This window comes from Borostomias antarcticus (assembly GCF_949987555.1).
Source record: "Borostomias antarcticus genome assembly, chromosome: 27".
In the NCBI taxonomy this organism is placed as follows: domain Eukaryota; kingdom Metazoa; phylum Chordata; class Actinopteri; order Stomiiformes; family Stomiidae; genus Borostomias; species Borostomias antarcticus.
The window spans coordinates 464281-536369 of record NC_140260.1 but is presented as its reverse complement, the minus strand read 5'-3'; the positions used below and the strand labels follow the sequence as shown (position 1 = coordinate 536369).

At 44.8% G+C, this 72089-nt stretch overlaps 2 protein-coding genes across 2 annotated transcripts; one reads left to right on the top strand and one right to left on the bottom strand.

The window, feature by feature from the left end:
- Window positions 1–1009: 1009 nt before the first annotated feature.
- LOC311326410 (C-X-C chemokine receptor type 3-like) lies at window positions 1010–3706 on the top strand (the record flags this gene model as incomplete). The annotated part of the gene is made up of 4 exons (XM_084459303.1): window positions 1010–1372; window positions 1769–2515; window positions 2678–2696; window positions 3594–3706. The coding sequence occupies 4 exons, from the start codon at window positions 1010–1012 to the stop codon at window positions 3704–3706; spliced, it is 1242 nt and encodes a 413-aa protein (XP_084315429.1).
- A 10949-nt stretch (window positions 3707–14655) lies between these two features.
- Window positions 14656–53975, bottom strand: LOC311326409 (polyadenylate-binding protein 1-like; the record flags this gene model as incomplete). The annotated part of the gene is made up of 4 exons (XM_084459302.1): window positions 14656–14998; window positions 15096–15191; window positions 43846–44297; window positions 53430–53975. The coding sequence occupies 4 exons, from the start codon at window positions 53973–53975 to the stop codon at window positions 14656–14658; spliced, it is 1437 nt and encodes a 478-aa protein (XP_084315428.1).
- Between the last annotated feature and the right edge of the window lie 18114 nt (window positions 53976–72089).

Genomic DNA, 72089 nt, shown 5'->3' with positions numbered 1-72089 from the left:
AGGCAACTGCATTTGTTGACGTACGTAACATCGAGAGATAAGAAGCTCAACTGAGTGCACGCAACAGGCTGTTTGGCCAAGTAAAAACTCCAATGGTGCTGAGAGACAACCGACAGCTGCCGTGCCTTCTCCAAAATAATGACGGTAGGTTCTATAGGTTCTACGCGTCTCAGGGTGTATAACCCACTGGTAGTTAAAATGAACTAACCGTGTAGGATACGCCTATGTGAAAGTACTCACTTCCTAAATTATAACCCCTTAAATCGCCTAAATTGGTTTTACTATCGCTTCCCATACCCAATCTGCTGTCCTGTGAGCAGTGGTGTAGTGGAGGGTAGGCTACCACTACCTCTTTAGTCGGAGCATACCACTTCTTTAGTCACTATACCCCTGCCTGCGAGGAATATATTTATAGTGTCAGCAGCACCCCGAGCAGTCTGTCCAGAGAAGAAGAATATGGTTAATTTGGTAAGTATAAGAATATTTTTTATTACAAGTGTGCAAGTGTTGTTGAAATTCGTTCACTTCTCTTTCACAAGTGTTGCTCTTTGTTCAGCTCTTCTATTTTTCTTTCATTGAATCCTAGAGGTGGATGGGGAGGGGGTGCGTGCGTGTCTGTGTTTGACTTGACTCTTTCCTTACAACCCCTGGTTTCGCAATATGTAGGCATGCTTGCATTAATAAGCTGAAGAAAGATGGGCTCAAGAGTTTGGGGATTTCTTCCACAGCACAGGGAAGGAAGTGTACTGTTCCGATCTTAGCGTTTCCTGTGTTGCCTTATTTGATGACTTCAACACCATGCGATCTGTATGATTATAATCAGATGCTTGCACGTGCCAGAGGACTTGACACGAGTGAACACAGCTCTCTCACACGGCTCTCTGTGGTGGAGTGGACTGCTACTTCTAACACACTTTCTTTGGAGTGTGTATCGTTAGTTTAGAGTCTGGTGACTGGTCTCTTTTGGCGCTGAACCTTAAGCTGATCGCTGATTCCTCCACAGACGGCCATGAAGTTGATCCTGGGAGGCTTATTTGAAGACAACGAGACAGACTACCACGATGACTACGAGTACGAGTGTCCACCTGAGGAAGGTATGCACTTCGACACGGTGCTCCTCCCGGTGCTCCTCCCGGTGCTTTACACCCTGGGGCTGGTTCTGGGCCTGCTGGGAAACGGGCTGGTCCTGGTGTTTCTGGTCCAGAAGAGGTGGAGAGGGGGCTGGAGTGTGTCGGACACCTTCATCCTGCACCTGGGCGTGGCAGACAGCCTGCTGCTCTTCACCCTGCCCTTCTGGGCTGCACAGGCTGCTCAGGAACAGGGGTGGAGCTTCGGGACGCCCCTCTGCAAGATCGCTGGAGCTGTCTATAATGTAAGTGTCACAGGGGGGATTTGAGCCACTGACCTTCTGATGGACTTGTGTGGGAAAGGTATATTTAAAGGGAGTAAAGAGATATAGGGGATTATAAGGCATTGGTTTAGAATGAGGATTTCTAATAAAGTTGAGGAGGGCAGGAACTCGGCAGGCTGTGAGAACATGCGTAGTACATTCTTCAGACACTTCCCTCTACGATTGAGCAAGAACACACTTTTTTGGCTTTCCCTCCTCAGCACATACTTTAGATGGCTTTCATTTACCATTTCTGGGAGAAGAGAGCAAGAGACGGGTGGGGAGCATAGTTGTGAAATGTCTTGACATGATTCTTGTAATAGATTAATAAATCTTTGAGCCATCCCCCCCCCCTCTCTACCCTCCCTCCCTCTCCAGATCAACTTCTACTGTGGGATCTACCTGCTGGGCTTCATCAGTCTGGACTGCTACCTGTCCATCGTCCACGCTACACGGATGTACTCCAGCAGAAAACCCTGGATGGTTCAGGCCAGCTGCCTGTCTGTTTGGATATTCTCTCTCCTTCTTTCCATCCCTGACTGGATCTTCCTGGAGGCAGTGAAGGACCACAGACCGGGACTGTGGTGCACCCACAACTATCCACAACCCTCCCAGTCTGGGACTGACTGGCGCCTGGCCTGCCGTCTGCTCTACCACATAGTGGGCTTCCTGGTGCCCTCAGTGATCCTGCTCCTCTGCTACTCCTGCACCCTGCTGCAGCGCGGCCCCCTGGGCCACCAGAAGCACAGGGCCATCAGGGTCATCCTGGCCCTGGTGCTGCTCTTCTTCCTCTGCTGGACGCCCTACAACATCACCCTCATCGTGGACACCCTCACGGGGAAACCACCAGCGAAGCCTGAAGAGGGATCTTGTGACAAAGGGAGGACGGCCACAGAGACCAGTCTGGTGCTCACCTTCGCCCTAGGCTGCCTTCACGCCTGCCTCAACCCTCTGCTCTATCTCTGGCTGTGTGGAAACTTTCGGCAGGAGGTGCTGGGGAGGCTGAGGGGAGCTCAAACCCATCCGAGCCTCTCTCTGTGGGATTTGGGCGTGGCTGAGGAGGAGCGCTTGCCTGACCGGGGGGGGAAGGAAAAGTTGGCCTTGAACCAAATAAGTGTGGTGCAGGTGCGGTCTACCCACAACTGACGGGTGGGAACAGAAACCCAGTGACCAGCAGTGAAACTCACCCAGGGGATGTTGATGACCGGGGACATGAGTTCTGCTTGTAGAACACATTGAGAAAGAACTCTCAGACTATGAGGACGGATTTCCCCTATTTGCCCATAGAATGGACTTTCCAAGCTATGTAAGCTTTGTAATGTCAGTTACACTGTTTGTTTGTTTTTTAAATGTTTTTTTACTCATCATTAGGGATGCACAATATTACTGGCGCCGATAATTATCTGCCAGATAATGCATTAATGGGAAATGTATATTATTTATTAGCTATATGAAATTTTAGGCGATAAATAGACCTGATAATAGGAAGCAGCTGCTTCTATGTACAGCCACGCTGGGTAGATAAGAGCCAAACAGCTAAACATGTCTTTGCCTGTGTGGCTGTTTTTCAAACTAAGCAGCCAAAGGCAAAACTAGGGGCTAGGGCTAAGGGGGGGTATTGAGATCGGGCCTCAGTAGCCATAGGCGTTCGGTTTGGTTCTATAATAGCCTTTACTTTTGTATTGAGTGATGCACTTTATCTTTCACACTTTTTGATCCGATTACTCTCATGTACAGTAGCAGTAGCCTTATTTAGTTTTCATAAAAGGAGACCAGATTCACTCTTGGCTATAGAAAGCATTTAGCCTCATGAGACCATCCTGATGTCACAAGCTCACGGAGTGGTTGAAGTTATGTGGTTTAGTTTTGTTTAGGAATTCAGAATTGATCATGCATTATTTATGCAGGCATAAAGATGTTTGTTTTATTTCATGTACTGCACTTAATTGAATGTAATGGACATGAAGAGATTTGAAGGGTTGGCAGCTGTCGGTTTTCAGAGAGCACATCATAAAGCTAGATAGACACAACTTTAAAGACAATATAACAAAATTATCAGGAATGTGATATTCTAAAGAGTTAAAGAGAAGCAGCAAACAAGGACATATCTATCCCAAGTGTCAGTGGTGTTGTATGTTATGTTTTATGACTTTTTCGGACTTTTTCTTTCTGATTTCTGTTTCGTTTTCCTTTTTCTGTCTAGCTGTTGCCAAAATATCCCAGCAAGGGAAGTCCCAGCAAGGCTCAGGGTTTTCCCTCCTCATCATTCCACATGTGGTCTCAGCTGCCAGCCACTACGACCCCGGGCAGACATGATGACACAACCTCCACAGGCTGTGACATCATCGGGTCAGGTGACTGAGTAGGGCAAATGTGGGAGAGGAGAAAAGCTTCCTCTGTTAGTCCTGTGGCCTTTTCACAGTGCTGTCTCCGAGGGCTGTATGAATACTCCATTCTGCTTGTTTTGTTGGGAGGAAACTCAAGCTTGCTTTGTGCAGTCGGTCGCAATGTGGGAGACAACAAAGAGAGTGAAAAGAAGTGTGAAGGAGGTGGAGAGAAGGGGAGGGGATATTTAAAACCAGGCCAGGTTTAGCTTGGCTTATGTGCATGGCTGGCTTGTTTCTGTTCAGGATTGGTAGGATGGATGCTAGTCATGCCACTGAAATAGCTGTGAATTGAAATGACATACAATAATGTCTGATACATTAAGATGGGTCTTGTTGCCTGGACACATCAGTTCCAATGCTTCCAATGCTAATCCAGCACAATGAGAGCGGGATAGCCAGTTAGCTCATTAGCTCACAACAACTAGCAGCAGCTTCCATAACATTAATTGGGATTAGAATAAGGGTTGGGACAGGATCTGACCTATAAGGCAAGGGGTAAAGGTTGGAGCGAACGGATGAACATGTGGAGGTTTGGGGTATAGTCCCATAAAGTCATCCCCATAGAGTCTTGAACCTCGGTCTCCCGGGTGGGAGTCCACTACTCTGACCACTACTCTACTTGTGCAGTGGAATTCGGTGGGTTGATTTTGCTGTTCTTCTTGATTTTGGTGTGCTGGGACTACTGCAGACAATTTGTCGTGCCAACAGAGAGATGCAGGCCAACATTGTCGGGAGTAAGGGAGGGAGGGAGTGATAACCCGACAAACGCTATACTAGCTGCGCGGCTGGCCAGCCACGCACAAACAGACATCATTGGTGGAGGATTGTGGGCTGTGTGACACATTATCTTTGATGTCCCCCACAAGGCAACTGCCGAAGGGGGGGAACTTTAGGTTGGCCGGTGTCACGTCATGAGTCAGAGAGTGAATGAGTCCGTCAGTCCCCCCATAGTACTAGAATCCACCACAAAAGGGGTGCATTTTTCCATTGACAAGTACATTTAGATTTTTACATCAAAAACTATGCTTGGTGTCTCAGTATCGTCTCAGACAAGTTTACTCAGGAAACCATGTACTTTCTACATCCGCAGAGAGTATCGAGGTGTTTAGTAGAGATAGATATGACTGTATTTCAACATTCATTATAGGATTTTAGACCATACAGGTGCATGGACTTGTTTGCCCACTAGATGGAGATGTTATTGTCCTGTTACTCACTCTACCATGGTTTGTAGAGAGCTTACTTAGGTCAATCATTGATACGCATGATGTGACATTAGTAGCGCCAGATGTATTTCAACATCCATTATGGGACTTTTGTCCATACAGGTGCATGGACTTGTTGGCTATTAAAACGGCGCTCATCCGTCATTGCTTTCTACACAAAAAGTGTAGTCTCGGTGTAGCACAGTCCATTCTAGCCAGTGGCCTTTTTAGCTTGACCAGCGTCATCAACCACATGAGCTGGTTAGAGCTCACATAGTAGTACTCATTATAAGTTGTTTTTCCCATTGCCAGTACATTAAGATTTGAAGACTGAAACTAGTATGCTATGTATTTCAGTAAAAGTATAGTCTATTCTACTGAGGGACACTTCTACTTTGCAAATCCATAGTTTAGATACAAGAAAAGATTCCTGGCTTGTTTACTGATTGTTTTGTGTTAGGGGTCTCATAGATTAGTATTGTATCATATTAATTAAAAAAGAAATTCCATCTTTCCACTCCATTGCCACAAAGGAATATGCATCATGGGTGGGGGACAACATGTTTACTGTGTACTTGTTTTCATTAAAGGATAAGGACACTGAATTTCATGTCTAGCCCTATCCCTGGCTTCCATGGCATGTATCTGACTAGTACAGGTTAAAATGTTTCTGTTTTGTGCAGCACAGAGTTCTGTGTCAATAACGTCGGCGCGCGCACCCTGGCTCGTTGCTAGCCAAATTCGGATTCGGATGAATTTCGCGGAAGTTTACAGCATGAAGGGATGGCTGTTGTATGTTCGGTGAAATTAGTACTGTTTACAAGTAAGCATAAACCATGTAATTCCTGAACTTGAAATCCACTATATCATACTTTTTAGAGTTTTTCGAGTGTGCCATAGCTAGCAACGAGCCAGGGTGCGCGCGCCGACGTTATTGACACTGAACTCTGTACTGCACAAAACAGAAATATTTTAACCTGTACTAGTCAGATACATGCCAGGGAAGCCAGGGATAGGGCTAAACATGACATTCAGTGTCCTTATCCTTTCACATCCAAGTCAGGGCGTCTCATGAGGTTCATGTGCAATCTCTGGATGTCTCAAATCAAGTTATTTGTAATCTGTGTAGCATTGTTTAACAGACATTTTGAAACATGATTGTATTATAGAAAAAAGTTCATCTTTTTGCTTAGAAATAACATGTATAACATTAAAACATTGTTTCATCTCAAGTCACAGGTGTGATCACTTTCTTCTTGAGTTTCTGCTATCTACCTCTGTCACAGTAAAATGTTGGCTGTAAATATGAAACATGTTGTGACAACATCCACGTTCCCCGTTCTGCGAGATAGAGAAGCCATCTCGTTTTTGTGTGTTGTCTGTAAGCCGACACCTAGAAGAGGGAATCCTTTTTGTCGCTCCCTTCCTCCCTTCCTCTGTCCCTGTTGGTGTTGTTGACCTGCAATTCTATGTTGCTGCCACAAGAGGCAGTGGTCCCAGAACATCAAAAGAAAAAGACTCCACAGATTTCCCAGGTCAGCGGTGGCCGAGTGGATAGTGTGCTGCCTATCACCGCGAAGGTTATGAGTTTAATCCTTGGTGTGGACATACCAAGGTACCTGACATACTTTGTCACTGGATGTTTTAGAAGTTATGTAACGAGCGTGGGTCATATTTGTTAATTATAGACCCTTTTACAGCCTAGTCAGCACAAGTATCCGCGCGCATTCTTGAAACAGTAGCAGAGGAAGACGAAATCGCCATTATTAAGCGTACGGACCAATACATCCATGGTACGGACTGGACTGAGGACATCATCAGAAATGTCCGCGTTTGCGGTGCCCATTTTATATCAGGTAAGTTATTTTGACTACCTGGTTTCATGTCTGGTTGAAATGTAGCCCTTCTCAGTCCCGTTGTCGCATTCCGCTCGCTCATGCCAGACAACAGTCCTTTGCTGGTCCATTCACTTTGCCGTCAAAATAAATGAGAGTCGGCCTAATTAGGAGAGGCGCTCATATTCACAAGTGTCAGATAAACATGAAACTTCTAGGACTACCTAGAACACCACCTGTGCTGTGGCACCAGGAATCTTCTCTGACCACTGTTTTTATTCACCACCATATCATGTTATTATGCAGATTAAATGTACTGTATGTCTACGTGACACAAAAAAGGCTTTATATAAATGTTATTTTTGGCCAATATTTTAATGCACTATTTTAATGCACTATCTCCCTTCTGTGCTGTTGCAGCTTTGATGCTGGGATGCCTGGTGTGGTTGAGGCCAGAGAACACCGTGATGCAACACCAGTCAGGTGTCAGCTGCTGTGCAACGCTGATGTCCAGCCCCCCCAAAGATGGTCTTCAGGTGCAAGCCCCACCTGGACAGGACATGGCCAGACAGCAGTATCTGATCATGGATGGCTGTGACTGTGTCCATGATACAGGCAGTGCAATTACATAACATGTCAAGTATACTGTACAGTAGTATACAGTAGTGCAGAGTCAGTTGTCTATTGTATAGACAAGGTGTTCAATTGCTCAAGTGTTGTCAGGTGTTGATTCAAGTGATGGTGCACAGAAGTGCAGAGTCAGTTCTCTATTGTATAGACAAGGTGTTCAATTGCTCAAGTGTTGTCAGGTGTTGGTTCGAGTGTATAGTGGTGCAGAGTCAGTTGTTTATAGTACTCTGGTTGTACTATACATAGGCCCTCACTCTAATTATAACAATGGCACACATGCCACACCCTGGACCAACAAGTGAACACGTGACACCTTGCACCTTGTCTATACAATAGACAACTGACTATGCACCACTGTACACTCGAACCAACATCTGACAACACTTGAGCAATTGAACACCTTGTCTATACAATAGACAACTGACTCTGTACTACTGTAAACATGTGCATTACATGCCTCTCTTCTTTACAAAGATGGTCACAACCACAACATGTCCTGAGAGCACATGCAAAATAACAACTTATGGCTACTTTTAATCTGCATGTCTGTATGTTTAATAAAGCATTTAGGAAAAGCTTCAATCAAGACTTGAATATTACCTATTCTGTTGAGTACTATGTTTACAATTGTTCATTCATGATATTATTACAATTGACCTTTCAAGTCTGCCTACACTTAGGTTACTTAGCTAAGAACCATTTTAATTACAATTTACTTCTAAGGGCAAATACTTTACTTTCATATCTTCATATCAATATAATATCAAGATCCTAGTAGATGTCCAAATAACCCACTGTGTCCTGGGTCTACTTATTCACCACCTAAAGGGAAGTGCAAAACAGCAAGTCATGACCTTTATCCAGAAACAAAAGTTGAACCCATTGCAGCAAAATAGCTAACATTACAGGAATCATCAGTGTAACTGCTTTAGCCACTGGCTGCTACCATTAATGTTATGGAAGCTGCTGCTAGTTGTTGTGAGCCCATGAGCTTACTGGCTATCCCGCTCTCATTGTGCTGGATTAGCATTGGAAGCATTGGAACTGATGTGTCCAGGTGACAAGACCCATCTTTATTTATCAGACATTACCGTCCTACCAGTCCCGCACAGAAACAAGCCAGCCAACACGCATAAGCCAGGCTTGACCTGGCCTGGTTTTCATGTGGTTGCTATTTCCTGTTGAGGCAGGTCAGTTTTTCTTCTCTTTCAGCTTTAAGATGACAGAGACAAGCTGTTACCACTGGGTTATGTAGTGCTCTTATTCCTGAGACTGCATGTCCATTGATGATACTGAATTTTCCAATTGAAAACAGGTTGCTATAAAATTCTTTAACAGAAGATGCTGGAGAGAGATATAAATGGTATCTGCTAGAGTGAGATTAGACAACTGGCACTGTTCTCACAACCTAAATCATAAGTGGTCCAGTGAGTCTGGTGACAAAGTTTATGTATAAATCATCAGTACATTTATGTATAAGGTATGAGTACATTTACACAAACATTTATATATGATTACTTGTGGTAGATATGAAAAATATAGTTTATTACATTACATAGTCATTTAGCAAAAATAATGCTTAATTGCATTTAACTATATAGTCAGTGTAGAGTATACTAATCGCCTGAACTCACAAGTGACTAAGAGCATAATCTAGTGCTAAAGCCAAAGTGCAAGAGTAGCAAAATATAAATACATGCATGAAAAATCACGAAACTTTGCACACAGGTCCAGTCCTACAGTATGCTAGAAGTCCTCAACTGGCACTGTGGGCCAATAGTCCTGATGGTGGCGCTACAGCAACCATCTACAATGAAAAACTTAAAAATCTATGAAAAATATCACTTTGCAACCACCACCAAAATGTAGGTGCAAGTGAGCAGAAACGTCCATATGCTTTGAGCTTTGAGAATTATGAAGTCTATCACTTTGTTTTTCTCAAAAACTGTAAAACCTATCAAACCCTACTCCTCCCACATGTTTTGGTCAATTGACACCGCAATTGCTACACTACATCTTCAGACTGTCCTCCGCAAACGATCTTCACAGATATTTGAAATATAAAAAATTTAGCCCACAGCACATCAAAATGTTTTTGTTCTGAAGATTATATGGGACGGGCTGTTTGGAGGCCCAATCACTAGGGGGCGCTGCTCCACTGATTAGAGTCCTACAAAAGACGGTGCGATACAGTTGTCTGCCGTTTGACTGTGCAAGTTCATGACGTTAGGTATTGTTTTCCAAAGTTAACTCCTACTTCGAATCTGTGTGTGCGTCCAGAGCATGGATGTATTATATAAACTGGATACAGCCACTCCATTCACTGGCCGCTATCAACAATGAAGCCCTATTGAACCGCGCCATCTTGGCAAAATTTGTAGTCATTTGACTATTTCCGGTGACTTTTGACTTGCGCAGTTGTGCTTTTCTGGCCTTCCGGTGACTTTTGACTTGCGCAGTTGAGCTTCTCTGGCCGACGCGCGTCCACGAAAAAGTTCACATTTATCTGAAATGTAGACGCACGTTCCCGGCTCTCTCGGCTCTCCCCGCTTTGATTTAGCAATGAAAACCGGCTTGCATATTAACCTGTTTTTGTCAAATATATCAATTGGAGAAATAATTTTTTCATCCAGGCATCTTAGTTTTAACAGGTTAAATATAATTGAACATGTTTTGTTTGCTAGTAGATGGTATTCATTCCGTTCGCGATAACGTTATTGCAGCCAGGCTGAATTCCTCCAGGGAGCCAGTGACCGGCGAGTTGAAGAGCTTCACTCCCCGCCAGCAGGAGCTTTGGCCGCGGCTACCGCATCTCGGATAACCCGCTGAGTTCCTGGCTGCTATTTCACACTCGCCCTTGATCAATCCCAATACCGATCCATGGTAATAATGAATCAATCGTTCAGATCAGATCGGCAGTGCTGCATGCATGTTACAACATCATTGTTAGCTTTATTAACATAACCATAGCCTACATTTATCTCTCTAACGTTAGGCTATCCATCTTACACCAGTCGGCCATTCGATAGCTGGAAGCGGTCAACGCCAACGTTGACTGAAAACACCCAAACTCAGTGTATCGTTTCATCTTCATGCTACACATCAACTCCTTTACATTGTATGTGAATAAATTCCTGTTATTCTAAAAATATCCCATTTCTGTCCATTCCTGGAAAAGGCTAATAATTGCTGTCAAATGATCACTCCAGTTTATCAACGTATCCCACTACCATTTCAACTATGCACAGGAGATTGTCTTATATATATATGTGTGTGTGTATGGAGCAATTGTTTTTAATGTCCGACTTTTGTCTGTGCTGTTCAGTAAATGTGCATCTGTCCTAATTTATTGTAGCCTATCTACTACACAACCTAGTTCAAATTTATGAATCTTCCGCGGCGTGATCATTTCCAAACCAAATTGCGGGGGGGGGGGGCATTAAAAGCATTACAAATTAGACATTAAAAGCATTAAAACGAAATGTGAAACAGCATGACAACATACATATTCCTTGATTATTTGTATGCTGTGTTGTCCCGTCTGAGTTTGTCCTGTTCGTGATTGGTCTCGTGTTCCCACTCGATAGGCTTGCACCTTGACGTTGGTGAGTGGGCTTTAAACCAAGACGGGCTGTATGTGTATGTGTGTATGTATGTGGTTTGTGTGTCATATTCTATTATTGAAATGTAATAACAGAAACAGTGTGCCTCCTCTTATCCTCACAGCTCAAGCCATTTTTAGGAGACCAGTTCACACCTCAACCAGACCTGCTGCTGTTTAGGACCTGCTTTAAGCCCTTTTTTGTGGTGTCCGTTTTCTGTGTTCTGTGTCAAGTAAGCCAACCCACCTTCAATGCAGTGTAGCCTCCACATTTGAATGGTTACAGCAGTCTTGTCGTCTACAAGCAACAGTCTCTGGCTTTGCATGGCAATTTATGTAGTATCATCCGAGTTCTACAAATGCTGTACTTTTTTGTACTGTAAGTAACCCCTCAATTATTCAATTTTACTGGGGAGCAGTGACCATAGCCTACTTGCCAACCCTCCTGACTTCCGCGGGAGATTCATAAATTTGAACTAGGTTGTGTAGTAGATAGGCTACAATAAATTAGGACAGATGCACATTTACTGAACAGCACAGACAAAAGTCGGACATTAAAAACAATTGCTCCATACACACATATATATATATATATAATGTTTCACATTTCGTTTTAATGCTTTTAATGTCTAATTTGTAATGCTTTTAATGCCCCCCCCCCCCCCCCGCAATTTGGTTTGGAAATGCTCCCTATTTCTGAGGTCCCAAGGTTGGTGAGTATGGCAAGCTATAAGCTATTAATACAAGCATACCGCTCAAAAAGGGCTTAATACATACAACAAACTGATCAGGCTAATCATTTTTTAATGAAAATGACCACAAGACAACCTCCTGTGCATAGTTGAAATGGTAGTGGGATACGGTGATAAACTGGAGTGATCATTTGACAGCAATTATTAGCCTTTTCCAGGAATGGACAGAAATGGGATATTTTTAGAATAACAGGAATTTATTCACATACAATGTAAAGGAGTTGATGTGTAGCATGAAGATGAAACGATACACTGAGTTTGGGTGTTTTCAGTCAACGTTGGCGTTGACCGCTTCCAGCTATCGAATGGCCGACTGGTGTAAGATGGATAGCCTAACGTTAGAGAGATAAATGTAGGCTATGGTTATGTTAATAAAGCTAACAATGATGTTGTAACATGCATGCAGCACTGCCGATCTGATCTGAACGATTGATTCATTATTACCATGGATCGGTATTGGGATTGATCAAGGGCGAGTGTGAAATAGCAGCCAGGAACTCAGCGGGTTTTCCGAGATGCGGTAGCCGCGGCCAGAGCTCCTGCTGGCGGGGAGTGAAGCTCTTCAACTCGCCGGTCACTGGCTCCCTGGAGGAATTTAGCCTGGCTGCAATAACGTTATCGCGAACGGAATGAATACCATCTACTAGCAAACAAAACATGTTCAATTATATTTAACCTGTTAAAACTAAGATGCCAGGATCAAAAAATAATTTCTCCAATTGATATATTTGACAAAAACAGGTTAATATGCAAGCCGGTTTTCATTGCTAAATCAAAGCGGGGAGAGCCGAGAGAGCCGGGAACGCGCGTCTACATTTCAGATAAATGTGAACTTTTTCGTGGACGCGCGTCGGCCAGAGAAGCTCAACTGCGCAAGTCAAAAGTCACCGGAAATAGCCAAGTGACTACAAATCTAGCCAAGATGGCGCGGTTCAATAGGCCTTCACTTTAGATTTCGAATCCTGGGGGCTTGGTCCAGAGATATAACCACACCTTTGCATTAAATGCACCAACTTAATCAGCTGTCTCAAGTTGCTCTTTTAACCCAAGTCTTGGGGGAATACAGGACATTGACTGCAGTCTGATCGCGATTATAACCGAGTGTAGCTAGCCTGTAATTATTGAGACTCCGTAACAGTTTTACTGTAGACCAGGGGTGTCAAACTCAAATACACAGTGGGCCAAAATTTTAAACTTGAACAAAGTCGCGGGCCAACATTGAACAAATGAAAATTTTAATATGGACCCAAACAAGTTTTGCTTTAACATTGAATATGGAACAAGCAACGCTTATTACCATACAATATATAACTTAATAGTGCAGACATGCAAAATCGAATTTCAAATAAAAAACACATCAATGGCATTCATTTAAAAAATAAAATTTAAATAAAAATCGTATGCCTCTTTTCTATTTGCAGCCTTCTGATTTAAATATCAAAATAAACTTTTTTCACAGGCTATTAAATGTAAAAATAAAATAACAATAATAAATTAAAGTTGCTACGCAGCGATGAGGCGGGGCCAGGCAATTTCCGACAAGTTTAGGAGCAATAAGCGAGAGAATAGGAAGACAAAAAGAAAGTTGACATTCCAATGTTCATTTTGTACATTCATATGGTATAGTAAAACATTTGTAAAACCTTTTGATGCATTGTAAGATCGATTTTGATAATTCAATAATCTGGTCAATGAGTTTGTGAATTACAGTCTGAAGATCCAGTGAAGCAAGTTTGGTGTTAATTGATTGAAAAATGTGGGATGAGATATGTTTATTAATCTTTACAGGTTTTGTTTGCTTTTCTTCATATTTGAACATTGACTTCAGCAGCTGTGTACTCAGTCAGTAGCCAATCAATCGATTTAGTCATTGTAATCCTCGGCGGGGGTTGGGTAGGGTTGCCAACAGCAATGTCTCAGATTCGTGGAGCTTGCGTTGGATTGTGGGTAACGCAGTTTTCTTTGCATGAAGTGTTGGTTTCAGAGGACAGAATTAAACATATTTTAAAAAATTCAATTTTTGAGATAAAATTCTGAAAAAATCATACTACATCTTGGATATGTGGCCAATGTTGTCACTTTTTATGAGGATGATCAGACATTGATTTGGCGAGAATTAATAGGAACTGTATACAGAACTGTTAACAGTAAAACTTTTTGATGTGCTGTGGGCTCAATTTTTCATATTTCAAAAATCTGTGAGGATCGTTTGGTAAGGACAGTCTGAAGATACAGTAGATCAATTTTGGTGTCAATTGAACAAAAAATGTGGGAGGATATAGGTTTGATAGGTTTTACAGTTTATGAAGAAATCAGAGTGATGGACTTCAAAATTCCTGCAAGGTCAAAGCATATGACAGTTGTCTCAATTGGGACTACATTCACGTGGTGGTTTTACAGTGATAGCACCTATGGCTGATTTGTTATGATTTTTTAAAGTTTTAAACTTTAGACTGTTGCTGTAGAGCCACCTTGAGGTTTATTGACCTACAATGCAGGGTGAGGACTTTGGGTATAGTACTGGAGCTATGTGCAAATTTTGATTTGATTTTTTGTCCACGGGAAGTTAGACTTCAGTGGAAGATGGAGAATAATAATATAGGCAAATACAATAGGGTTCCGGCAGCTATGCTGCCTGGCCCCTAATGAATCAACCATTCAAGCCCATGCCTTAGAGTAGCATGAAAAAGTGCATAAAGAAAACGTTAATTATTGCTCAGTTTGCTACACACTGATCTAATCTGATGTGCCCAAGCCAAATACCTGGCATCTCTTCGTGGAAGCTAGTTCATCAATGTCTGGACTCAGGCTCTGAGCTGAGGAAATCCTCAGTATCGAGTGAAGGTGTTCATCAGTCAGACGTGAGATGTTTTGGTCATCTTCATCGAGGAGAAAAGTTGCTCACATAGATATGTGCTGCCGAACATGGAGAGCATCTGAGCAGCTTGGGTGCGGAGCTGGGGCATTGTGTCAGGGATGAACTGTGGAAACTGTGCGGCGCCCACAGCATCATACTTTGACTTCAGCGTGTCATGACACTGGAGTTCAATCAGCTCCATTTGGAGGTTGGTTGGTGCGTTTTCCACATCAACTGCGAAGGGATTACTGAGCAGTTCAAACCTACATTTCTGGACATCAAAGTCGGCAAATCGCCGGCTAAACTCACTCAGCGCCGAATACGCTGAGTTTTTCAGCAAACTGTGCGCATGGGAACACGGCGGTAGAGATCTGCGTGTTTATGGTTTGGCAGCAGGGGAAATGGCCAAGGTTTCCTTGCAGCATCTGGTTCTCCCACTGGCACAGTTTAGTTTTAAAAGCCCTCACTGCAGCGTGCATGTCTGTGATGATGCGTCCCCGCCCCTGAAGCTGCAGGTTCAGCGCATCGAGATGGCTAGAGATGTCACACAGAAAAGCCAGCTTACACAGAAACCTCCCGGAGCTCTGCTGTGTCCTTCCCTTTGCTTTCAAGAAACTGACATATTTCCTCACGCAGCTCGAAAAATCTGTTCAGTACTTTTCCTCGGCTTAACCATCTCACCTCTGTGTGATACGGCACGTCTGCGTATTCCGAACCACACTCCTCCAGAAAAAACTGGCGGTGATTCAGACCTTTGGCACTTATAAAGTTAATAACTTGTGTTACTGTGCTCATAACATGTTCGCCATTTTTAAGAAGGGGTAACACGGTTACAGTTGTAGTATGAGATTGCTATGACTACTGTCACAGAAGAGAGGGCGTTTCTGGGTCCTGTCTTGATTGACACGCCAAAACAACAGCAGAGCATTATGGGATTTGTAGTATTAGCGGTGAATGCGCTGTATAATACTGGCGGGCCAGCTCTAGTAGTCATTTGGTATTGCCTCGCGGGCCAAATATAATTACACTGCGGACCAAATTTGGCCCGCGGGCCAGAGTTTGACACCCCTGCTCTAGATCTTTCCCAACGATGTCCTAAAGTAACCACATGTCATGATCATTTGCATCATAGACATACGTTCATATCTATGATTAGCATGATCATAGCAGCTTCATTGCTAAAAGCATAGCAAATGTTAGCCGACGTCATTGCATGACATCCTATCCAATCAGAGGCAGAGTAGGGCGGGTCTTCCTATGGTGACGTGCTTTCGGGCGACCAGCGTCCCCGAGGCTCGTGCACAGCACATGTTTCAAATGGCTCGATACAGGTATTGGTGGCTTCAAAAACAAACAAAACCCCATTGAATTAAAAGTTTATATTGATTAGATTGGTCTCTGATGCTGAATGATACCGAGAAAAATTTTGTTTTCCTTTTCTAGCCCTATCTATCATCATCCACTAACATGGGAAATAAGGGTCTTGGGCCGCATGCCGTCACGTGACTTGCAATACCGGGCTTTGGCCACTACGTCAAATGGCTTCATGCGCCAGTGAGCAACTTTCATTGAAATGAATAGGCAGCCATTTTCAATGCCGTCTCCAGTTATATTATACCTCCATGGCTGGCGTGCATACTGCAAAATACGACCGGATGTAGTAGGTCATCCTGGTACTTTTGCCATACTGCATGTGGCATACTATGTATTGGGACATACTACATCCTGTTTTGGCATACTATATAGTAGGGTAGTAGGCGATTCGGAACGCAGCCCAGTATTCTTTCAGACAGTCATACCGGTGGTGGTCAGATACATCTGTAGCCACAGCTGCCCTGGGGCAGACTGACAGAAGCGTGGCTGCTTCTGTCAGACAGTTTCATAATGAAGCATTCCTCTCCCCCAGTCTGATGCTAACTGTGTTTGTGCCTGATAGAGCAAGCTATAACATTATCCTGTCAGCACTAGTTGGCTAGTCAGGCTAGCTAACATCAGGCACAGGCTAGCTAACATCACACCGGAGGAGAGGGGCTATGATAGCCAGGTAGCTAACTGTTCGTGTCTTATCCATCTAGCTACAGTATAACATTAGACAGCAGCAGTAGTTGCTTAGCTAGCTAACCCAGACTAGCTAACCCAGACTAGCTAACCCAGACTAGTTTACCCAGACTAGCTAACCCAGACTAGCTAACCCAGACTAGCTAACGCTAGATACCCCCGCCAGCCGCCACAAGCATAGCCCCACTTGTTGCTAGCTAACCTGTGCCTAACATTAGCCACTAACGTTAGCGTTGCAATGATCACACTTCAGTTCTCCCCCGCCACAAACCTACAAAACACTGGTTTCTTTTAGCTTGTATTGTATTTGAAGTATTTCAGAAACACACCAGCTTGGTTTTAGCTAATACAGTAACGTTAGCCGGGGGTGGGGGGGTGCTTATTACCTTCTCGTGAATTTCGGGATGACTGTTCTCCTAATGTCGCTTTAAGTTTGTTGTATTTTTGCCAGTAATTTTCACCCCACACGGTTTACAAATGGTTTTGTTTTCCTTTGCATCAAATATGAAGTTTATCCAGATGTCTGCTCTCCTCTTTCTCCCGGTGTGTGAACGTTGACAAAGACATTTCTGAACTGTGGTAATTTACTGAACAGTTCAGGCGCAGCAGTCGTGCTGTTAGTTGACTTCCCGCTAAATACACACAGGCTACCTGTAGGTTATTATATTATATATAGGGCTAAATACACACAGGCTACCTGTAGGTTATTATATTATATATAGGGCTAAATACACACAGGCTACCTGTAGGTTATTATATTATATATAGGGCTAAATACACACAGGCTACCTGTAGGTTATTATATTATATATAGGGCTAAATACACACAGGCTACATGTAGGTTATTATATTATATATAGGGCTAAATACACACAGGCTACAAGTAGGTTATTATATTATATATAGGGCTAAATACACACAGGCTACCTGTAGGTTGCATCCAACTCGTTCTATTAATACATCCATGATCCTACTATCAAACCAATGTGCTAGCTACTGTCCATCCCAACTATGCTACTATCAAACCAATGCGCTAGCTACTGTCCATCCCAACTATGCTACTATCAAACCAATGCGCTAGCTACTGTCCATCCCAACTATGCTACTATCAAACCAATGTGCTAGCTACTGTCCATCCCAACTATGCTACTATCAAACCAATGTGCTAGCTACTGTACATCCCAACTATGCTACTATCAAACCAATGTGCTAGCTACTGTCCATCCCAACTATGCTACTATCAAACCAATGTGCTAGCTACTGTCCATCCCAACTATGCTACTATCAAACCAATGTGCTAGCTACTGTCCATCCCAACTATGCTACTATCAAACCAATGTGCTAGCTACTGTCCATCCCAACTATGCTACTATCAAACCAATGTGCTAGCTACTGTCCATCCCAACTATGCTACTATCAAACCAATGTGCTAGCTACTGTCCATCCCAACTATGCTACTATCAAACCAATGCGCTAGCTACTGTCCATCCCAACTATGCTACTATCAAACCAATGCGCTAGCTACTGTCCATCCCAACTATGCTACTATCAAACCAATGCGCTAGCTACTGTCCATCCCAACTATGCTACTATCAAACCAATGCGCTAGCTACTGTCCATCCCAACTATGCTACTATCAAACCAATGTGCTAGCTACTGTCCATCCCAACTATGCTACCATCAAACCAATGTGCTAGCTACTGTCCATCCCAACTATGCTACCATCAAACCAATGTGCTAGCTACTGTCCATCCCAACTATGCTACTATCAAACTAATGTGCTAGCTACTGTCCATCCCAACTATGCTACTATCAAACCAATGTGCTAGCTACTGTCCATCCCAACTATGCTACCATCAAACCAATGTGCTAGCTACTGTCCATCCCAACTATGCTACCATCAAACCAATGTGCTAGCTACTGTCCATCCCAACTATGCAACTATCAAACCAATGTGCTAGCTACTGTCCATCCCAACTATGCTACTATCAAACTAATGCGCTAGCTACTGTCCATCCCAACTATGCTACTATCAAACCAATGTGCTAGCTACTGTCCATCCCAACTATGCTACCATCAAACCAATGTGCTAGCTACTGTCCATCCCAACTATGCTACCATCAAACCAATGTGCTAGCTACTGTCCATCCCAACTATGCAACTATCAAACCAATGTGCTAGCTACTGTCCATCCCAACTATGCTACTATCAAACCAATGTGCTAGCTACTGTCCATCCCAACTATGCTACTATCAAACCAATGTGCTAGCTACTGTCCATCCCAACTATGCTACTATCAAACCAATGTGCTAGCTACTGTCCATCCCAACTATGCTACTATCAAACCAATGTGCTAGCTACTGTCCATCCCAACTATGCTACTATCAAACCAATGTGCTAGTTATTGTCCATCCCATATGCTACTATCAAACCAATGTGCTAGCTACTGTTCTTCCCAACTATGCTACTATCAAACCAATGTGCTAGCTACTGTCCATCCCAACTATGCTACTATCAAACCAATGTGCTAGCTACTGTCCATCAACTACCATATTAACACAATCAGGTTGCAGCAATGTTGCAGCAACGTGCAATTTAGACTTTTGTATGGTCCACTCAACGTCAAGTTAAACGTGCATGCAACGCAAACGCGGTATCTGCACATAAGTTGCTGCAACGTGTACACAACGTTGTGATTTCCGTGAAGATTTCGATGTATATTTCGCAGGTTTTGTCGCCGTTGCTGCAACGTGGACAGTAAGTTATGTTGTAGTCGTAATGGCTGCAACGTTGTCACGTTTATATATTACTTTACATATATATTACTTTGCTGCAACGTGGTCTACACTTCCGTTGGCTACATTTATAATTTGCATTACAAAACAAATCAGCTCCTTGCACAAGCTCCACTACTTCCTGAAACTCTACAGGAATATGTCTTTAATTGCAATGAATCCAGTGTGCAGCACACCTGATCAATCACTTCCATCCACTAGTATAGGACAGGAAAGAAATACGGCTGTAGTGTGTCAGGAAGTAGTGGAGATTGTGCAAAGAGCCTATTAATGTCATAGTCAATGCAGCAAGAAACATTAAAGGGCAATGCTCGTTTTTGACAACCTGGACCTTATTTACGACATATTATAAGAAGTTTGACTCACCGAGATCACTTTGGTGTAGTTCGGAGGCCTGTAGAAGAAATTTAAAATCCAGCGCGAGCCAGTATATCCATGTAATGGCGGTGATCGGGGCAACGAGAATGCAGCTTCTCAAAATCTATTTTCGGCCGCTAAACGGTTGTTTTCATCAATCAGATTGGATGAATCGACAGTTGAGATTCCTCAACGCGAGCCATTGTAGTGGTTTTCAAATACGGGGTCTTTAGCCTCTGTAATATGATCTTTACACGCCTTTCCCCACTTGCTCCAGCACGCATGCGCACAGGCCAGCGCGCAGACTGGCTTTTCTCCGGCTCACATTCTCTGCGCTACGATCGGATTGTTGCTGACGAATGACGACGACAATATTCTCGGCACCAACAACGATCTTCTACAGGCCTCCGAACTACACAAAAGTGATCTCGGTGAGTCAAACTTCTTATAATATGTCGTAAATAAGGTCCAGGTTGTCAAAAACGAGCATTGCCCTTTAAGGTACAAAAGTTATGACACAACACCATTAACAGTTAAGAACAATATTATATAAAAAAAGTACACACAATGTCTGGCCTGCAACATGATAAACAAGTTTTAAAAACAAAAACAAAAAAATTTATTTACAAAAAAAGTTATTTACAAAAAAAAAGACAGGCTGTGCTCAGATAGCCTATCTGAGCATAGCCTGTCTTTTTTTTTTGTAAATAACTTTTTTTGTAAATAGGGGGGGGGCTATGCTCAGATGGGCTGCGGGTGGGCGTCAGATGGGCTGGGGGGCAGCTAGGAAGGGAAGTCTTCCTCATCAGAATGCTGGGCAGTGCTCAGATGGACTGTGCTTGGATGGGCTGTGCTCAGACGGACTTCTGCAGATACCTAAAGACATAATGAAATGGCCGTAAATACACAACGCACATACATGCACAAAAAAGTGGTACACAATCTTTGGAACCATGCCGTGTCACTGGGTAGGAGAAACCCCCCAAAAAAAGACATCACTTACCCTTCTGCATTTAGCAGGGGCATGTTTTAATGTCTCCTGCAGCTGGGCGGCCACCGCCGCCATCGTAGCCTTCGGCATGGAGACGATAACTGCACCTTTAAGTTATCAAGAAAGGTAATGGTTTCAATTCACATCGGTCATGGAACAAAGACGATGTATTAAAAAATATTTAAAAATATGAACCATGTCTTACGTGTTAGAACATTGAAGAGTGTCATACTCTTCAGTGGCTTCTTCCCCTTCTTCCCGTGCACACTGTAGGCGCTCCACACCGCATGTGTGGCAAAAGCTGACAGCACCCGCCGGACTGTGTCTGCCAAGTCTCTGCCACCAATGGCACCTAGGTATTGTGTCTGCAAAACAAAGACAGTCATTTACTGTACCCTTCCCTGCAAAAATAAGACAAAGTTCTGCCCTCACCAGACACTCACCATCTTCCTCTGACGTTCCCGGTCCTTCAACCTGGCCTCAAAGACCTGCAGCTCCTCCTCCGTTTGGGCAGGGTCCATTACATCCAGCACTTCTCCCTGGGCACCTCCGGACTCCCCAGGCTGCATGCTCTGGGCCAGTTCCCTCACACTCTGTACAAGCTCACGGAGTTGCTCCCGCAAGTCTGAGAACTGCTGATGTACAGACCTCTGGAAATCTAGATAAACACAGATGTGGCTATAAGTACATTGACATAAAACTAAAGTTTAGAGTAAAATGGTATTCATCTAAAAAACAGAGCTAACTGAAAACCTAAAGGGATTAGCAGGAAACTTTATGGTGTTGGCTTTGGCTTCTGGCATTTGGAGGGAAACTAAATAAAGACATGACAGGTAGACACCACAACAGTACATGCCCCTCTTACCTGGTCTGGCTGGGGTGCTATACCTGGGGTCTGGGCCCCGCTCGCTCACATGGGACGATCTTGGAAAATCTGCAAGATGAGTAAAATGGTATTCAAAATAAATAAAAAATAAACCAACTATCAGTGTGCAGTAGGCATAGACATTTCATTCATTTCATTTCAACACAAACATGCATACCTGGATTGTACAGCACACGTGGATTGTACTGGACAGCCGGCAGAGGCCTTTCAACTCCGGCACCTGGCATACTGTCTTTGGCCTGCATTGTGGGGACCAATGGCTGCCTGGGGCTTCGAATATCTAGTGGAATATCAGTAAATTAGCTCAGATTACTCGATTTCAAAAGTACTACTCTTTTGGGACTGTTGAATGCACTTTAGTATATTACCTTCATCACTGTAGTGATAGCACGTGTTGCGCCGTCTCTTTCGAACGTCTTGGCACTCGTCCATTGACGACTGCTGCTCAAAGACCTTTGCCATGAGCCTGGCACCTTCGTAATGATCTGTGTGCATAAAGTACCATAATCAATACATTTCAGCCATCCTTTTTCCTCAGAATAATGAGTCATGATCTTTTTCCCCCCCATCAGTATTTTTTAACAGCTTAAAATGCAAACAGTACCAGTTGTGGACTTTGGGAAAACCCGGACTCTGTGGAGCGCCCAGCCAGGGTTAGGTTCCACACAGCTCTTTATCCGTTGGCTGACTTGGCTGTTCATTGACCAGGAACACATCTGCAACTGTGAGTGAAACCATGTTAGTACCCACTTCCCTGTACAATTGAAAAGTAGCACACCAATCAGAAACATGTTCTTACCCCATCCTTTTTGGAGAGCCAGGATACTGGGACAACCGACACAGTGTCCTCCCCCAGAAACTCCACACTGCAATACAGTCTGGCCAATAAACAAAAAATATTAAGGTTATAAACACATAAGGACCCTATGGGAAAGTAGGCAGAGGGGAAGAAGCGGCTAAAACTCAATTCAACAAGTCATTACAGCCGATAAGTAATTAGTGACACGCCACTATTCTATTCTTTTTTTTGATTCTCTGCCGGCATCTACCCAGGACAGATGCGGTCAATCATCAGTGTGGGAAACATGAAGCTAGTTTAGGCATTAGCCACTGCAGTGCACAGATTAAATGTATAAGGCCCGTGAATCACGCGTTACTACTCGCAGTTTTAACAGGAACGCCTGTTTTTGACTCGTGAACTCCAACAATACACACCGATACTACTAATGTGGCAAACAAAGCTGCCTCCATCTTTGTTTCGAGTTAACGTTATTGTCTATGGTACCGCGATTACCTCATGGGTGGCATCGTTCTCAGTCTCCCACTTTCCAGACAAATGGAAAATATATAAAGCATTATCTTGGCTTCGCCTTCACTGTTGCCTATGTAATATTAGCCTAAGATTCGTGATGGCCTTAGAAAGCCTGACACGAGCGAGCTCCCAATGTGAGTCTCAAATTCAGCAGAGTCAAACAAACAATTCACATTTCCCTCAGTCCAGCGGCCATTTTAGAGTAACGTTAACTAACACAAACTTAACAGCTCAGACCGTTCGCTTATGTTTCTGCAAATGTTCGCGGCGAACACAAAGCCAGCAGTAACAGAAAAAAGGTTTGCAATAGTTTGTCGGAGTATTTGCAATAATGTCTAAACGTTAGTCAAGTTCGGGCCTTGACTTTGCTAGCTAACACTAGGTAGCGTGCTAGCTAGCATTAGCTAACGTTAGCTAGCTATCATAAGGCTTCCAATTCCTGAACTTAGTTTAGCGTGCAGGTTATGAGTTACTTATGTTTACTTAAATACTATATTACCGGTAAGTAAACAAATAAATAGCTAAACCAACAGTCAAATCAATGTAATTTGATGAGAAAAAAACCCTGAGGTGACGTTAGCTAGATAACTTACCAGAGATGAAGTGCGCACCACACAAAAAAGTTTGTTGGTCCCCAATCTGCTCTCTTTATGGCTTTAAACCACAGCTTTCGGCGGTTCCTCTGAAAAGGGTGACATCTCGAGGGGATGCTGAAGAATCTGAGGCCATCATCTTGCCCTTTTCTGCTTGTACAGTTCACAGCACAGCAGCTTTGAGGCATAATTAGCTACATGAAATGGAGCTACTGTGGCGAGTTCGTTTGCCTTTTTGCCTAGAGGCTGCGTGCGCACTCTGCTGTGACGTAGGCGGCGAACCCATCTATAGGGAGGGAAAGTAATCTCATCGCCCCCTAGTGGTAGCGTTCCATAATGCCGAGAGAATGAATGGGATTTCTCGACGAAATTATATCTTGGTCGACACCGAAAAGTTAGTCAAATTTTTTTTAATTAATGAAAAAGCATTCAATTTATAACAAACAGGGAAATATACAATCAATAACATTTCTAAGATGAGTTATTAACCTCAACATACAGTACAATATGAAGGATATAAGCTAAAATTAAAAAAATAATAATAATACAGGAGCAGTTTGGCAAAGAATCCTGCCTACTTTAACTGTGAACCAGCAAGCAGTGACGTCACGGGATAGCCCGATTGCTAGCCTAATAGGACTGTAATACAACGTTGCAGGGACCCATGTTGCCAATGTTTCTGCAACGTTGCAGTAAAGTCTAATTAGACTTAGGAGGGTAAAGTTATTTTCAACCATAGATGGACGTTGTCACAACATCGCCTGATGGTAACGTTGCAATTTACCTAAGTACAACTTATGTGCAACGTTGCTGCAACCCACTGTGTTAGTAGGGGTAGTCTTCTTCTGTGGTGGTGGCGGTGCTTTCAACACAGCATTTGTTAAAATAGACCCTTTTGCTTAGGTAAGTGAAGTTTCATGTTTATCTGACACTTGTAAATATGAGCGCCTCTCCTTACTAGGCCGACACCGATTTATTTTGACGGAAAAGTGAATGGACCAGCAAAGGACTCCATTCTTGAAACAGTAGCAGAGGAAGACAGACGAAATCGCCATTATTAAGTGTACGGACTGGACTGAGGAAATCATCAGAAATGCCTGCGTTTGCGGTGCCCATTTTCATCATCATCATCTTCATCCGCTTATCCAGGGTCGGGTCGCGGAGGCAGTAGCTCCAGCAGGGGGCCCCAGAATCTTTAGCCGCTCACAGGCCAGTGCGGAGATGTAGTCCCGCCACCTAGTCCTGGGTCTACCCCGCTGCCTCCTCCCAGCCGGACACGCCTGGAACACCTCCCTAGGGAGGCGCCCAGGAGGCATCCTCACTAGATGCCCGAACCACCTCAACTGGCTCCTTTCGACGCAAAGGACCAGCGGCTCTACTCCGAGTCTCTCCCGGATGACTGAACTTCTCACCCAATCTCTCAGGGAGACCCCAGCCACCCTCCGGAGAAAACTCATTTCAGCCGCTTGTATCCGTGCCCATTTTATATCAGGTAAATTATTTTGACTACCTGGTTTCACTGGAATGTCTGGTTGAAATGTAGCCCTTCTCAGTCCCGTTGTCCCATTCCGCTCGCTCATGCCAGACAACAGTCCTTTGCTGGTCCATTCACTTTTCCGTCAAAATAAATCGGTGATTTAATAATCCAACTAACTAATCCAATCTAATATCCACAGCGCATTGACTGTCTTCTTCTACTGGTGATTCGGCGCTCTCCGCTTTGTTTAGCCTACTCACTGCTGCCGCCCATGTTGGGGATGATGCATTACATTACATTACATTATTTACATGTTTTATTTACATGTTTTAAAGTTTAAAATTTGCCATAGTTAATAACTCAGTGTAAATGTTCTCTCGCTAATCAGATACCTCAACGCGAGTCTCTCAACACCATTTAAGATGTAATGCATCATCCCCAACATGGGCGGCATCCCCAACATAAAGTCATCCCCACCGGGAACCCCGGTCTCCTGGGTGGGAGTCCAATGCTCTCACCACTACTCTACTTGTGCAGTGGAGATCAGCAAATTGGTTTTGGTGTCCTTCTTCCAGTCCCTAGTGTGGGTTGGGGTTAGAATAAGGGTTGGGGTTGGGACAGAATCTGACCTATAAGGCAAGGGGTAAAGGTTGGAGTGAAAGGATGAACATGTGGAGGTTTGGGGTATAGTCCCATAAAGTCATCCCCACCGGGTCTTCAACCCCAGTCTCCAGGGTGGGAGTCCAATGCTCTCACCACTACTCTATTTGTGCAGTGGAGATCGGCGGTGGTTTTGGTGTCCTTCTTGATTTTAGTGTGCTGGGACTACTGCCTCTTGTGGTGCCAACAGAGAACTGCAGGCCAACATTGTCCAGAGTGATGGAGGGAGGGAGTGATAACTGGACAAATACTATACTATACTAACGCTGGCTTACAGCCACGCACAAAAACACATACACAAATGTAGGCTATATTGTTGAAAATATTTATTTCAGTACAACAAATGCAGTATGTAGTAATTTAACGGAATGTATGAGAAAAGCCTAACACATTTAGATCAAGGTCCAGGTCAAATAACTTGAAAACCTGAGGTCATTCTTTTGCTAGTACGTTGTGCTAGCAAGTGTGCTTCATGTTCTGCTGGAGTGTTACCCAGGATGGTGGGATGTTCTCCAGAGTTCGAGACCTCTGTGTGGAGAGCTGTCCTTCTGGTTCCTGGTTGAAGGAAGGTTCTCAAGGGTTCTAGACTTCTGTGTAAAGAGCTGATCTTCTGGATCCTGGTTGAAAGTAGGTTCTCCAGGGATCTAGACTTCTGTGTGGAGAGCTGTTCTCCTGTCATCGTTCACATCCGTGCTACTCTCTGGTTGGGTGGTACATCAGCACCTCTAATCTCTCCAGCAGTAGCATTGATCCTCTACTGACCTCACTGGACATGCTGAGGAGATCAATTAAAGCAGCGTTGACCTCTGAGAAACACGTCCACATTCCCCAGGTGTCCTGTTTCCTCTGTCAGACAGTGCAGACGTGTCCCAGCCTGTGAAAGGACTGGGAGACTCAGAAAACATTTGTTGAACAGCTCTGTACCAAAGGTTTGAGCCGACACCAGAGGCCGACACCTACATCACGAGCCGTATGCTGAATGAAGCCATAATAAAAAGACATACACCCGCGGTACATAGCTGTTCACCAAATGTTTTACCACTATGAATGCCACCCAGTGTCTGAGCCACCCAGTCCTTTCACAGGCTGGGACACATCTACACTGTCTGACAGGACGCCTGGACAACGTGGACGTGTTCCTCAGAGGTCAACACTGCTTTCAGTGGACTCTTCTACATGCCCAGTGAGGTCAGTAGCAAGGTTATTATAGTTAACGAAAACTAACTAAAAAACGAAAACTAGGTGTGAAAAAACATTTTAGTTAACTGAAATAAAAATAAAAACTAGGCTTTACAAAAAAACGATAACTAACTAAAACTGTATTGTGTGTTTACAAAACTAACTAAAATAAACTAAAATTGTAGAGAAAATGTCCTTAGTTTTAGTCTTTTTCATTTCATACTGGAGCCTAGTATTTTGGGTGGATATTTAATCTATCCTCCATTATTTATTTAGCTGTGCCCCTGCGCAGAAGTAACCTGACGTGCGCCAGATGGTTTGTTTTGCACAGAGTGAAACAACATGAGCTCACGAGATCAGGATGGTCTCACGAGGCTAGCGCCGAAAAAAAACAAACTAAAACTAATACTGAAACTAATAAAAACTAAACTAAAACTAAGAATTATCAAAAAATAAAAAATAAACTAAACTAGCAAATCTGCTTTAAAAACTAATTAAAACTAAACTGAAATTGAACACAAAAAGTTAAAACGATATAAAAAGAAAAACTAATGAAAAAAGCAAAACTATTATAACCCTGGTCAGTAGAGGGTCAATGTTACTGCTGGAGAGATTAGTGGTGCTGATGTACGACCCAACCAGAGAGTAGCACGGATGTGAACGATGCCAGAAGATCAGCTCTCCACACAGTAGTCTAGAACCCTGGAGAACCTTCTTTCAACCAGGAACCAGAAGGACAGCTCTCCACACAGAAGTCTGGAGCTCTGGAAAACATTCCACCAACTCGGGTAACATTCCAGCAGAACATGAAGCACACTTGGTAGCGCAGTGTACTAGCAAAATAATGACCTCAGGTTTTAAGGTAATTTGACTTGAACCTTGATTTAAATGTGCTATGTTAGAAATGTCTAGTGTCAAAGCTAACATGAGAATACAAATGTTTGTATGTGTGCGTGTGTGCACGTGCACGTGTATTTTGTTGTTCTGTGTGTGTGTGTGTGTGTCTGTGGGCGGGGGGGGGGTGTAGTTGTTCTGGGTGTGTGTGTGTGTGTGTGTGTGTGTGTGTAGTTCTGTGTGTGTGTGTGTGTCTGTGGGGGGGGGGGTGTAGTTGTTCTGTGTGTGTGTGTGTGTGTGTGTGTGTGTGTGTGTGTGTGTGTGTGTGTAGTTCTGTGGGTGTGTGTGTGTGTGTGTGTGTGTGTGTGTGTGTGTGTGTGTGTGTGTGTGTGCACTGTCCGCACAGGCAGGCGAACATCCGAAACTGGATCTGTCAAATCTGTCAAAACAGACAATAGTAAGATTTTCAGTGCATTATCCTCACTGACAGTGTAATTCAGCCCAGAACATTATATCAGATAGATAAATTGATAGATCGATAGAACGACAGACAGACAGACAGACAGACAGACAGACAGACAGACAGACACACAGACAGACAGACAGACAGACAGACAGACAGACAGATAGATAGATAGATAGATAGATAGATAGATAGATAGATAGATAGATAGATAGATAGATAGATAGATAGATAGATAGATAGATAGATAGATAGACTTTACCAGCTTTTTCTCATCTGAAAGGGCAACACCCAGCTGAATAGTGAAGCTCGAACTCATTGATGCAGGGTTCAGCTGGACGTTAATGTCCGTCAGATCTGAAATCACAAAATTAATATTGTTTAACCTGCAAAATGGAAAGCATCAAAAAACAAATGGCTGTCCAGGCTGTTTTGACCTCACCCCATTCCTGTCTACGAGTTGTTCGTCCAGAGCCTTTCAGAGCACGGGTGGAGGAGCAGGAGTGTCGTGTCTGTCTCTCCGTCCTCAGAGGCTTGTCCTCCTCCTTCAGCGCCAGGCCCATCGCTGGAGTTGAGGCAGCTGGGGCGACACTCTCCCTGAGGTGATGGAGGCTCAGCTTGGCCTCCAGCTGCAGCGCTAGGTCGTTTACCTCCTCCTCGATTGTTGGGGAGGCCATCAGAGGTGGAGTGGGTTTACAGGCACCAACGGTGTGAGGCGTTGTGCTGGCAGGTCCACTGGCAGGAGGAGGGTTAGCCCCAGCCTGCTCCCTGACCAGAGGGTTAGCCCCAGCCTGCTCCCTGACCAGAGGGCAGCTCAACACAAGCTTGGCCTCCATCTGAAGTGCCAAGTTGTTGACCTCCTCCTCGAATGTTGGAGAGGCCATCACAGGTGGAGCGGCCTTAAGGGCACTCACAGGAGCACGGATGTAGGAGCAGGAGTGCCCTGTCTGTCTGTCCTTCCTCAGAGGCCTGCCCTCTGCCTCTATTGCCAGGCCAATTGTTGCAGTGGATGTAGGGGCAACACAAGGCCAAAAACCTGTCTTCCCACTCTCCCTGAGGCGAGGGGGGCTCAGCTTGGCCTCCAGCTGAAGTGCCAAGTCGTTGACCTCCTCCTCGAGTGTTGGAGAGGCCATCACAGGGGGAGCAGGCTTAAAGGCACTCACAGGAGCACGGATGTAGGAGCAGGAGTGCCCTGTCTCTCTGTCCTTCCTCAGAGGCCTGCCCTCTGCCTCCAGTGCCAGGTCAGTAGATGGAGTTGGCGCAGGGGCAACACAAGGCCAAAATCCCATCTTCCCACTCTCCCTTGGCCGAGGGGGGCTCAGCTTGGTCTCCAGCTGCAGCGCTAGGTCGTTGACCTCATCCTCAATTGTTGAGGAGATCATCTGAGGTGGAGTTTTCTGTTTTAATGAAAAGAAAGTCATTGAAGCTAATCCAATAATTTCTTTGCTCATTGCTCATGGTATGTAAGTAAATCCTGAGCTTGAGGTTCTCCATCTTAAGCTCAGCTATAGAAATTGAGTATGGATATTGAGAAATGACAAGATCCTGAGAACCTTTATAGTGGCCTGACATTAAAGAGTTGTCTGGTCTCAATAGAGAGTGGGTGTAGGTCCAGGACTGTACAAAACCAGATAAAGTTGACTAACTTTGCTTACATGGTATATGAAATGTAAACCTTTAGGGGGGTTACTTACCTTTTGGTAACCCGACATGGTCCCGTGTGGGCTGGACCAAGGCTCCATGTTGTGTTCTTGAGGGGAAAATTGGACAGTTAATTGAAATTAACTGGGGGCACAGTCTTTACAAGGGCTTTAAGTGTGGGTCAGGCAATTGGCAGTGAACCAGACAATTAACAGTGAACAGTCAACCAGACCACTACACTCACCCAGCATCTGCTTCCGCTGCTGTGGTGGAGTGGCAGCCAGAATGGAGGTCGTCCGAGACCTCCATTCTCTCGCATGCTCCCGAATGCCCAGCGGGTAGACAGCAGGACGCGCAGGAGCTGTAGGAGCCGAGGTTGGACGAGGGCCCGTGGTCTGGGCGGAGACACACTGGATGGACGCGTGAGGGATGGCAGCCATGGAGGATCCAGAGGGCTGTGCAGGCAGTTTGATCTCCATGCTGGGCGTGGCACGCCTGACGGACATTCGCTGCCTGTATCTGTTGGTTGGATACACCCGTGGCTGTTTCTTGGGCCGGGCCAGGGCCACATACAGGGGCTTGGTGGCCAGGATGCGTCCGTTCATCCCTGCGATGGCCCGGGTGGCCTCCTCAGGGGAGGACAGACACACAAACCCAAAGCCCTTGCTGCGGCCGCGCTCCATCACGACTTTGGCACTGATGATGGTACCAAAGGGAGAGAACTCCTTCCTCAGTCGCATCTCATCAATCTCTTCCTTCAAGTTCTTTATGTAGAGACTGATGCCGGTACACTGTTTGATTTGGTCGCCCAGCTCGGCCTCTCGTACTCTTCTGGATTTGAAAGGGCCAACAAACACCTTTTTTCCGTTGAGGAGCATGCCATTGATCCTCTTGATGGCCCTCTCAGCGTCCTCCGGAGCCTCAAAGTGCACAAAGCCGTAGCCCTTGGAGCCGTTCTCGTCACTCTCCACTTTACAGGAGAGGATGGTGCCGAAGGCGGAGAAGGTGTCATACAGGGCCTGGCTGTCGATGGACTTCTCCAAACCCTTCAGGAAGACGTTCCCAATTCCGTTGTCCCTCAGGGTGCGGTCGCGTCGAGACCACGTGATCCGGAGCTGTCGGCCCATGACTGTTTCATGGCTCAAGGTGTCAAGAGCGCGTTTGGCGTCAGCTGGCTGCTGGAAGTTGACATATGCGTACCTTGAGGAGCGCCTGGTGATCCTGTCTCTACAGACCCGGATAGAATGGAGTGTCCCCATGGGGCTAAATAAATCACACAGCATGGCCTCTGTCACGTCGGGGTGCAGATCCCCAACGTACAGGGAGGCCATGGAGAAGTTAGGAGCACTGGATTGCATTGCATACACCAACCACTTCAAAATGTCACTGACCACTGACAGAGAAAAATGTAACTATGAACTAGAATGTGGCTGTCATAGATTGTGTTCCAATATGATGTCATATCATTGTGACACAATCTGTTACAGTATGGCCAAACTTGAATTCTAGAATTGCCATGACTGACTCAAGTCAAGGAAGAAGTATTATCTATTTATATAGTTAGGTTTAATAAGTTTCTTATTATGACCTGTGCAAATAATTTAATAAAAATAACAAAAATAATATGACTAAGGCAACTAAGCCTACAGAATATATGAAATGCACCAATCATAGTTAAACATTTAAAACCACATACAAAATAATCAATGTATTCCTTATATATACGATGCTGGCACTGTTACCGCACGGTTGGTCTTTGAATCGTGATCAAATCACTGTAATAAAAACTCGACCAAACTCATTTTGTCCCGATTCCCCTCCTTGAATAGAGTGTGTAATTCCGATTATATCCACTGGGTGGCAATGCTGTAAAATGGGCATGGGGAGTAGAGTGTCATAATAACGCTCGTTTGGAATGCCCTTCAACATCATTTTCAGGGCTGTCGCATGTCAACAGCCTGTCACAAACTATGGCTAACCATAACCATTGTTAATGAGTGAATCCTATATTAACTGAAGCTAAGCTTTCGGAGAGGGAAAGTGATGTGTCCTGGTGTGGCAGGCCGGTTGTTTTGGAGTTTTGGTTTTACACGCGCATGTTTCGTTTGCAGTGAGAGTGCAGTTATATTCTTTTGCAGTGCAGTTTATATTATTTTGCAGTGAGAGTGCAGTTATATTCTTTTGCAGTGAGAGTGCAGTTATATTATTTTTCAGGGAGAGTGCAGTTATATTATTTTGCAGTGAGAGTGCAGTTATATTCTTTTGCAGTGCAGTTTATATTATTTTGCAGTGAGAGTGCAGTTATATTCTTTTGCAGTGCAGTTTATATTATTTTGCAGTGAGAGTGCAGTGTTATAATTTAAGCCTGGAGGGTCAGGGTATCATCGTATAATTCCTTATTCCATAATAATTTCAAAACGAATAAACGGTAAATCGACCATAATTCTGTTTTTTGTGTCTAAACCAATAATGGAAACACCTCTTCCAAAATGGCCTTTTTTTGGTTCTCGGCTCGTTCCTTTTATCATTATTCCTTTTGGGACTGAAGAATGTGCCCACAGTTATCTATCACTATATTCATTATTTGGTTTCGAGCCGTGAAATGGATAAATGAAATCACGTGGTCTGTTGGTCACGTGGCCCAGTCTAGCATCACGGGAAGCGAAAAAACGTGTTCAAACATTACAAAATAAAAGTCCATTGCATTGAATGGCCATCTTTCAAGGTTTAATTAACACACAAGTAGCGTGTATATATATATACCGATCACTGTCCGTTTTGTTATTTTGAGTGATACAACACAACTCTCAGCTTGTGCAAGTTGAGAGGTTTGCCCTCAGTGAAATAAGAGTTATGACCAAATTCAATCATCTTTGTAGGCATTAACAGTCAATCTTGGAATTCACAGTGAAATGTAGCTGCAGGCTCCGTGATGTGCTATTATGGATATACATACCCGCTGTGTTATGTATATGCTATAGCTTTGAATAAATAATCCCGGGGGTGAGATATTAGTATATACAATACTGTTGTCTGCATTTACATGTGTGGTGATGTCATATCAATCAATCAATCAATCAATCAAAGCTTTATTTGTATAGCGCATTTCATACCCAGAGGCAACACAATGCGCTTTACAGAGAACAAGGGAGGTGGGCATACGACCCACTCTCTACATATTCCAGAGGGAAGCAAAAAAACAGTAATCACCCGGGGGCCAGATAAGTGAGCTGTAAAAATTCTTCCCTGACCCCTCTCAACAAGGCGATCGAGCAAGCTCCAGGAGTATGTTTGTCTACCGGCCAAGAACATTTATAAAGCAATACATTAAATTAGATTTCAGAGTAGGAGAGGCTAAAAGCATCATAGGAGAGAGAACATTCTACAGACATGCTACGACATCCACAGCAGACACGGGGGTATCTATCGGACTCCGGGAGGTCTGCTGGTGACAGTGGGGCATCCACTGGACCTGGTTAGAAGATAGGAGGGAGAGAGAGAGGCACTAGGGAGAAGGAAGGCAGAACAGGGTTAGTAGCACATAGAGCCATACAGACCACACAGATATTGAAACAGGCAACCTGGGGCAAGCTCCTGGAGTATATTTGTCTAATGGCTAAGAACATTTAACAATACATTAAATTAAATTTTCAGAGCAAGAAAGGCTAAGAGCATCAGGTCCAGGCCTAAGCCGGATGTGGAATGATGTGTGTCTGTGTGTACGTGTGTGTGTGTGTGTGTACTAAATACTACGATATCCACAGCTCCGCAGCTGACACTGGACCTGGTTAGAGGATAGGAGGGAGAGAGAGAGGCACTAGGGGAGGCAGAAAACGGTTAGTAGCACACTGAGTCATTGAAGCAACACAGCAGTCAGAACAGAACAAGCCTGTTTCAGGGTAACCAGCTTCTGTACACTACTTGATATACATACATTGCATAGCAGGATAAATACCAATGTATACAGAGGATTCACATATACACTAGATATTCTGACACACTAGATATAGTGGCACTGTATACATTAGTTGAACTCATCCAGGTGCCGACTGGCTTGTGGGAAGAAGCTCTTCCTGAGTCTGTGTTTGCCATGTGTGCGGTACCTTTTCCCTGACCAAAGAAGAGAGAACAGTCCATTGCCTGGGTGGCTGGGATCCTTCAGGATTCTGTTGGCCTCGGTCTTGCACCTTCTAGTGTAGATGTCCTCAAGGTGGGGGAGTGGCCCCCTAAGGTACATTCAGTCGACCACAACACTCTCTGTAGGGCCTTGTGATCCTGTGTGCTGCTGCTCCAGACTGATAAATGTAGACTATATTTTATCATCAGTACATTGATAATGTGGTCTGCCCTACAGTAGGTGCTAAAAGCTACCTAGACAACTACTGTAGGTTATTGCTGGTGGAACATGTCACACAAACTAGTTCAGGAGGGTTAAACTTCCTAGGTCAGACAAATCAGATCTAAAAGACAGATCTAAAATCAGGATTGGCTCTTCCTAATAACAATCCACACAGGTGCATGTATGATTGACCCAAGATATGTAGGAGCATGGAAGGATCATCACCCTACTGGTGCCTATGCTAGTGAGCTCAAGTGGATTAGTTCAAGGTCAAGATGTAGGCTAGGGGTTATTCATGGTGGGTAGGGTCTATCAGAAGGAGCTCACATCATCCTGGGTTCTTGGGGTCTATCTTAAAGAGTAGGGGTCATCCTTGCTTGCAGGGTTTGGTGTTAGGCCTACCCTGCCTGCAGCAGCAGGATCATGAACGCCTCAACAGGAGAACAGTTAGCTGGAGGAGCCTCTTTGCCCCAAGAAGTAGATCATGTCTGCATCTCGACTGTCCCATATTCAATGCATTCACCAAAGAACCCTGGGTATAAAGGATTCATTTAATAAAGTTGAAATTTAAAAGCAAGGCTTTGGTTTTGTGGTGGCGATGGGCTTGTTTAAAATTCCAAGATTGACTGTTAATGCCCACAAAGCTGATTGAATTTGGTCATAACTCTTATTTCACTGAGGGCAAACCTCTTAACTTGCACAAGCTGAGAGTTGTGTTATATCACTCAAAATAACAAAACGGACAGTGATCGGCATTGTGTTTCATGGGGATATTTCTGCTACATATTCAGGATGCTGAGGCACCTATACTCACATAAAAACATCCATACATAAGTACAGCACGCATTGAAGTAAAACTACATATAGTGTCATCGCTACATGTCACTGTGTCACTGGTCCATTTCACACACAGGTGTCTGGGGAGGATGACAGCGCGACTTATCAAGTTAATTTCCTCATATCAGTTTGAGGACATTTTGCAGCCATGATAGTAACAGATGACAGACCGACACAGTATGGATACCAGCTCTGGCAGATATGGTAAACAACAGTGGTGTAGTGGAGGGTCTTCATGGGGTCTATCCACTTCTTTATCCACAGTATAGGCCTATTCCCTTCTTTAAACACCACTAATGTAAAAACTGTAACATATACCCACTTCTTTACTCAGAGTTTACCCACGTAGGCTATTTAGTCACCACTACACCCCTGCTAAACAGGGACTTCTGCTGGTCATCGTAGTAAACTGACCAGCGCGGCAACAGCACTTGCTATTTCCAGGCTATTAATCCACACTTTAACTAAATAAAATAGTGTGTACATTAAATCCATCCATATATATATATATATATATATATATATATATATATATATATATATATATATATATATATATATATATATACGCTACTTGTGTGTTAATTAAACCTTGAAAGATGGCCATTCAATGCAATGGACTTTTATTTTGTAATGTTTGAACACGTTTTTTCGCTTCCCGTGATGCTAGACTGGGCCACGTGACCAACAGACCACGTGATTTCATTTATCCATTTCACGGCTCGAAACCAAATAATGAATATAGTGATAGATAACTGTGGGCACATTCTTCAGTCCCAAAAGGAATAATGATAAAAGGAACGAGCCGAGAACCAAAAAAAGGCCATTTTGGAAGAGGTGTTTCCATTATTGGTTTAGACACAAAAAACAGAATTATGGTCGATTTACCGTTTATTCGTTTTGAAATTATTATGGAATAAGGAATTATACGATGATACCCTGACCCTGGAGCGCCTGGGGATGGGGCAGCTATAGGGGGTTTGGGGAGCATCCCGATGCTGATGTGTGCATTTGAAATGAAATGATTAATAAAGCCATGTCCTTTTTCTAACGCCTGTGTGGTGTGTGTGTGTTCTGACGCCATTCGCTATTGAACCCAGTAACCAGCTCCTCCCTCTGTTGAACCCAGTAACCAGCTCCTCCCTCTGTTGGCTGCTTCTGGTTCTTTTAAGTAGGCTACGCCAGATGCAGCATGCTACATCCAGATTGTGCTGCTACATCTAGTGTACTATACAGTATACACTACATATTACCCAAACCAGGTCCAGCCTGGTTTATGTGCGTGGCTGGCTTGTTTCTGTTCAGGACTGTTAGGATGGAAGCTAGCCATGCCACTGAAATAGCTGTGAATTGAAATGACATGAAATAAGGTCTGATACATTAAGATAGGTCTTGTCGCCTGGACACATCAGTTCCAATGCTTCCAAAGCTAATCCAGCACAATAAGAGCGGGATAGTTAGCCCATGAGCTCACAACAACTAGCAGAAGCTTCCATAACATTAATGGTAGCGGTCAGTGGCTAAAGCAGTTACACTGATGATAACATAAAGTCATCCCCACTGGGTCTTGAACCCCGGTCTCCCAGGTGGGAGTCCAATGCTCTGACCAGTGACACCAGAGGCGCTGTAGACACCAGAGGTCCTCTACAGTAGACACCAGAGGCGCGTAACAGAGGTGCTCTACAGTAGACACCGGAGGCCCTCTACAGTAGTAGGTAGATGTCTCCTTGACAACGCTCGCTTGAAGGGCTGACTGACAGACAGACAGCAGCGCGTAGCTCAAATAGAGCAGCTCCGCTTCGGCTCAAACTGTATTTTCAGATAACGTTAAGTAACGTTAGTAACACAAGGCCAATTTATCATATTCATTTTTTACTTGTCCGATCAGACAACTGCATGAGGCATTCCTCTTGGCCGAACAGAGTTTACTGGTCCCTGGGAAGCGGGCAAAACTGTTAGCTTACTACAGGTAGTTTGCCTTGTTCCTTAATCCCCCGGTGTGAATCATGGCTAGCCGGCAATAACCTACCTGACTGGTCTCATCATTCTCCTCTCTCTTCCTCTTCAAAAATCGTTGTATGCCCATCTGGAAAATGTTATTGATATATTAGGTTATAGGATCCGCTAGTTGTCATCAGGGAAGGTAGGCTAGGCATTTTGAGGAGTAGGCCTAGGTGCCAGCACCAGTGTTTGGCCCAATTCAAACACTGGTTAACACTTGGTAATATTTGAGCGTCAATAGCCTACCTATCTTTCGTTGTAACATCATTCCGCTCACTGAAGAAAAAATCCCTTCACGCTTCCGATCACCTCAGCAAGGAGCGGCACAGAGCGCGCGGCCTATAGGCTCTTTATTGAAAATAAATAGTCCTAATGTGGGTGCGACAGTGGTTTTGAAAGCGCATTTAGGTAGTTAGTGTTTTACATGTATAAAAATACAAACATCTAACATATAATAGAACAAATGTTCAAGAGAGTGGGGTATCTAGAACAAACAATATACTGTTGGGAACACATCCCAGAAACTTTTTTATTTTAATTATTACAGCACTTAAAGGTATAATATGTTGTATGTGGATTATTTCCCCATCTAGTGTCTAAAGATAAGAACTGCAACAACACAACGTATTGGTTGCCAAATTGCCAGAGAATGCACTGTTTCAGTCATACTGTGATAAGATCTTCACTCCGAGAGGAACATAACGTTACACTAATCAGTAATCACAATCAAGTATTTCAGAGTGCCATGTAATAAGTTACGTTAGATGCAGTAGTTTGGAGATAACGTTAGGTCTGGCTATGCAGATTCCAAGAAAGATAACAATAGCTAGTTAGCTAGCTTACCGGTCTAGTAGAAAAGTAGCCATGTCACCATGCGACTTTATCCCATGAAACTCCATAAACTCCGTTCAACGAGCAAAGGAAGGTTCGATATTTCACATGTGTGTATGGTGCATGTGTCCCAAGATGGCAGAGAAATTGACATTTAAAAAGAACTGGATACAATTGGATACATAACTTTTTGTGTGTTGGCTGTAAGCCGACACACCAAGAAGAGGGAATCCTATTTGTCGCTCCCTTCCTCTTTCCGTCGTGTTATTGACCTGCAGTTCCATTGTTGCTACCACAAGAGGCAGTGGTCCAAGAACATCAAAACAAAAAGACTCCACAGAATTCCCAGGTCAGTGGTGGCTGAGTGGATAGTGCACTGTTTATAATTATACCTCCATGTGCGCTGCCTATCACCGGAAGGTTGTGAGTTCAATCCTTGGTGTGGACATACGACATCTCAAGGTATGTGAGAGATAAGGACCTGTTGTCGCATGTCGTTGACAAGCTTCCCCTTATGGTGTCAGAACGATGGCTTATGAATGCGATGTTATTATGTTAAATACAGTAGCCCAGAGGTTAGCACTGGCAGGGCTATTTCAGTTTGATAAAAGGCGTTGTGGTGTTTGAGCACGAGTTGTCGTAGACCTGGTCCAGGGCGATATCCTACAGATAACGCCCTGTTACTCTCAATGCTATTTACCTATGAATGCGCTTCCTCGGCCCGCTCGTCCGAGTCTACAGACAAAACCGTTTCGTTACTCACCAAAGTAAAAACATCGTTGGAAAGATGAAAGCCCTTTCTCCGAGGTCGCTACAGTTTGTAATCCCCCACCTTTCAAATAAAAGGCAAATTTGTACACTTAAATGTCTAATATCCACAGCGCATCGACTGTCTTCTTCTACTGGCGATTCGGCGCTCTCCGCTTTGTTTAGCCTACTCACTGCTGCCGCCCATGTTGGGGATGATGCATTACATTTCATTACATTATTTACATGTTTTATTTACATGTTTTAAAGTTTAAAATTTGCCATAGTTAATAACTCAGCGTAAATGTTCTCTCGCTAATCAGATTCCTCAACGCGAGTCTCTCAACACCATTTAAGATGTAATGCATCATCCTCAACATGGGCGGCATCCCCAACATAAAGTCATCCCCACCGGGAACCCCGGTCTCCTGGGTGGGAGTCCAATGCTCTCACCACTACTCTACTTGTGCAGTGGAGATCAGCAAATTGGTTTTGGTGTCCTTCTTCCAGTCCCTAGTGTGGGTTGGGGTTAGAATAAGGGTTGGGGTTGGGACAGAATCTGACCTATAAGGCAAGGGGTAAAGGTTGGAGTGAAAGGATGAACATGTGGAGGTTTGGGGTATAGTCCCATAAAGTCATCCCCACCGGGTCTTCAACCCCAGTCTCCAGGGTGGGAGTCCAATGCTCTCACCACTACTCTATTTGTGCAGTGGAGATCGGCGGTGGTTTTGGTGTCCTTCTTGATTTTGGTGTGCTGGGACTACTGCCTCTTGTGGTGCCAACAGAGAACTGCAGGCCAACATTGTCCAGAGTGACGGAGGGAGGGAGTGATAACCGGACAACTGCTATACTATACTAACGCTGGCTTACAGCCATGCACAAAAACACATAGACAAATCTAGGCTATATTGTTGAAAATATTTATTTCAGTACAACAAATGCAGTATGTAGTAATGTAACGGAATGTATGAGAAAAGCCTAGCACATTTAGATCAAGGTCCAGGTCAAATTACTTTAAAACCTGAGGTCATTCTTTTGCTAGTACGTTGTGCTAGCAAGTGTGCTTCATGTTCTGCTGGAGTGTTACCCAGGATGGTGGGATGTTCTCCAGAGTTCGAGACCTATGTGTGGAGAGCTGTCCTTCTGGTTCCTGGTTGAAGGAAGGTTCTCAAGGGTTCTAGACTTCTGTGTAAAGAGCTGATCTTCTGGATCCTGGTTGAAAGTAGGTTCTCCAGGGTTCTAGACTTCTGTGTGGAGAGCTGTTCTCCTGTCATCGTTCACATCCGTGCTACTCTCTGGTTGGGTCGTACATCAGCACCTCTAATCTCTCCAGCAGTAACATTGACCCTCTACTGACCTCACTGGACATGCTGAGGAGATCAATTAAAGCAGCGTTGACCTCTGAGAAACACGTCCACATTCCCCAGGTGTCCTGTTTCCTCTGTCAGACAGTGCAGACGTGTCCCAGCCTGTGAAAGGACTGGGAGACTCAGAAAACATTTGTTGAACAGCTCTGTACCAAAAGTTTGAGCCGACACCAGAGGCCGACACCTACATCACGAGCCGTATGCTGAATGAAGCCATAATAAAAAGACATACACCCGCGGTACATAGCTGTTCACCAAATGTTTTACCACTATGAATGCCACCCAGTGTCTGAGCCACCCAGTCCTTTCACAGGCTGGGACACATCTACACTGTCTGACAGGACGCCTGGACAACGTGGACGTGTTCCTCAGAGGTCAACACTGCTTTCAGTGGACTCTTCTACATGCCCAGTGAGGTCAGTAGCAAGGTTATTATAGTTAACGAAAACTAACTAAAAAACGAAAACTAGGTGTGAAAAAACATTTTAGTTAACTGAAATAAAAATAAAAACTAGGCTTTACAAAAAAACGATAACTAACTAAAACTGTATTGTGTGTTTACAAAACTAACTAAAATAAACTAAAATTGTAGAGAAAATGTCCTTAGTTTTAGTCTTTTTCATTTCATACATAAGCCTAGTATTTTGGGTGGATATTAAATCTATCCTCCATTATTTCTTTAGCTGTGCCGCTGCGCAGAAGTAACCTGACGTGCGCCAGATGGTTTGTTTTGCACAGAGTGAAACAACATGAGCTCACGAGATCAGGATGGTCTCACGAGGCTAGCGCCGAAAAAAAAAAAACTAATACTGAAACTAATAAAAACTAAACTAAAACTAAGAATTATCAAAAAATAAAAAATAAACTAAACTAGCAAATCTGCTTTAAAAACTAATTAAAACTAAACTGAAATTGAACACAAAAAGTTAAAACGATATAAAAAGAAAAACTAATGAAAAAAGAAAAACTATTATAACCCTGGTCAGTAGAGGGTCAATGTTACTGCTGGAGAGATTAGTGGTGCTGATGTACGACCCAACCAGAGAGTAGCACGGATGTGAACGATGCCAGAAGATCAGCTCTCCACACAGTAGTCTAGAACCCTGGAGAACCTTCTTTCAACCAGGAACCAGAAGGACAGCTCTCCACACAGAAGTCTGGAGCTCTGGAAAACATTCCACCAACTCGGGTAACATTCCAGCAGAACATGAAGCACACTTGGTAGCGCAGTGTACTAGCAAAATAATGACCTCAGGTTTTAAGGTAATTTGACTTGAACCTTGATTTAAATGTGCTATGTTAGAAATGTCTAGTGTCAAAGCTAACATGAGAATACAAATGTTTGTATGTGTGCGTGTGTGCACGTGCACGTGTATTTTGTTGTTCTGTGTGTGTGTGTGTGTGTGTCTGTGGGCGGGGGGGGGGTGTAGTTGTTCTGGGTGTGTGTGTGTGTGTGTGTGTGTGTGTGTAGTTCTGTGTGTGTGTGTGTGTCTGTGGGGGGGGGGTGTAGTTGTTCTGTGTGTGTGTGTGTGTGTGTGTGTGTGTGTGTAGTTCTGTGGGTGTGTGAGTGTGTGTGTGTGTGTGTGTGTGTGTGTGTGTGTGTGTGTGTGTGTGTGTGTGTGTGCACTGTCCGCACAGGCAGGCGAACATCCGAAACTGGATCTGTCAAATCTGTCAAAACAGACAATAGTAAGATTTTCAGTGCATTATCCTCACTGACAGTGTAATTCAGCCCAGAACATTATATCAGATAGATAAATTGATAGATCGATAGACAGTCAGTCTGACAGACAGACAGACAGACAGACAGACAGACAGACAGACAGACACACACACAGACAGACAGACAGACAGACAGACAGACAGACAGACAGATAGATAGATAGATAGATAGATAGATAGATAGATAGATAGATAGATAGATAGATAGACTTTACCAGCTTTTTCTCGTCTGAAAGGGCAACACCCAGCTGAATAGTGAAGCTCGAACTCACTGATGCAGGGTTCAGCTGGACGTTAATGTCCGTCAGATCTGAAATCACAAAATTAATATTGTTTAACCTGCAAAATGGAAAGCATCAAAAAACAAATGGCTGTCCAGGCTGTTTTGACCTCACCCCATTCCTGTCTACGAGTTGTTCGTCCAGAGCCTTTCAGAGCACGGGTGGAGGAGCAGGAGTGTCGTGTCTGTCTCTCCGTCCTCAGAGGCTTGTCCTCCTCCTTCAGCGCCAGGCCCATCGCTGGAGTTGAGGCAGCTGGGGCGACACTCTCCCTGAGGTGATGGAGGCTCAGCTTGGCCTCCAGCTGCAGCGCTAGGTCGTTGACCTCCTCCTCGATTGTTGGGGAGGCCATCAGAGGTGGAGTGGGTTTACAGGCACCAACGGTGTGAGGCGTTGTGCTGGCAGGTCCACTGGCAGGAGGAGGGTTAGCCCCAGCCTGCTCCCTGACCAGAGGGTTAGCCCCAGCCTGCTCCCTGACCAGAGGGCAGCTCAACACAAGCTTGGCCTCCATCTGAAGTGCCAAGTTGTTGACCTCCTCCTCGAATGTTGGAGAGGCCATCACAGGTGGAGCGGCCTTAAGGGCACTCACAGGAGCACGGATGTAGGAGCAGGAGTGCCCTGTCTCTCTGTCCTTCCTCAGAGGCCTGCCCTCTGCCTCTATTGCCAGGCCAATTGTTGCAGTGGATGTAGGGGCAACACAAGGCCAAAAACCTGTCTTCCCACTCTCCCTGAGGCGAGGGGGGCTCAGCTTGGCCTCCAGCTGAAGTGCCAAGTCGTTGACCTCCTCCTCGAGTGTTGGAGAGGCCATCACAGGGGGAGCAGGCTTAAAGGCACTCACAGGAGCACGGATGTAGGAGCAGGAGTGCCCTGTCTCTCTGTCCTTCCTCAGAGGCCTGCCCTCTGCCTCCAGTGCCAGGTCAGTAGATGGAGTTGGCGCAGGGGCAACACAAGGCCAAAATCCCATCTTCCCACTCTCCCTTGGCCGAGGGGGGCTCAGCTTGGTCTCCAGCTGCAGCGCTAGGTCGTTGACCTCATCCTCAATTGTTGAGGAGATCATCTGAGGTGGAGTTTTCTGTTTTAATGAAAAGAAAGTCATTGAAGCTAATCCAATAATTTCTTTGCTCATTGCTCATGGTATGTAAGTAAATCCTGAGCTTGAGGTTCTCCATCTTAAGCTCAGCTATAGAAATTGAGTATGGATATTGAGAAATGACAAGATCCTGAGAACCTTTATAGTGGCCTGACATTAAAGAGTTGTCTGGTCTCAATAGAGAGTGGGTGTAGGTCCAGGACTGTACAAAACCAGATAAAGTTGACTAACTTTGCTTACATGGTATATGAAATGTAAACCTTTAGGGGGGTTACTTACCTTTTTGTAACCCGACATGGTCCCGTGTGGGCTGGACCAAGGCTCCATGTTGTGTTCTTGAGGGGAAAATTGGACAGTTAATTGAAATTAACTGGGGGCACAGTCTTTACAAGGGCTTTAAGTGTGGGTCAGGCAATTGGCAGTGAACCAGACAATTAACAGTGAACAGTCAACCAGACCACTACACTCACCCAGCATCTGCTTCCGCTGCTGTGGTGGAGTGGCAGCCAGAATGGAGGTCGTCCGAGACCTCCATTCTCTCGCACGCTCCCGAATGCCCAGCGGGTAGACAGCAGGACGCGCAGGAGCTGTAGGAGCCGAGGTTGGACGAGGGCCCGTGGTCTGGGCGGAGACACACTGGATGGACGCGTGAGGGATGGCAGCCATGGAGGATCCAGAGGGCTGTGCAGGCAGTTTGATCTCCATGCTGGGCGTGGCACGCCTGACGGACATTCGCTGCCTGTATCTGTTGGTTTGATACACCCGTGGCTGTTTCTTGGGCCGGGCCAGGGCCACATACAGGGGCTTGGTGGCCAGGATGCGTCCGTTCATCCCTGCGATGGCCCGGGTGGCCTCCTCAGGGGAGGACAGACACACAAACCCAAAGCCCTTGCTGCGGCCGCGCTCCATCACGACTTTGGCACTGATGATGGTACCAAAGGGAGAGAACTCCTTCCTCAGTCGCATCTCATCAATCTCTTCCTTCAAGTTCTTTATGTAGAGACTGATGCCGGTACACTGTTTGATTTGGTCGCCCAGCTCGGCCTCTCGTACTCTTCTGGATTTGAAAGGGCCAACAAACACCTTTTTTCCGTTGAGGAGCATGCCATTGATCCTCTTGATGGCCCTCTCAGCGTCCTCCGGAGCCTCAAAGTGCACAAAGCCGTAGCCCTTGGAGCCGTTCTCGTCACTCTCCACTTTACAGGAGAGGATGGTGCCGAAGGCGGAGAAGGTGTCATACAGGGCCTGGCTGTCGATGGACTTCTCCAAACCCTTCAGGAAGACGTTCCCAATTCCGTTGTCCCTCAGGGTGCGGTCGCGTCGAGACCACGTGATCCGGAGCTGTCGGCCCATGACTGTTTCATAGCTCAAGGTGTCAAGAGCGCGTTTGGCGTCAGCTGGCTGCTGGAAGTTGACATATGCGTACCTTGAGGAGCGCCTGGTGATCCTGTCTCTACAGACCCGGATAGAATGGATCATCCCCATGGGGCTAAATAAATCACACAGCATGGCCTCTGTCACGTCGGGGTGCAGATCCCCAACGTACAGGGAGGCCATGGAGAAGTTAGGAGCACTGGATTGCATTGCATACACCAACCACTTCAAAATGTCACTGACCACTGACAGAGAAAAATGTAACTATGAACTAGAATGTGGCTGTCATAGTATCATTGTTTTCAATTATGATGTCATATCATTGTGACACAATCTGTTACAGTATGGCCAAACTTGAATTCTAGAATTGCCATGACTGACTCAAGTCAAGGAAGAAGTATTAACTATTTATATAGTTCGGTTAAATACGTTTCTTATTATGACCTGTGCAAACAAATTAATAAAAATAACAAAATGAATATGACTAAGGCAACTAAGCCTACAGAATATATGAAATGCACCAATCATAGTTAAACAATTAAAACCACATACAAAATAATCAATGTATTCCTTATATATACAATGCTGGCACTGTAACCGCACGGTTGGTCTTTGAATCGTGATCAAATCACTGTAATAAAAACTCGACCAAACTCATTTTGTCCCGATTCCCCTCCTTGAATAGAGTGTGTAATTCCGATTATATCCACTGGGTGGCAACAGTGTAAAATGGGCATGGGGAGTAGAGTGTCAAAATAACGCTCGTTTGGAATGCCCTTCAACATCATTTTCAGGGCTGTCGCATGTCAACAGCCTGTCACAAACTATGGCTATAACCATAACCATTGTTAATGAGTGAATCCTATATTAACTGAAGCTAAGCTTTCGGAGAGGGAAAGTGATGTGTCCTGATCTCAGACGGTGTGGCAGGCCGGTTGTTTTGGAGTTTTGGTTTTACACGCGCATGTTTCGTTTGCAGTGAGAGTGCAGTTATATTCTTTTGCAGTGCAGTTTATATTATTTTGCAGTGAGAGTGCAGTGTTATAATTTAAGCCTGGAGCGCCTGGGGATGGGGCAGCTATAGGGGGTTTGGGGAGCATCCCGATGCTGATGTGTGCATTTGAAATGAAATGATTAATAAAGCCATGTCCTTTTTCTAACGCCTGTGTGGTGTGTGTGTGTTCTGACGCCGGACCCCACCGGTTAATAAAAGGTGGTGGCAGCGCAATTCGCTATTGAACCCAGTAACCAGCTCCTCCCTCTGTTGAACCCAGTAACCAGCTCCTCCCTCTGTTGGGTGCTTCTGGTTCTTTTAAGTAGGCTACGCCAGATGCAGCATGCTACATCCAGATTGTGCCTGCTACATCTAGTGTACTATACAGTATACACTACATATTACCCAAACCAGGTCCAGCCTGGTTTATGTGCGTGGCTGGCTTGTTTCTGTTCAGGACTGTTAGGATGGAAGCTAGCCATGCCACTGAAATAGCTGTGAATTGAAATGACATGAAATAAGATCTGATACATTAAGATAGGTCTTGTCGCCTGGACACATCAGTTCCAATGCTTCCAAAGCTAATCCAGCACAATAAGAGCGGGATAGTTAGCCCATGAGCTCACAACAACTAGCAGAAGCTTCCATAACATTAATGGTAGCGGTCAGTGGCTAAAGCAGTTACACTGATGATAACATAAAGTCATCCCCACCGGGTCTTGAACCCCGGTCTCCCAGGTGGGAGTCCAATGCTCTGACCAGTGACACCAGAGGCGCTGTAGACACCAGAGGTCCTCTACAGTAGACACCAGAGGCGCGTAACAGAGGTGCTCTACAGTAGACACCGGAGGCCCTCTACAGTAGTAGGTAGATGTCTCCTTGACAACGCTCGCTTGAAGGGCTGACTGACAGACAGACAGCAGCGCGTAGCTCAAATGGAGCAGCTCCGCTTCGGCTCAAACTGTATTTTCAGATAACGTTAAGTAACGTTAGTAACACAAGGCCAATTTATCATATTCATTTTTTACTTGTCCGATCAGACAACTGCATGAGGCATTCCTCTTGGCCGAACAGAGTTTACTGGTCCCTGGGAAGCGGGCAAAACTGTTAGCTTACTACAGGTAGTTTGCCTTGTTCCTTAATCCCCCGGTGTGAATCATGGCTAGCCGGCAATAACCTACCTGACTGGTCTCATCATTCTCCTCTCTCTTCCTCTTCAAAAATCGTTGTATGCCCATCTGGAAAATGTTATTGATATATTAGGTTATAGGATCCGCTAGTTGTCATCAGGGAAGGTAGGCTAGGCATTTTGAGGAGTAGGCCTAGGTGCCAGCACCAGTGTTTGGCCCAATTCAATGGTGAATTGGTAATTCACGGTGGTATGGTAATATTTGAGCGTCAATAGCCTACCTATCTTTCGTTGTAACATCATTCCGCTCACTGAAGAAAAAATCCCTTCACGCTTCCGATCACCTCAGCAAGGAGCGGCACAGAGCGCGCAGCCTATAGGCTCTTTATTGAAAATAAATAGTCCTAATGTGGGTGCGACAGTGGTTTTGAAAGCGCATTTAGGTAGTTAGTGTTTTACATGTATAAAAATACAAACATCTAACATATAATAGAACAAATGTTCAAGAGAGTGGGGTATCTAGAACAAACAATATACTGTTGGGAACACATCCCAGAAACTTTTTTATTTTAATTATTACAGCACCTAAAGGTATAATATGTTGTATGTGGATTATTTCCCCATCTAGTGTCTAAAGATAAGAACTGCAACAACACAACGTATTGGTTGCCAAATTGCCAGAGAAAGCACTGTTTCAGTCATACTGTGATAAGATCTTCACTCCGAGAGGAACATAACGTTACACTAATCAGTAATCACAATCAAGTATTTCAGAGTGCCATGTAATAAGTTACGTTAGATGCAGTAGTTTGGAGATAACGTTAGGTCTGGCTATGCAGATTCCAAGAAAGATAACAATAGCTAGTTAGCTAGCTTACCGGTCTAGTAGAAAAGTAGCCATGTCACCATGCGACTTTATCCCATGAAACTCCATAAACTCCGTTCAACGAGCAAAGGCTGGTTCGATATTTCACATGTGTGTATGGTGCATGTGTCCCAAGATGGCAGAGAAATTGACATTTAAAAAGAACTGGATACAATTGGATACATAACTTTTTGTGTGTTGGCTGTAAGCCGACACACCAAGAAGAGGGAATCCTATTTGTCGCTCCCTTCCTCTTTCCGTCGTGTTATTGACCTGCAGTTCCATTGTTGCTACCACAAGAGGCAGTGGTCCAAGAACATCAAAACAAAAAGACTCCACAGAATTCCCAGGTCAGTGGTGGCTGAGTGGATAGTGCACTGTTTATATTATACCTCCATGTGCGCTGCCTATCACCGGAAGGTTGTGAGTTCAATCCTTGGTGTGGACATACGACATCTCAAGGTATGTGAGAGATAAGGACCTGTTGTCACATGTCGTTGACAAGCTTCCCCTTATGGTGTCAGAACGATGGCTTATGAATGCGATGTTATTATGTTAAATACAGTAGCCCAGAGGTTAGCACTGGCAGGGCTATTTCAGTTTGATAAAAGGCGTTGTGGTGTTTGAGCACGAGTTGTCGTAGACCTGGTCCAGGGCGATATCCTACAGATAACGCCCTGTTACTCTCAATGCAATTTACCTATGAATGCGCTTCCTCGGCCCGCTCGTCCGAGTCTACAGACAAAACCGTTTCGTTACTCACCAAAGTAAAAACATCGTTGGAAAGATGAAAGCCCTTTCTCCGAGGTCGCTACAGTTTGTAATCCCCCACCTTTCAAATAAAAGGCAAATTTGTACACTTAAATGTCTAATATCCACAGCGCATCGACTGTCTTCTTCTACTGGCGATTCGGCCCCCTCCGCTTTGTTTAGCCTACTCACTGCTGCCGCCCATGTTGGGGATGATGCATTACATTTCATTACATTATTTACATGTTTTATTTACATGTTTTAAAGTTTAAAATTTGCCATAGTTAATAACTCAGCGTAAATGTTCTCTCGCTAATCAGATTCCTCAACGCGAGTCTCTCAACACCATTTAAGATGTAATGCATCATCCTCAACATGGGCGGCATCCCCAACATAAAGTCATCCCCACCGGGAACCCCGGTCTCCTGGGTGGGAGTCCAATGCTCTCACCACTACTCTACTTGTGCAGTGGAGATCAGCAAATTGGTTTTGGTGTCCTTCTTCCAGTCCCTAGTGTGGGTTGGGGTTAGAATAAGGGTTGGGGTTGGGACAGAATCTGACCTATAAGGCAAGGGGTAAAGGTTGGAGTGAAAGGATGAACATGTGGAGGTTTGGGGTATAGTCCCATAAAGTCATCCCCACCGGGTCTTCAACCCCAGTCTCCAGGGTGGGAGTCCAATGCTCTCACCACTACTCTATTTGTGCAGTGGAGATCGGCGGTGGTTTTGGTGTCCTTCTTGATTTTGGTGTGCTGGGACTACTGCCTCTTGTGGTGCCAACAGAGAACTGCAGGCCAACATTGTCCAGAGTGATGGAGGGAGGGAGTGATAACTGGACAAATACTATACTATACTAACGCTGGCTTACAGCCACGCACAAAAACACATACACAAATGTAGGCTATATTGTTGAAAATATTTATTTCAGTACAACAAATGCAGTATGTAGTAATGTAACGGAATGTATGAGAAAAGCCTAACACATTTAGATCAAGGTCCAGGTCAAATAACTTGAAAACCTGAGGTCATTCTTTTGCTAGTACGTTGTGCTAGCAAGTGTGCTTCATGTTCTGCTGGAGTGTTACCCAGGATGGTGGGATGTTCTCCAGAGTTCGAGACCTCTGTGTGGAGAGCTGTCCTTCTGGTTCCTGGTTGAAGGAAGGTTCTCAAGGGTTCTAGACTTCTGTGTAAAGAGCTGATCTTCTGGATCCTGGTTGAAAGTAGGTTCTCCAGGGATCTAGACTTCTGTGTGGAGAGCTGTTCTCCTGTCATCGTTCACATCCGTGCTACTCTCTGGTTGGGTGGTACATCAGCACCACTAATCTCTCCAGCAGTAGCATTGACCCTCTACTGACCTCACTGGACATGCTGAGGAGATCAATTAAAGCAGCGTTGACCTCTGAGAAACACGTCCACATTCCCCAGGTGTCCTGTGTCCTCTGTCAGACAGTGCAGACGTGTCCAAGCCTGTGGGACACGTCTGCACTGGGAGACTCAGAAAACATTTGTTGAACAGCTCTGTACCAAAAGTTTGAGCCGACACCAGAGGCCGACACCTACATCACGAGCTGTATGCTGAATGAAGCCATAATAAAAAGACATACACCTGTTAAGGATTTTATATCCTTGGTTTAGTTAGATTGTCAAAGAACACGCTGAGTGGTCGATCAAGCTGGTTTTAAACAAAGGCAATAGTTTATTCTATGTTACGATTCTGCAGAGTCGGACCCTAGCACAGGAAGTGAATCCCGGCAAGAGTGAATTCGTGAGGCCGGGGTCGTTAGGTTATACATGTATTTATACATATATATAGGTTATATATGTACAGTGAAAGAGGAAGTGACAGTTTCAGGGGGAAGACAGGGAAGTGATGTCACACAGGGAGGAATTTGTAGTTCTAACAGACTGATCAAAGAGGACGAACTACAAAGTTTAGAACAACAGTCAATTAGGAAAACAAAACACTTTGTTGAGACTTGAAATTCATTCACACACCCGCGGTACATAGCTGTTCACCAAATGTTTTACCACTATGAATGCCACCCAGTGTCTGAGCCACCCAGTCCTTTCACAGGCTGGGACACATCTACACTGTCTGACAGGACGCCTGGACTACGTGGACGTGTTCCTCAGAGGTCAACACTGCTTTCAGTGGATTCTTCTACATGCCCAGTGGACAGTGGAGGGTCAATGTTACTGCTGGAGAGATTAGTGGTGCTGATGTACGACCCAACCAGAGAGTAGGACGGACGTGAACGATGCCAGGAGAACAGCTCTCCACACAGTAGTCTAGAACCCTAGAGAACCTACCTTCAAACAGGAACCAGAAGAAGAGCCCTTCACACAGAAGTCTAGAACCCTTGAGAACCTTCTTTCAACCAGGAACCAGAAGGACAGCTCTCCACACAGAAGTCTGGAGCTCTGGAAAACATTCCACCAACTCGGGTAACATTCCAGCAGAACATGAAGCACACTTGGTAGCGCAGTGTACTAGCAAAATAATGACCTCAGGTTTTAAAGTAATTTGACTTGGACCTTGATCTAAATGTGCTATGTTAGAAATGTCTAGTGTCAAAGCTAACATGAGAATACAAATGTTTGTATGTGTGTGTGTGTGTGTGTGCACGTGTATGTTTTTGTTCTGTGTGTGTGTGTGTGTGTGTCTGTGGGGGGGGGTGCAGTTGTTCTGTGTGTGTGTGTGTGTGTGTGTGTGTGTGTGTGTGTGCGTGTGTGTGTGCACTGTCCGCACAGGCAGGCGAACATCCGAAACTGGATCTGTCAAATCTGTCAAAACAGACAATAGTAAGATTTTCAGTGCATTATCCTCGCTGACAGTTTAATTCAGCCCAGAACATTATATAAGATAGATAAATTGATAGATAGATAGAACGACAGACAGACAGACAGACAGACAGACAGACAGACAGACAGACAGACAGACAGACAGACAGACAGACAGACAGATAGATAGATAGACTTTACCAGCTTTTTCTCATCTGAAAGGGCAACACCCAGCTGAATAGTGAAGCTCGAACTCACTGATGCAGGGTTCAGCTGGACGTTAATGTCCGTCAGATCTGAAATCACAAAATTAATATTGTTTAACCTGCAAAATGGAAAGCATCAAAAAACAAATAGCTGTCCAGGCTGTTTTGACCTCACCCCATTCCTGTCTACGAGTACTTCGTCCAGAGCCTTTCAGAGCACGGGTGGAGGAGCAGGAGTGTCGTGTCTGTCTCTCCGTCCTCAGAGGCTTGTCCTCCTCCTTCAGCGCCAGGCCCATCGGTGGAGTTGAGGCAGCTGGGGCGACACTCTCCCTGAGGTGATGGAGGCTCAGCTTGGCCTCCAGCTGCAGCGCTAGGTCGTTGACCTCCTCCTCGATTGTTGGGGAGGCCTTCAGAGGTGGAGTGGGTTTAGTGGCACCAACGGTGTGAGGCGTTGTGCTGGCAGGTCCACTGGCAGGAGGAGGGTTAGCCCCAGCCTGCTCCCTAGCCAGAGGGTTAGCCCCAGCCTGCTCCCTGACCAGAGGGTTAGCCCCAGCCTGCTCCCTGACCAGAGGGCAGCTCAACACAAGCTTGGCCTCCATCTGAAGTGCCAAGTTGTTGACCTCCTCCTCGAGTGTTGGAGAGGCCATCACAGGGGGAGCAGGCTTAAGGGCACTCACAGGAGCACGGATGTAGGAGCAGGAGTGCCCTGTCTGTCTGTCCTTCCTCAGAGGCCTGCCCTCTGCCTCTATTGCCAGGCCAATTTTTGCAGTGGATGTAGGGGCAACACAAGGCCAAAAACCTGTCTTCCCACTCTCCCTGAGGCGAGGGGGGCTCAGCTTGGCCTCCAGCTGAAGTGCCAAGTCGTTGACCTCCTCCTCGAGTGTTGGAGAGGCCATCACAGGGGGAGCAGGCTTAAGGGCACTCACAGGAGCACGGATGTAGGAGCAGGAGTGCCCTGTCTCTCTGTCCTTCCTCAGAGGCCTGCCCTCTGCCTCCAGTGCCAGGCCAGTAGGTGGAGTTGGCGCAGGGGCAACACAAGGCCAAAATCCCATCTTCCCACTCTCCCTTGGGCGAGGGGGGCTCAGCTTGGCCTCCAGCTGCAGCGCTAGGTCGTTGACCTCATCCTCAATTGTTGAGGAGATCATCTGAGGTGGAGTTTTCTGTTTTAATGAAAAGAAAGTCATTGAAGCTAATCCAATAATGTCTTTGCTCATTGCTCATGGTATGTAAGTAAATCCTGAGCTTGAGGTTCTCCATCTTAAGCTCAGCTATAGAAATTGAGTATAGATATTGAGAAATGACAAGATCCTGAGAACCTTTATAGTGGCCTGACATTAAAGAGTTGTCTGGTCTCAATAGAGAGTGGGTGTAGGTCCAGGACTGTACAAAACCAGATAAAGTTGACTAACTATGCTTACATGGTATATGAAATGTAAACCTTTAGGGGGGTTACTTACCTTTTTGTAACCCGACATGGTCCCGTGTGGGCTGGACCAAGGCTCCATGTTGTGTTCTTGAGGGGAAAATTGGACAGTTAATTGAAATTAACTGGGGGCACAGTCTTTACAAGGGCTTTAAGTGTGGGTCAGGCAATTGGCAGTGAACCAGACAATTAACAGTGAACAGTCAACCAGACCACTACACTCACCCAGCATCTGCTTCCGCTGCTGTGGTGGAGTGGCAGCCAGAATGGAGGTCGTCCGAGACCTCCATTCTCTCGCACGCTCCCGAATGCCCAGCGGGTAGACAGCAGGACGCGCAGGAGCTGTAGGAGCAGAGGTTGGACGAGGGCCCATGGTCTGGGCGGAGACACACTGGATGGACGCGTGAGGGATGGCAGCCATGGAGGATCCAGAGGGCTGTGCAGGCAGTTTGATCTCCATGCTGGGCGTGGCACGCCTGACGGACATTCGCTGCCTGTATCTGTTGGTTGGATACACCCGTGGCTGTTTCTTGGGCCGGGCCAGGGCCACATACAGGGGCTTGGTGGCCAGGATGCGTCCGTTCATCCCTGCGATGGCCCGGGTGGCCTCCTCAGGGGAGGACAGACACACAAACCCAAAGCCCTTGCTGCGGCCGCGCTCCATCACGACTTTGGCACTGATGATGGTACCAAAGGGAGAGAACTCCTTCCTCAGTCGCATCTCATCAATCTCTTCCTTCAAGTTCTTTATGTAGAGACTGATGCCGGTACACTGTTTGATTTGGTCGCCCAGCTCGGCCTCTCGTACTCTTCTGGATTTGAAAGGGCCAACAAACACCTTTTTTCCGTTGAGGAGCATGCCATTGATCCTCTTGATGGCCCTCTCAGCGTCCTCCGGAGCCTCAAAGTGCACAAAGCCGTAGCCCTTGGAGCCGTTCTCGTCACTCTCCACTTTACAGGAGAGGATGGTGCCGAAGGCGGAGAAGGTGTCATACAGGGCCTGGCTGTCAATGGACTTCTCCAAACCCTTCAGGAAGACGTTCCCAATTCCGTTGTCCCTCAGGGTGCGGTCGCGTCGAGACCACGTGATCCGGAGCTGTCGGCCCATGACTGTTTCATAGCTCAAGGTGTCAAGAGCGCGTTTGGCGTCAGCTGGCTGCTGGAAGTTGACATATGCGTACCTTGAGGAGCGCCTGGTGATCCTGTCTCTACAGACCCGGATAGAATGGATCATCCCCATGGGGCTAAATAAATCACACAGCATGGCCTCTGTCACGTCGGGGTGCAGATTCCCAACGTACAGGGAGGCCATGGAGAAGTTAGGAGCACTGGATTGCATTGCATACACCAACCACTTCAAAATGTCACTGACCACTGACAGAGAAAAATGGAACTATGAACTAGAATGTGGCTGTCATAGATTGTGTTCCAATATGATGTCATATCATTGTGACACAATCTGTTACAGTATGACCAAACTTGAATTCTAGAATTGCCATGACTGACTCAAGTCAAGGAAGAAGTATTAACTATTTATATAGTTAGGTTAAATAAGTTTCTTATTATGACCTGTGCAAAAAAAGTAATAAAAATAACAAAATGAATATGACTAAGGCAACTAAGCCTACAGAATATATGGAATGCACCAATCATAGTTAAACATTTAAAACCACATACAAAATAATCAATGTATTCCTTATATATACAATGCTGGCACTGTAACCGCACGGTTGGTCTTTGAATCGTGATCAAATCACTGTAATAAAAACTCGACCAAAACATTTTGTCCTGATTCCCCTCCTTGAATAGAGTGTGTAATTCCGATTATATCCACTGGGTGGCAATGCTGTAAAATGGGCATGGGGAGTAGAGTGTCAAAATAACGCTCGTTTGGAATGCCCTTCAACATCATTTTCAGGGCTGTCGCATGTCAACAGCCTGTCACAAACTATGGCTAACCATAACCATTGTTAATGAGTGAATCCTATATTAACTGAAGCTAAGCTTTCGGAGAGGGAAAGTGATGTGTCCTGATCTCAGACTGTGTGGCAGGCCGGTTGTTTTGGAGTTTTGGTTTTACACGCGCATGTTTCGTTTGCAGTGAGAGTGCAGTTATATTATTTTTCAGTGAGAGTGCAGTTATATTATTTTTCAGTGAGAGTGCAGTTATATTATTTTTCAGGGAGAGTGCAGTTATATTATTTTGCAGTGAGAGTGCAGTTATATTATTTTGCAGTGCAGTTTATATTATTTTGCAGTGAGAGTGCAGTGTTATAGTTTAAGCCTGGAGCGCCTGGGGATGGGGCAGCTATAGGGGGTTTGGGGAGCGTCCCGAGCCATGCTGATGTGTGCATTTGAAATGAAATGATTAATAAAGCCATGTCCTTTTTCTAAAGCCTGTGTGGTGTGTGTGTGTGTGTGTGTGTTCTGACGCCGGACCCCACCGGTTAATAAAAGGTGGTGGCAGCGCAATTCTCTATTGAACCCAGTAACCAGCTCCTCCCTCTGTTGGGTGGTTCTGGTTCTTCTCAGTAGGCTACGCCAGATGCAGCATGCTACATCCAGATTGTGCTGCTACATCTGGTGTACTATACAGTATACACTACATATTCCTGAAATTACCCAAACCAGGTCCAGCCTGGTTTATGTGTGTAGCTGGCTTGTTTCTGTTCAGGACTGGTAGGATGGAAGCTAGCCATGTCACTGAAATAGCTGTGAATTGAAATGACATGAAATAATGTCTGATAAATGAAGATAGGTCTTGTCGCCTGGACACATCAGTTCCAATGCTTCCAATGCTAATCCAGCACAATAAGAGCGGGATAGTTAGCTCATGAGCTCACAACAACTAGCAGCAGCTTCCATAAAATTTATGGTAGCGGTCAGTGGCTAAAGCAGTTACACTGATGATAACATAAAGTCATCCCCACCGGGTCTTGAACCCCGGTCTCCCAGGTGGGAGTCCAATGCTCTGACCATCAAGGCTCCGAACCGGTTCAAGGAACGGAAACGAAAACCGAAAACGAACGGTATTTTACGAGGAACAGAAACAGGAACGAAAACGAAATGGTCTTAAATTGTTCCAGAACAGAAATGTTAATTTGAAATCTTTAAAACCGGTTAATTACATTATTTTTTCGGTCTTTGTAGTAGGCCTATATAACTTAAAAATAATGTTTAAAAAAAGAAGAAAGCTGAGCCTTTTATGGCCGAATAGGCTAAATTAAATTTATAAAATTTGTAGCCTACATCTTGTCCTGTTTCTGTAATGTAGCCTAGGCCCCTAAATCTGTTATTTCACAGTCAGGATCTTAAATGCTTGCTTAGCGAAATGAAAATATTTAGATATTACAACAACATACCATAGCCTAGTTCAGACTATAGGATGTGCGCAGCGAGTATTTTCACTGACGACTAGATGGTGCTTTTGTAACCGATTACACGATAGTCTAAAAACAGGATTCCCAAGTTTCTACAACAAGTGCTATTTAGAAAAATTGAGGATGTTTCTCAAACTCTGCAAGCTAAGATGCATGACTATTCTTGATGTTTCCCAACCGCTCAGCGGCAGCCAATTAGCACGCGTTGCGCAGGGCTGTCACACACTCTCCTTTGTTTGCCTGTGCAAAACAGTAGTTCAGCCTGTCCTTACAGCTTAGTACTTAGCAAAGATATCAATGTGATTTATTTTGTTTAATTGAAGAAGAGTAGGCTAGCCTATAGCCTGTAATGTTTCAGTAGGCTAAAACTAGATTTCACATAAAGACCGCGGATGTCAGAGAGGGCAATAACGTTCAAAGGCAAATTTATTCCAACATTGGTCCACAAAGAATGATGCAAATAATAAAGTGAAAGAAATAATAGCCTACTGTGCAAATATAATGTTTTATATGGACCTGCGTGTCTGCAATAAAGTTCCTCTATCTTTCTAACCAACATTCAGCGGAAGCCAATTTTCACTCCGCGCATCTCGCTCCAAATATGGTTTGACTATTTAAAACACGGAGTACTTTGTACTTACATAACTGCTGACCTAAAACGATGGGGTACACTTCCTACATCCTTTCAGTCTAGACTTTCAGTCATCAAGATGTCCTCCCTCAGATTAATTTATCAGCTCTATGATACCTTTAGCCCCACCTAAGGGCTATTGGAAGAAGCTACATTCTATTACTAACACTTATTTATGGAATAAGAAAAAACCTAGAATCAAAGCATTAACCCTCCATAGGAATAAAGCATCAGGTGGTGTCAATCTGCCCAATTTTGAGTGGTATTCCTGGTGTTTTGCTTTGCGCCCCCTAACCAGTTGGCTGAATTGTGAAGCTCGGGTATCATGGCTCCCCATCGAAGAGCAACTGGCACATCCACACAAACTGTCAAATTTGATATATTCAAATCTACCCAATAAGATGAAATCAAAATTTGGATCAATTATATCATATACTCTTCACCTTTGGCACAGAGTTCAACAATTTGCCAAAATACACAATATTTGCTTTTGCCAATCTCCAATTTTCCATAACTACGCCCTCCTGATAGATAGGTGGGTTGAGAAAGGTGTCCACACACTCCAAGACGTCACAGGGCAGCAGGGTCTGCGAGCATTCCAGGATCTCCAAAGGTCTTTTAACCTTCCAGGCACATCCTTCTTTTTTAAATTTACAACCGCGTGCAGCAATGCAAGCCCAAGGTGTCCCATGGGGCGAAGAGCTGAGATCCCACCACCTACATAGGATACTCACCAAAGGCAAGACCAGTGGTGTTGTCTCAGACCTTTATATATTCATGACAGTGGCCTCTTACAAACCTTTGCCACTCAATACTCTGTGGAAGAAAGACATCAGCTCTCCTTCCGATTTGAATTCGCATACTATATGGTCCAGTATTTCCTTGTCTTCTCGAAATCCAAATCAATTCATACATTACAAATTCATCCATAGATCCTATTTTACTCCCAGAAGACTGCACTAAATGAAATTTAGAGACAATCCATTTTGTGATTTTTGTTCAGAAAACACCGCTGGTACTTTCATACATATGGTCTGGCACTGCCCGGAGGTTAACAGATTCTGGCAAAACATCTCTAGCATTCTCTCTATTATTATGCAGAGGACCATTCCTTACTCCCAATGTCTGCTATTACTGAATGATACTTCATCTATGAAGATTACCACCAATGACAGATGCCTTGGTCTTACAGCTGCCAAAAAGCTTATAGTCTGTCGCTGGAAGCCTCCGCATTCATTATCAGTAAAGGAATGGCTCTCCTCTTATAGAGATATTGCCCAGTTAGAGCTCCCCACTGCTCGACTACGTGGTGCCAACTCCAGAAACATCCTTTGTTGGGCTAGTCTATCAGAAAGGATTAATCGTTTACTATAGACATGTAAATGTACATATCTCTACTCTATCTCTAGTGTTTATTTATCTGTGGATACATTGGGGGATAAATGATCAATTTGTTTGGCATGTAAAAACACTGCTGCTGTGTCAAAACCGGTCCTTCTTTAAGCGATCCAGACCTGTAGGTTTGGATCCCTATCATGTGATACCTGGGGAAAGGGTTGGGGTTAGGGTTAGGGTCATGTGATACCTGGGGAAAGGGTTGGGGTTAGGGTTAGGGTCATGTGATACCTGGGGATAGGGTTAGGGTCATGTGATACCTGGGGAAAGGGTTGGGGTTAGGGTTAGGGTCATGTGATACCTGGGGATAGGGTTGGGGTTAGGTTTAGGGTTAGGGTCATGTGATACCTGGGGAAAGGGTTGGGGTTAGGGTCATGTGATACCTGGGGTTGGGGTTAGGGTCATGTGATACCTGGGGAAAGGGTTGGGGTTAGGGTCATGTGATACCTGGGGAAAGGGTTGGGGTTAGGGTCATGTGATACCTGGGGAAAGGGTTGGGGTAGGGGATAAGGAATGGGTTTGTGTTTTGATGAATGGATGAGTTTTCTGTCCTTGTATCGTATTATGTTTGTATTATTTGCATTGTATTGTTTGTGTCTTGTATTGTATTTCTATAGATTTTGTGTTGTATGATGTCTTGTATGTTTGTCTTTGTCATAAAAAAGGAAAATTCCAATAAAAATTTTATAAAAAAAAACAAAAACACAGAGTACTTTGTGACAGTTGCTTGGATGTATACTAGTATCTATACTAGGATGCATAAACCTATGTTTTGCGAATTTACTGGTCTGCCTCCTTCAGAGTTCAACTCGGCAATTAGGCTGTGAAAGCAAGCGCGCCTCTTGGAATCTAGTCATAGCCTATTGTTGCACAGATTTCCGTCAGGTCTTGACTTTCACAAACCAAATGATTAGGCTACATTAATTAATATGAGCACACTTTAGTGACAATGTGCCGTGCAACCCTGATCATTGAATAGCATAAGTTAAATTACAATAATATTAAAGACCGTGGATGTCAGACGATAGGCTATGTATTAGGCGTATAGGCGCCAAATCCGGAGCTCCCATACTAAAGGAACGCAGCATAAACAATAGGGATTGCACAGATGAATGAATGAGGTGACTAATTATTTATAAATGACATAAAACATTATAAAACGAAATAAAAACAAACAATAGGCCTACAGGCGCAGAATAAAATAGCTTGCAGCAACAGTACAAGAAAATATTTTAAAAAGGATGATGAGCTATGATAATGACTTATGATAAACCTGCGCATAGTTTTATGTGGTGTGGATTAAGGGCATACGGGAATAGGACTAATGTTGCGTATTTCTTGTAAAATAATCAACAAGGCTACACTACAGCACACATCACCAAGACTAATATTGTTGGCAATAAGGCCACCACAACCCTAGACTTGTTGATTAGGTTATACCTTACAAGAAATACTGTAGGCCTATAGAGTCGTAATAGGCTAACACCCCCGGAACGGTGAACGGAACGTTATTTTTCGTTCTTAACCGGTTCAAGAACGCTATGTTGGTGGCGGAACATGAGAATGGAAACGTTAAATATGCTGGTTCTGCTCGGAGCGAACCGATTGAAAAATAATTTCGTTTTTTAAGCCGTGCTGACCACTACTCTACTTGTGCAGTGGAGATCAGCGAATTGGTTTTGGTGTTGTTCTTCCAATCCCTAGTGTGGGTTGGGATTAGAATATGGGTTGGAGTTGGGACAGGATCTGATCTATAAGGCAAGGGGTAAAGGTTGGAGTGAAAGGATGAACATGTGGAGGTTTGGGGTATAGTCCCATAAAGTCATCCCCACCGGGTCTTCAACCCCAGTCTCCAGGGTGGGAGTCCAATGCTCTCACCACTACTCTATTTGTGCAGTGGAGATGGGCGGTGGTTTTGGTGTCCTTCTTGATTTTGGTGTGCTGGGACTACTGCCTCTTGTGTTGCCAACAGAGAATTGCAGGCCAACATTGTCCAGAGTGACGGAGGGAGGGAGTTATAACCGGACAACTGCTATACTATACTAACGCTGGCTTACAGCCACGCACAAAAACACATTGACAAATGTAGGCTATATTGTTGAAAATATTTATTTCAGTACAACAAATGCAGTATGTAGTAATGTAACGGAATGTATGAGAAAAGCCTAGCACATTTAGATCAAGGTCCAGGTCAAATTACTTTAAAACCTGAGGTCATTCTTTTGCTAGTACGTTGTGCTAGCAAGTGTGCTTCATGTTCTGCTGGAGTGTTACCCAGGATGATGGGATGTTCTCCAGAGTTCGAGACCTCTGTGTGGAGAGCTGTCCTTCTGGTTCCTGGTTGAAGGAAGGTTCTCAAGGGTTCTAGATTTCTGTGTAAAGAGCTGATCTTCTGGATCCTGGTTGAAAGTAGGTTCTCCAGGGTTCTAGACTACTGTGTGGAGAGCTGTTCTCCTGGCATCGTTCACATCCGTGCTACTCTCTGGTTGGGTCGTACATCAGCACCTCTAATCTCTCCAGCAGTAACAGTGACCCTCTACTGACCTCACTGGACATGCTGAGGAGATCAATTAAAGCAGCGTTGACCTCTGAGAAACACGTCCACATTCCCCAGGTGTCCTGTTTCCTCTGTCAGACAGTGCAGACGTGTCCCAGCCTGTGAAAGGACTGGGAGACTCAGAAAACATTTGTTGGACAGCTCTGTACCAAAAGTTTGAGCCGACACCAGAGGCCGACACCTACATCACAAGCCGTATGCTGAATGAAGCCATAATAAAAAGACATCCACCCGCGGTACATAGCTGTTCACCAAATGTTTTACCACTATGAATGCCACCCAGTGTCTGAGCCACCCAGTCCTTTCACAGGCTGGGACACATCTACACTGTCTGACAGGACGCCTGGACAACGTGGACGTGTTCCTCAGAGGTCAACACTGCTTTCAGTGGACTCTTCTACATGCCCAGTGAGGTCAGTAGCAAGGTTATTATAGTTAACGAAAACTAACTAAAAAACGAAAACTAGGTGTGAAAAAACATTTTAGTTAACTGAAATAAAAATAAAAACTAGGCTTTACAAAAAAACGATAACTAACTAAAACTGTATTGTGTGTTTACAAAACTAACTAAAATAAACTAAAATTGTAGAGAAAATGTCCTTAGTTTTAGTCTTTTTCATTTCATACATAAGCCTAGTATTTTGGGTGGATATTAAATCTATCCTCCATTATTTATTTAGCTGTGCCCCTGCGCAGAAGTAACCTGACGTGGTCCAGATGGTTTGTTTTGCACAGAGTGAAACAACATGAGCTCACGAGATCAGGATGGTCTCACAAGGCTAGCGCAGAAGAAAAAAACTAAAACTAATACTGAAACTAATAAAAAATAAACTAAAACTAAGCATTATCAAAAACTAAAAACTAAACTAGCAAATCTGCTTTAAAAACTAATTAAAACTAAACTGAAATTGAACACAAAAAGTTAAAACAATATAAAAATAAAAACTAATAAAAAAAGCAAAACTATTATAACCCTGGTCAGTAGAGGGTCAATGTTACTGCTGGAGAGATTAGTGGTGCTGATGTACGACCCAACCAGAGAGTAGCACGGATGTGAACGATGCCAGGAGAACAGCTCTCCACACAGTAGTCTAGAACCCTGGAGAACCTACCTTCAAACAGGAACCAGAAGAAGAGCCCTTCACACAGAAGTCTAGAACCCTTGAGAACCTTCTTTCAACCAGGAACCAGAAGGACAGCTCTCCACACAGAAGTCTGGAGCTCTGGAAAACATTCCACCAACTCGGGTAACATTCCAGCAGAACATGAAGCACACTTGGTAGCGCAGTGTACTAGCAAAATAATGACCTCAGGTTTTAAGGTAATTTGACTTGGACCTTGATCTAAATGTGCTATGTTAGAAATGTCTAGGTGTCAAAGCTAACATGAGAATACAAATGTTTGTATGTGTGTGTGTGTGTGTGTGCACGTGTATGTTTTTGTTCTGTGTGTGTGTGTGTGTGTGTGTGTGTCTGTGGGGGGGGGGGGGGGGTGTAGTTGTTCTGTGTGTGTGTGTGTGTGTGTAGTTCTGTGTGTGTGTGTGTGTGTGTGTGTGTGTGTGTATGTGTGTGTGTGTGTGTGTGTGTGTGTGTGCACTGTCCGCACAGGCAGGCGAACATCCGAAACTGGATCTGTCAAATCTGTCAAAACAGACAATAGTAAGATTTTCAGTGCATTATCCTCACTGACAGTGTAATTCAGCCCAGAACATTATATCAGATAAATAAATTGATAGATCGACAGACAGACAGACAGACAGACAGATAGATAGATAGATAGATAGATAGATAGACTTTACCAGCTTTTTCTCGTCTGAAGGGCAACACCCAGCTGAATAGTGAAGCTCGAGCTCACTGATGCAGGATTCAGATGGACGTTAATGTCCGTCAGATCTGAAATCACAAAATTAATATTGTTTAACCTGCAAAATGGAAAGCATCAAAAAACAAATGGCTGTCCAGGCTGTTTTGACCTCACCCCATTCCTGTCTACGAGTTGTTCGTCCAGAGCCTTTCAGAGCACGGGTGGAGGAGCAGGAGTGTCGTGTCTGTCTCTCCGTCCTCAGAGGCTTGTCCTCCTCCTTCAGCGCCAGGCCCATCGGTGGAGTTGAGGCAGCTGGGGCGACACTCTCCCTGAGGTGATGGAGGCTCAGCTTGGCCTCCAGCTGCAGCGCTAGGTCGTTGACCTCCTCCTCGATTGTTGGGGAGGCCTTCAGAGGTGGAGTGGGTTTACTGGGACCAACGGTGTGAGGCGTTGTGCTGGCAGGTCCACTGGCAGGAGGAGGGTTAGCCCCAGCCTGCTCCCTAGCCAGAGGGTTAGCCCCAGCCTGCTCCCTGACAAGAGGGCAGCTCAACACAAGCTTGGCCTCCATCTGAAGTGCCAAGTTGTTGACCTCCTCCTCGAGTGTTGGAGAGGCCATCACAGGTGGAGCAGGCTTAAGGGCACTCACAGGAGCACAGATGTAGGAGCAGGAGTGCCCTGTCTGTCTGTCCTTCCTCAGAGGCCTGCCCTCTGCCTCTATTGCCAGGCCAATTGTTGCAGTGGATGTAGGGGCAACACAAGGCCAAAAACCTGTCTTCCCACTCTCCCTGAGGCGAGGGGGGCTCAGCTTGGCCTCCAGCTGAAGTGCCAAGTCGTTGACCTCCTCCTCGAGTGTTGGAGAGGCCATCACAGGGGGAGCAGGCTTAAGGGCACTCACAGGAGCACGGATGTAGGAGCAGGAGTGCCCTGTCTCTCTGTCCTTCCTCAGAGGCCTGCCCTCTGCCTCTAGTGCCAGGTCAGTAGGTGGAGTTGGCGCAGGGGCAACACAAGGCCAAAATCCCATCTTCCCACTCTCCCTTGGGCGAGGGGGGCTCAGCTTGGCCTCCAGCTGCAGCGCTAGGTCGTTGACCTCATCCTCAATTGTTGAGGAGATCATCTGAGGTGGAGTTTTCTGTTTTAATGAAAAGAAAGTCATTGAAGCTAATCCAATAATTTCTTTGCTCATTGCTCATGGTATGTAAGTAAATCCTGAGCTTGCGGTTCTCCATCTTAAGCTCAGCTATAGAAATTGACTATGGATATTGAGAAATGACAAGATCCTGAGAACCTTTATAGTGGCCTGACATTAAAGAGTTGTCTGGTCTCAATAGAGAGTGGGTGTAGGTCCAGGACTGTACAAAACCAGATAAAGTTGACTAACTATGCTTACATGGTATATGAAATGTAAACCTTTAGGGGGGTTACTTACCTTTTTGTAACCCGACATGGTCCCGTGTGGGCTGGACCAAGGCTCCATGTTGTGTTCTTGAGGGGAAAATTGGACAGTTAATTGAAATTAACTGGGGGCACAGTCTTTACAAGGGCTTTAAGTGTGGGTCAGGCAATTGGCAGTGAACCAGACAATTAACAGTGAACAGTCAACCAGACCACTACACTCACCCAGCATCTGCTTCCGCTGCTGTGGTGGAGTGGCAGCCAGAATGGAGGTCGTCCGAGACCTCCATTCTCTCGCACGCTCCCGAATGCCCAGCGGGTAGACAGCAGGACGCGCAGGAGCTGTAGGAGCCGAGGTTGGACGAGGGCCCATGGTCTGGGCGGAGACACACTGGATGGACGCGTGAGGGATGGCAGCCATGGAGGATCCAGAGGGCTGTGCAGGCAGTTTGATCTCCATGCTGGGCGTGGCACGCCTGACGGGCATTCGCTGCCTGTATCTGTTGGTTAGATACACCCGTGGCTGTTTCTTGGGCCGGGCCAGGGCCACATACAGGGGCTTGGTGGCCAGGATGCGTCCGTTCATCCCTGCGATGGCCCGGGTGGCCTCCTCAGGGGAGGACAGACACACAAACCCAAAGCCCTTGCTGCGGCCGCGCTCCATCACGACTTTGGCACTGATGATGGAACCAAAGGGAGAGAACTCCTTCCTCAGTCGCATCTCATCAATCTCTTCCTTCAAGTTCTTTATGTAGAGACTGATGCCGGTCCCAATTCCGTTGTCCCTCAGGGTGCGGTCGCGTCGAGACCACGTGATCCGGAGCTGTCGGCCCATGACGGTGTCGTAGCTCAAGGTGTCAAGAGCACGTTTGGCGTCAGCTGGCTGCTGGAAGTTGACATATGCGTACCTTGAGGAGCGCCTGGTGATCCTGTCTCTACAGACCCGGATAGAATGGAGTGTCCCCATGGGGCTAAATAAATCACACAGCATGGCCTCTGTCACGTCGGGGTGAAGATTCCCAACGTACAGGGAGGCCATGGAGAAGTTAGGAGCACTGGATTGCATTGCATACACCAACCACTTCAAAATGTCACTGACCACTGACAGAGAAAAATGGAACTATGAACTAGAATGTGGCTGTCATAGATTGTGTTCCAATATGATGTCATATCATTGTGACACAATCTGTTACAGTATGGCCAAACTTGAATTCTAGAATTGCCATGACTGACTCAAGTCAAGGAAGAAGTATTAACTATTTATATAGTTAGGTTAAATAAGTTTCTTATTATGACCTGTGCAAAAAAGAAATTTAAAATAACAAAATGAATGACTAAGGCAACTAAGACTACAGAATATATGAAATGCACCAATCATAGTTAAACATTTAAAACCACATACAAAATAATCAATGTATTCCTTATATATACAATGCTGGCACTGTAACCGCACGGTTGGTCTTCGAATCGTGATCAAATCACTGTAATAAAAACTCGACCAAACTCATTTTGTCCTGATTCCCCTCCTTGAATAGAGTGTGTAATTCCGATTATATCCACTGGGTGGCAATGCTGTAAAATGGGCATGGGGAGTAGAGTGTCATAATAACGCTCGTTTGGAATGCCCTTCAACATCATTTTCAGGGCTGTCGCATGTCAACAGCCTGTCACAAACTATGGCTATAACCATAACCATTGTTAATGAGTGAATCCTATATTAACTGAAGCTAAGCTTTCGGAGAGGGAAAGTGATGTGTCCTGATCTCAGACGGTGTGGCAGGCCGGTTGTTTTGGAGTTTTGGTTTTACACGTGCATGTTTCGTTTGCAGTGAGAGTGCAGTTATATTCTTTTGCAGTGCAGTTTATATTATTTTGCAGTGAGAGTGCAGTGTTATAATTTAAGCCTGGAGCGCCTGGGGATGGGGCAGCTATAGGGGGTTTGGGGAGCATCCCGATGCTGATGTGTGCATTTGAAATGAAATGATTAATAAAGCCATGTCCTTTTTCTAACGCCTGTGTGGTGTGTGTGTGTGTGTGTGTTCTGACGCCGGACCCCACCGGTTAATAAAAGGTGGTGGCAGCGCAATTCTCTATTGAACCCAGTAACCAGCTCCTCCCTCTATTGAACCCAGTACCAGCTCCTCCCTCTGTTGAACCCAGTAACCAGCTCCTCCCTCTGTTGGGTGCTTCTGGTTCTTTTAAGTAGGCTACGCCAGATGCAGCATGCTACATCCAGATTGTGCCTGCTACATCTAGTGTACTATACAGTATACACTACATATTACCCAAACCAGGTCCAGCCTGGTTTATGTGCGTGGCTGGCTTGTTTCTGTTCAGGACTGTTAGGATGGAAGCTAGCCATGCCACTGAAATAGCTGTGAATTGAAATGACATGAAATAAGGTCTGATACATTAAGATAGGTCTTGTCGCCTGGACACATCAGTTCCAATGCTTCCAAAGCTAATCCAGCACAATAAGAGCGGGATAGTTAGCCCATGAGCTCACAACAACTAGCAGAAGCTTCCATAACATTAATGGTAGCGGTCAGTGGCTAAAGCAGTTACACTGATGATAACATAAAGTCTCCCAGGTGGGAGTCCAATGCTCTGACCAGTGACACCAGAGGCGCTGTAGACACCAGAGGTCCTCTACAGTAGACACCAGAGGCGCGTAACAGAGGTGCTCTACAGTAGACACCGGAGGCCCTCTACAGTAGTAGGTAGATGTCTCCTTGACAACGCTCGCTTGAAGGGCTGACTGACAGACAGACAGCAGCGCGTAGCTCAAATAGAGCAGCTCCGCTTCGGCTCAAACTGTATTTTCAGATAACGTTAAGTAACGTTAGTAACACAAGGCCAATTTATCATATTCATTTTTTACTTGTCCGATCAGACAACTGCATGAGGCATTCCTCTTGGCCGAACAGAGTTTACTGGTCCCTGGGAAGCGGGCAAAACTGTTAGCTTACTACAGGTAGTTTGCCTTGTTCCTTAATCCCCCGGTGTGAATCATGGCTAGCCGGCAATAACCTACCTGACTGGTCTCATCATTCTCCTCTCTCTTCCTCTTCAAAAATCGTTGTATGCCCATCTGGAAAATGTTATTGATATATTAGGTTATAGGATCCGCTAGTTGTCATCAGGGAAGGTAGGCTAGCATTTTGAGGAGTAGGCCTAGGTGCCAGCACCAGTGTTTGGCCCAATTCAAACACTGGTTAACACTATGGTAATATTTGAGCGTCAATAGCCTACCTATCTTTCGTTGTAACATCATTCCGCTCACTGAAGAAAAAATCCCTTCACGCTTCCGATCACCTCAGCAAGGAGCGGCACAGAGCGCGCGGCCTATAGGCTCTTTATTGAAAATAAATAGTCCTAATGTGGGTGCGACAGTGGTTTTGAAAGCGCATTTAGGTAGTTAGTGTTTTACATGTATAAAAATACAAACATCTAACATATAATAGAACAAATGTTCAAGAGAGTGGGGTATCTAGAACAAACAATATACTGTTGGGAACACATCCCAGAAACTTTTTTATTTTAATTATTACAGCACTTAAAGGTATAATATGTTGTATGTGGATTATTTCCCCATCTAGTGTCTAAAGATAAGAACTGCAACAACACAACGTATTGGTTGCCAAATTGCCAGAGAATGCACTGTTTCAGTCATACTGTGATAAGATCTTCACTCCGAGAGGAACATAACGTTACACTAATCAGTAATCACAATCAAGTATTTCAGAGTGCCATGTAATAAGTTACGTTAGATGCAGTAGTTTGGAGATAACGTTAGGTCTGGCTATGCAGATTCCAAGAAAGATAACAATAGCTAGTTAGCTAGCTTACCGGTCTAGTAGAAAAGTAGCCATGTCACCATGCGACTTTATCCCATGAAACTCCATAAACTCCGTTCAACGAGCAAAGGCTGGTTCGATATTTCACATGTGTGTATGGTGCATGTGTCCCAAGATGGCAGAGAAATTGACATTTAAAAAGAACTGGATACAATTGGATACATAACTTTTTGTGTGTTGGCTGTAAGCCGACACACCAAGAAGAGGGAATCCTATTTGTCGCTCCCTTCCTCTTTCCGTCGTGTTATTGACCTGCAGTTCCATTGTTGCTACCACAAGAGGCAGTGGTCCAAGAACATCAAAACAAAAAGACTCCACAGAATTCCCAGGTCAGTGGTGGCTGAGTGGATAGTGCACTGTTTATATTATACCTCCATGTGCGCTGCCTATCACCGGAAGGTTGTGAGTTCAATCCTTGGTGTGGACATACGACATCTCAAGGTATGTGAGAGATAAGGACCTGTTGTCGCATGTCGTTGACAAGCTTCCCCTTATGGTGTCAGAACGATGGCTTATGAATGCAATGTTATTATGTTAAATACAGTAGCCCAGAGGTTAGCACTGGCAGGGCTATTTCAGTTTGATAAAAGGCGTTGTGGTGTTTGAGCACGAGTTGTCGTAGACCTGGTCCAGGGCGATATCCTACAGATAACGCCCTGTTACTCTCAATGCAATTTACCTATGAATGCGCTTCCTCGGCCCGCTCGTCCGAGTCTACAGACAAAACCGTTTCGTTACTCACCAAAGTAAAAACATCGTTGGAAAGATGAAAGCCCTTTCTCCGAGGTCGCTACAGTTTGTAATCCCCCACCTTTCAAATAAAAGGCAAATTTGTACACTTAAATGTCTAATATCCACAGCGCATCGACTGTCTTCTTCTACTGGCGATTCGGCCCCCTCCGCTTTGTTTAGCCTACTCACTGCTGCCGCCCATGTTGGGGATGATGCATTACATTTCATTACATTATTTACATGTTTTATTTACATGTTTTAAAGTTTAAAATTTGCCATAGTTAATAACTCAGCGTAAATGTTCTCTCGCTAATCAGATTCCTCAACGCGAGTCTCTCAACACCATTTAAGATGTAATGCATCATCCTCAACATGGGCGGCATCCCCAACATAAAGTCATCCCCACCGGGAACCCCGGTCTCCTGGGTGGGAGTCCAATGCTCTCACCACTACTCTACTTGTGCAGTGGAGATCAGCAAATTGGTTTTGGTGTCCTTCTTCCAGTCCCTAGTGTGGGTTGGGGTTAGAATAAGGGTTGGGGTTGGGACAGAATCTGACCTATAAGGCAAGGGGTAAAGGTTGGAGTGAAAGGATGAACATGTGGAGGTTTGGGGTATAGTCCCATAAAGTCATCCCCACCGGGTCTTCAACCCCAGTCTCCAGGGTGGGAGTCCAATGCTCTCACCACTACTCTATTTGTGCAGTGGAGATCGGCGGTGGTTTTGGTGTCCTTCTTGATTTTGGTGTGCTGGGACTACTGCCTCTTGTGGTGCCAACAGAGAACTGCAGGCCAACATTGTCCAGAGTGATGGAGGGAGGGAGTGATAACTGGACAAATACTATACTATACTAACGCTGGCTTACAGCCACGCACAAAAACACATACACAAATGTAGGCTATATTGTTGAAAATATTTATTTCAGTACAACAAATGCAGTATGTAGTAATGTAACGGAATGTATGAGAAAAGCCTAACACATTTAGATCAAGGTCCAGGTCAAATAACTTGAAAACCTGAGGTCATTCTTTTGCTAGTACGTTGTGCTAGCAAGTGTGCTTCATGTTCTGCTGGAGTGTTACCCAGGATGGTGGGATGTTCTCCAGAGTTCGAGACCTCTGTGTGGAGAGCTGTCCTTCTGGTTCCTGGTTGAAGGAAGGTTCTCAAGGGTTCTAGACTTCTGTGTAAAGAGCTGATCTTCTGGATCCTGGTTGAAAGTAGGTTCTCCAGGGATCTAGACTTCTGTGTGGAGAGCTGTTCTCCTGTCATCGTTCACATCCGTGCTACTCTCTGGTTGGGTGGTACATCAGCACCTCTAATCTCTCCAGCAGTAACAGTGACCCTCTACTGACCTCACTGGACATGCTGAGGAGATCAATTAAAGCAGCGTTGACCTCTGAGAAACACGTCCACATTCCCCAGGTGTCCTGTGTCCTCTGTCAGACAGTGCAGACGTGTCCAAGCCTGTGGGACACGTCTGCACCATGGAGGTATAATATAACTGGAGACGGCATTGAAAATGGCTGCCTATTCATTTCAATGAAAGTTGCTCACCGGCGCATGAAGCCATTTGACGTAGTGGCCAAAGCCCGGTATTGCAAGTCATGTCATGGCATGCGGCCCAAGAACCCTTATTTCCCATGTTAGTGGATGATGATAGATAGGGCTAGAAAAGGAAAACAAAATTTTTCTGGGTATCATTCAGCATCAGAGACCAATCTTATCAATATAAACTTTTAATTCAAAAAGTTTTGGGGTTTTTGAAGCCACCAATACCTGTATCGAGCCATTTAAACATGTGCTGTGCACGAGCCTCGGGGACGCGCTGGTCGCGCGTTCGTGAGTCCTGCGAACTCGGGAAAGCACGTGACCATAGGAAGACCCGCCCTACTCTGCCTCTGATTGGATAGGAAGTCATGTAATGACGTCGCTAACATTTGCTATGCTTTAGCAATGAAGCTTATGATCATGCTAATCAGAACGTATGTCTATGATGCAAATGATCATGACATGTGGTTACTTTAGGACATCGTTGGAAAAGATCTAGAGGGTAAGTGGGTCAATGTTGAATAACTTAGCTAACATTATCTAATGTTACATTTCTTTATATTAACATCAACTATATTGATAGGCTAGGGAGCTATGCTAACGGTAGCTAATGCTAACGGCTTAGGGTTAACGTTAGTGAATGCTAACGTTACGTTCGGAGGTCTCAGATGTATTTCAATTTTAACAATGTTGAGCATGATCAATGTGACATTGTTCATACATTGATTACAGTCTGTAATCTTGTCTGGCATTATTTAGCTATAGTGGGCTGATGCTTGCTGCTGCTACTATAGCATTTGCCACATTATACATCAAATTAATCAAGCATAGTGTTATTACCTGAAGGCATTATTACCATTGCAAGTAAGCATGCCATGTATATGCCATGCCTGGAAATCAAATTAATAGTGTAATTATTCCCCATCATAGCTCATTGTACACTGATATAATCATTCTCCTTGCCTTTGCTAATACTCATCTCTTTTATCAAACTTTGTGCTAGGAAAGAAATCTGGCTGTGATTCGTCGCTAGTGCTCATCCAGGCTGTTGTCATCTCCCGCCTGGACTCCTGCAACTCCCTACTTGCTGCCATCCTGCAGCGTTGGCCATCAGACTCCTGGAGAAAGCTGCTGCTGACCTGGTGTTCAACAGCCCCATGCTCTTCCACAAAACTTCCCTACTCTGTTCTCTGCACTGGCTCCCTGCGCTGTCCCATCCAGTTTAGGACTGTGGTTCAAGCCTACAGGGCAAATGAACAGCTCCCTCCGACCTCCAGGCTGTGGTCAAGCTCTGCTGCCTTGAGGTGATTGGTTCCCCAGTTGCTCCAAGCCCCCCTACGGCAGATTGTAACGGCCATGGCTTTTTTCTGTCCTGGCCTCACAGTGGTGGAATGAACTGTGCACTGATGTCAGAACAGAGCCAATAATACACACTGTTCATAGTGAGCCTAGTTATTATTGATTAACTTGGACTGTTTCCTCTCTCCTTGTCAGTCATTAAAATATGTTCAGTGTTTCACAATACTGATGTATAACATTTCATTATTTTGTCTCAGACCATTTCTGAAACAATCATCAGTGTCAGTATACATTTCCCTCCAATGTTATTGCTTGCCCATTTTTAACCATGTAACTACTAGACTGTACAAACGAATTGCACAACTATAGTATTTTCTAGGTATAGCCTACTTCTCCACTTTCTCTTAATGTTGGTATGAAATGGCAGTCAAACTATGCAATGATGTTCCACACTGTTTCCACCCAAATTCCCAACAAATGTGGCCACCACACTGTTCAGGACATTCACAGGTCTTGCTCTCAGGGATCGGTAAAAGAAAGGGACATGGTTCCTCCATAATGTGCTAAGGCTCTGCTTAGATCAAAGGCTTGGTCATCAGAAAATATCACAAAGACAGTGATCACAAAACAATTAAAAACATGTCACCAGTGTATGCCTTAACCCTAGTCAAATTTCTAGTATGTGTGAACCATATACATGGCAGTAAACAGATCTTGAGTCATACAAACTGGAGGATGCTTGACCCATACAAACTACTTTAACTCAATTTCAATAAACAACTCCAAAATATGGCAGACAGAAGAGCTGAGCAGACTTGGTAGATGACTGGATGATCTTACAGAGAACCAAGGGAAATTGA